General features: G+C 32.1%; 5 protein-coding genes across 7 annotated transcripts; 3 read left to right on the top strand and 2 right to left on the bottom strand.

The window, feature by feature from the left end:
• Positions 1–1986: 1986 nt before the first annotated feature.
• LOC107626027 (lysophospholipid acyltransferase LPEAT2) lies at positions 1987–8333 on the bottom strand. The gene is made up of 14 exons (XM_016328796.3): positions 7672–8333; positions 6125–6305; positions 5962–6021; positions 5207–5370; positions 5046–5109; positions 4875–4940; positions 4659–4754; positions 4427–4471; positions 4114–4184; positions 3929–3995; positions 3641–3691; positions 3364–3474; positions 3218–3265; positions 1987–2684 (listed from the first exon to the last, which is right to left on the bottom strand). Exons 1-14 carry the CDS (start codon positions 8097–8099, stop codon positions 2520–2522), a joined length of 1617 nt encoding a protein of 538 aa, XP_016184282.1. The 5' UTR covers positions 8100–8333; the 3' UTR covers positions 1987–2519.
• Positions 8334–20120: 11787 nt separating this feature from the next.
• On the top strand, positions 20121–24894 carry LOC107627882 (subtilisin-like protease SBT4.14). 2 transcript variants are annotated; one of them, XM_016330697.3, is made up of 11 exons: positions 20121–20402; positions 20482–20573; positions 20845–20942; positions 21066–21209; positions 21626–21731; positions 22007–22520; positions 22773–22870; positions 22971–23195; positions 23355–23463; positions 23555–23768; positions 24257–24894. In XM_016330697.3, the coding sequence occupies exons 1-11, from the start codon at positions 20304–20306 to the stop codon at positions 24787–24789; spliced, it is 2232 nt and encodes a 743-aa protein (XP_016186183.1). In that variant the 5' UTR covers positions 20121–20303; the 3' UTR covers positions 24790–24894. The 2 variants fall into 2 exon arrangements, with proteins under 2 accessions (XP_016186183.1, XP_020972047.1); XM_021116388.2 differs by having other exon boundaries at positions 20180–20402; positions 20842–20942.
• Positions 24895–27581: 2687 nt separating this feature from the next.
• On the top strand, positions 27582–30446 carry LOC107626028 (subtilisin-like protease SBT1.1). The gene is made up of 2 exons (XM_016328797.3): positions 27582–27826; positions 28075–30446. The coding sequence occupies exons 1-2, from the start codon at positions 27820–27822 to the stop codon at positions 30372–30374; spliced, it is 2307 nt and encodes a 768-aa protein (XP_016184283.2). The 5' UTR covers positions 27582–27819; the 3' UTR covers positions 30375–30446.
• A 555-nt stretch (positions 30447–31001) lies between these two features.
• LOC107627883 (phospholipase D gamma 1-like) lies at positions 31002–37979 on the top strand. Of its 2 annotated transcripts, XM_088505055.1 has the most exons (11): positions 31002–31127; positions 31354–33092; positions 33662–33778; positions 34047–34241; positions 34515–34766; positions 34883–34951; positions 35054–35207; positions 35371–35519; positions 36454–36633; positions 37042–37239; positions 37461–37979. In XM_088505055.1, the coding sequence occupies exons 2-11, from the start codon at positions 31389–31391 to the stop codon at positions 37752–37754; spliced, it is 3312 nt and encodes a 1103-aa protein (XP_088361181.1). In that variant the 5' UTR covers positions 31002–31127; positions 31354–31388; the 3' UTR covers positions 37755–37979. The 2 variants fall into 2 exon arrangements, with proteins under 2 accessions (XP_088361181.1, XP_016186184.1); XM_016330698.3 differs by lacking the exon at positions 31002–31127 and having other exon boundaries at positions 31273–33092.
• A 7120-nt stretch (positions 37980–45099) lies between these two features.
• TCP9 (TCP family transcription factor) lies at positions 45100–46671 on the bottom strand. The gene has a single exon (XM_016328798.3). It carries the CDS (start codon positions 46497–46499, stop codon positions 45495–45497), a length of 1005 nt encoding a protein of 334 aa, XP_016184284.2. The 5' UTR covers positions 46500–46671; the 3' UTR covers positions 45100–45494.
• Between the last annotated feature and the right edge of the window lie 25418 nt (positions 46672–72089).

Genomic DNA, 72089 nt, shown 5'->3' on the forward strand with positions numbered 1-72089 from the left:
CTAAAGTGGCGTTTCATAGAAGAAATAAATTTCTAAGAATATTTAATGTGTTTAAACTTAAAGAAATTATAACGCTCAAACCTTTAACAATTAACAATTATTCTTAAAACAGTAGTTCACAAAAATGGCATACTAAACTCTTTTCAAGTACTAAGTTCACAGTTGTACAAAATTTTTGGGGCCATAAAATTAAAACAGAAGCTGCCGACCTAACCTGTATAAAGTAAATTTTGACTAACGCCTAAATAAATGAAGTGCATTTGAAGTTGGTCATAATTTTTCTACCCCAATGACAAAAGTATACTTCACCTTTTATTTTATTTTATTTTTTTGTTTCTCACCTTTTATTTCATTTAGTTTTGCTAATGTAATGTTTGTTCAAATTTACAATTTGAGACCAGATGGAGACTATTTTTTAAGGGTATGATTTAGTTAAAAAAAAAAAATAGAATGACAGGCACTGCCTAAAAAAAGTATTTAAATATTTATAGAAAATTACACTTTATTAACGATGCTTTTATTTTTTTCAAAATACTTCAAAGTTCAAACATGTTCTGAAGTATTACTCGAAACCTGGATGAGTTTGGCTCTGAACGTCATTCGATTTGTAAAATTAGAAAACTTTTTTTTGTATATTAGATCATGAGTGGTGAATTTTTTAAAAGTTATCTAAATTATGTGTTATAAATTATTATGGCTGTTTATAAAATGTCAATGACGTTTTGTCTATATGTAATTAAAAATAATATTTTTTTAACAAAATATCAGTAATATTTTGTCTTTATATAATTAAAAAAATATTTTTTTACAAAATTTCAGTAGCGTTTTGTATTATTATTATAGCAGTGTAAAATACTAAAATAATTAAATATTGTTGTATTTCATACTAAAAATATCTATATCTAAAAATTTTAGCCTTGATTTATTCGTCAAAATGGGAAAAAATTTCAATGTCTTCGTCTGGACAATAATAAAAAATACCTACAAGAAAATTTTATGTCTAAATCAGCAAAAATTTTAATAGATTTTTAATAAAATTAGAATAAAAAAATATTTTATATTTGTAAATTGAAATATTTATAAAATAGCAATGTAAAATTAATCTTTTTTAGAAATGACTTCTGAATATTATAAATATTTTTTTTACGATGTACAAAATTATTTCCCCATAGAGTAATTATCACTTGGAACTTGGAAGTGATATTCAAAATAGTGGAAAAATGTCTAACTTACTCTCTATATCGGAACGGACACGGATTTAAAAAATCTATTTTTAAATCGATTTGACCCATATAGATTAGGCCACATGAATTAGATTTGACACTATTAAACCGACCTTGTCAAATCTAATTTCGAATATAACTTATCTGTTAGGAGGAGCGTGGGGCTGTGGGCTAGACTTATATTCTTTAGGCTCATGTATGAACAAACATATTATAATTAACTTAACCAACTTGAGTTGGTCGAGTAGTTAGCTCACTCGTCCGCTTAAATAAGTGTTGGGAATTCGAACCTCACCTTATATATGTAGCAACTCATTAATCAGCAGCAGACCCTTAAATGAAGTTCAGATCCACGACGAATTAGTTCTTAACCTGTCGGGTTAGGGATACCGTTTGGGTAAACAAAAAAAAATATATTATAATTAACTTGACAATTCTATTGTCTCATTTATTAACCCCAATGATCAACTTAAATATTCTGTCTCATTCATTATATGTGAAAATCTAAAGTGAAATGTGAACAAGTATCGATTTAAATTGACTGAAATAATTTAGCTAGTCAAATTTCTGATAAGATTGAATGGATAAATGCTAGTGACTTTATGGGATAAAATAATATTTCTTTTCGTTAAAAAAAAAAAAAAGTGTTCATGTTGACCCATAAAAGGCCCAGTTGATCAAACTAGCAAAATGTAGAATGAAAAAGAAGATCAAATTAATTACTCTGAAAAAAGAAAAACTCAAAAAAGTGACCAAAGATAAATAAACATGAAGAATCAATTGCATTAGTTTTCTTGTCATCAAAAACAAAAACAAAAAATTACACTAGTCTTTTTTTTTTCCAGGAAACTAACCAGTCACATGTTTGAAAATACACTGTTGACCAAAAAATTATACCCATAATATTTGTTACAAACAAAAAGAGATTCACACATTAGTTCAAATTTCAAACCTTACATGATCTAAAATTGACCCTTGAATGCCACTATGATCCCTGAACCAAAACTCAAAACGTTGTGTTGGATCAGTTTGTTTGATCACAACACCAAGGACCAGCTGAAATTTATGTGTAATACTCACCTTGTTAAAATGAGGCAGTAAAACACAGATTTGTTGACCAAATTATTAGGGTTCTATGAGTAATTAATCGGGCATGTTAAAAATAATAAAAGAAAAAGAAAAAGAAAAAGAAAAAAATGAAACTTGTGCACTCTATAATTTTTTTTTTCTCGTGTTTTTTGTGTACTAAAAGAACAAACACCCTATAATGGCAAGAGTTTCTTTTTAATCCACCAATCATACTATTTCTATAACTCCATTATTGCCATCACACTCCTTGTGTTGAAGGTGAGGTGTAAGAAATGCAATGAGAAGAGGGTTTTTCTTGAGGCATGAATGAAAATCATCCTTGGTTATTCTTCCATCATTGTCATCATCAAATAACATAAAAAGCTCATGAACCTGCAAATAACAAAAGTTACCATCATTAAAACTTAAATAAGGACAACTTATCATGTAAAATGTTTCCTTTATGGACTATGCTACGTGTATATCAAAGTCAACCACCAAAGTCAGCCACTAGTATAAAATAGATGCTCGAATACAAATACACGTTGAAAATAAATTAAATCACATATTTATACACAAATACGTTGGTGGCTGATTTTAGTGGCTGATTTTGATGTACGAATAGCATTTTTGCCAGCGAAATCTGACTAATCCAGCTCAAGAAATTGTTGCTGCCTTTCTCAGCACCAATGATTTCTTTCCATTCCTATGAATCAAACTCGAGACTATTAGGACAGGGAGGAGCTTCCTACCACCCAACCAACACAATGTTGGTTTGACTTTTATGATATAACGACTTTGATTAAACAACAACAACAATAACAATAAAGATTTTGGGCTATATGTATCAAATGACGCCATTGAGCCCTATCATGTCTATAGTGAGACTGTTTAAACGACTTGTATACTAAATCAATGCGAGTTACCTCATTCTCATTCCAGCTTGGGATGGCATGTTGCATGAAATCTTGCAACTGGAATTAAAATGAATTGCAAAGAACAAGTTAGAGTTAGGCTAGTGTAAATATTGTAAATGGAAATAGCCAAATAAGAGTATGAAAGATCATGGTACTTCTTGTTCTACAATGTAGCCCTTTACTGCACTGCTGCATTCCGCAAATGCTTCTTCGCAAGCTTGATGGAATCCTCGATGCTTCATGACGTAAGCAGATCCGTACAAGAACTGGAAGCAACATAAAAGCACGTGGATAAGATGTCGTGTCATTAATCTGAACTAAATTTACAGAAGTAGTTCTCTTTGGCTTAAAACTAGTACAGATGTAAAATGCAGAAAAGCTACTCCTAGTTTTCGATATAGCAAAGAAAAAGAGTAGAATGAACAGAATCACCTGTCTAAACGTTATTGAGCCGCACTTCTCCACATCAATGAATGCAAACATCTGTAATCAAATATAATCAACATGCAAATGAAAAGGTAGAAAAATAGTTGGAAGATGGAGATTGAAATGATCCTCGTCAAGCAAAAAGCGAAATGGAGCAGAGAAATGTTAGTTTTGAAATTAGAAGACAAGACATGATATTGCAGAATTCGAAAGGTAATTTATCTTAAACACACAAGGGTCAGAACTCCGAATCTTGAGGGGATTTTGATAGAAAATTATTAAATAAAACTTTACCTTTTCGGATAAAGGGCATGCCTTAAGTCTTAAAACCTTCAAGAAGTTATGATATTGAACTCGACCGCTGCAACCAAGACATGGGTATCATTAGTTTCCACAAATATAAGATTGGATTATACCACAAACTGTAGCCATTAACAGTTGGAATGACAATGTAACTTTGATATCTGTGACAATAGTACCTGGGATCAGGATTCATAGCCAAGAATTTATCTAGGAATTCAACAGCTTCCAAGCTTCTGATATGAAATAACTGAAAAGATATACAAAGTCTCTTTTTATCTCTCTTTCCACCATTGCTAAGGCTATAGCAGTATCATTTTTAAAAATGAATTAAACAGCATAAAATGTTTTAACCTAAAAAACCTACTTGAGTAGGCTGAAGGAGAACATAATTTAATGGGGACTAGTCAACGATGGCAAATAGAAAAGAAAAATTAAAGTTTCTAGGAGAAAATACAACATAATTAAGGTTTATTAGTTTTACGGACTTACTGATTCCACCCTCGCCATTTCAACCATAAAACTTGAGGGGTTTTCCTGCAAAAGTCCATAACCATGATTAGTTCAGTACCTAGGTTGCAGTCACAAACAAAGAGAAAAGTGTAACTATCACAAAATCTATGGAAGGCATATAATAAATTTTATAGCCAAAAAGCAATTTAGTAACTAGGAAAAATACATAACAATATTTATAACCAATAAATCAATAGTTAAAAAAACACACCTGTTTTGCTTCTTGTGCTTTCATATAAAGCATTATGTCTCCATAAGTGTGTCCAGTTTGGACAACATTCATCGCAGATGCAATAGCACGGCAAGCCTGCATTAGAGGAGCAAATAATCAACAAATCATCCAGTTTATGTAGTCATAAGCAAATGATAAATGTAAAAAATCCTATGACAATGCATGAAAGCAGAAAAAAAAAACAGGAAGACTCACCCTCTCACGAAAGTGGACTGCAGTTTCCTTATCATGCAGGGGTGAAATGACAGGAAGATATTCTACCTGTTCAATTTGGGATCAAATTTATGAGCTATTTACAAATGATAAGTTCCCATGCAACAGGACATTAACCAATGAAAAGAAAAATTCAATCTGTAAGAGGGTAACCTCGAAGAAGTTGTGGAATTGAGTGAACATCCTGAACATAAGCTTTCCCAAAGAAACATTACCCCTACACAAATTTGCATACCACATAAAATGCCAGTGACAATCTATTGCTGCAAAATAATGGAAACAAATTCGAGGATCTTCGTAAACAAACTGCTTACCAAGATTGATCAAAGTGCACATGAGGATAGCGAACAATTACAGGCTGGATTGGGTAGCCGGGGATGAATGCACCAAGTTGGAAGGAGATAAGGTTCCTGCCATTAGTTGTGGTTCCCTCAGGAAATAGCAGTACTCGAGGAAATCTATTGCAAGAAGCCCTTCTCTGTTATTCAGATCCTTGAAAGCAGATTTATGTATCAAATGGCTTATAAATTGATAAGTTACATGCAGCAATTTCATGCCCAAGCATCTAGTGTTTAGCCTCTAATTCCTATTAGTTCGAAAATTCTTGCATCTTTCTATTCAGTTTCGAAACCTGGATCACATATAATTTTATCTAACTTCATCTCTGAAGATCCCTTCCATTTACTTGGCAACTAGAATTTTCGTAACTTATAGACACCTTAATCATTTATGCTGCACAGTGTAGCCTGAAACATATTGCTTGTACAACTCCTACTTGAAGTTATTTATTTATATATTTATATTTATTCTGTAAGGACAGGTACACTTCTACTTTGCCACATACGAACATAAACTTCTATCATTAAGTAGTATCTCCCTGAGTTTTAACCAAATAACCCTTTCATAAACTTTGCAGATGCTTGGCGTAAAAATAGGGACATCAGAGGAACATATGTGAAGAAGATAGCAAATTGAGCATCAATAACCACCAAATCAACAACCAAGGAACAAATACAAGTCTAAGATACAGATAAAATGATGATAAGCAAGCTAACAGAAATGTTTTTACCTTTATTTCCTTGACGGCATGCTTTCTTGATGATGGTGAGAACCTATCAACATATATGACCTGAAAGCATAAAAAGTGGGGAGAAAAAATAAAGGACAAATAGCTGAATGGTGTGTACTCTTCAACTGAGCATATGGAAAGCATAACCATGAAATGAAATTACCTGCATTGCTCTAATAATGGTGCCAACAAAAGGTAGTGCATCATGAGACTCTGATGCTACAATGGTTGGAAATAATTCATAGAAATAGAAGATAGGTTCAATGTAAGATACGTGATTAGATACAATTATCGGTGCAACTTCCCTTGGTGCCGGTCTTCCTTTCCGCTTTATCCACTGATAGCTGCAATGAGCAGAAGGAGAAAAGAGTGAAGGGGTATTCATGGATCAGAACTTAACTAAGCTACCAGTTGATATATTTATGTTATACAACACTGAAATCAACCCTATAGAAAAGAAACTAACCCAACACCTCAATGCATCTTTCATTTGAAAAAAACAACACAAGTACATTTTTCAGCTCTGGCTTCCAAACTTATTGGTAAGACTGCATAAGCCATCAAAACTATTCAATTCTAATGTGTTCCCTTTCATTCAACATAACATCACAAGGAAGTGCAGAATAGGAGGTAGAAGGAGAACGAATGGTGTATTGTAGTATATAATTTAACAATGAAAGCAAAGTCATTTTGAAACACAGACAAAAAGTGGAGTTTTCTAATCTATCAACCAAAATAGCAAGTATGTAAAACTATTTGCATGATATTTGAGATAATAATAATTATGATACTCAACCACTTTTAACAACTTGGTAATGCATAGTTGGACGACAATATATAAAAAGGAAAAAAGAAGAAAAAGTACACTAGAAGTGTTTCACTAAATCCAATCAATAATTCATGAATTGGAATATTGAAAATTTACATGCCCCATTTCCTTAATGGTATAAGTCAAGTCCTTGATCCTAAATTTAGTTTTGTCATTTGGTCCTTTTCCTCACCTAACAACTGAAGTTTTTACCCATTCAGTTTTTAGTTTTTACACTTACTTTTTGAGATTCATATTACAACGTAACAAGTAAGTTAGAGCAATGATTACACTACATTCACTCTAATGCCAAATCAACGTGCTTAAACAGAACAAAATAAATCAAATGAAATAAATGATTAGACAAACTCTAATGCCACATCAACGTCCTGTGTCATAAACAAGATAAAGTGACCTAACCACAATCAATATGTACTAGCTAGTAGTATCACCTAACCTAAAATAAGATCTGAATTCAAAAAATTAAATAAAGAAAACAACTTAAGAGAGAAAAAACAGGGGAAGAAGAGAGAAAGAGAAAGAGGGGGGGGGGGGGGATCAAGATTTAGTGATGATATGCATCTATGCATTACATCACCCTACCTAAGTTCAAGGGGAATTTACAAAGTTGACTAAGATCTTAGCTAAGAAAAACACACCAACAAAAAGGAAAACGAGATAAAACAAAAATCAAATCAATCAGCACTAAGAGATCTTAGTTCCTAAATAGCCCATTCAACTCAAAACAAAGTACAGTTAAGTCTAAAACACTTCATATAATTGAAATCAAATTAGTTGAACTAAAGTTGATTCCAAACACTAACGATCAACACGGACAGACATTAAAAAAAAATCAAATTTTGAGCTGAAGCCAAGTCAAAGTCTGAAAATCAAAGACATACCCAAAAGAGAAGAGGATCCATCTAGCGCAAATCCTTGTAACCCACATGAGCCTGGACCTCCACTTAGGCATGGGGTTCTCCTTGTCCTTCCACCCTTCCAACGCCAACCTCGTTGCAATATACCCAACAGCAAGGCACAATCCGAAAAGCACAAGCCTGAGAATCGCAATTGGCAAGCACAGAAGCATCTTCAACCACTCGTAGACTCCCTCAATATTCGGCGTGTTGTTCTTGAACGGGTCAATGGTCATCGGAACCGGCACAGTCAACGCTTCACTCTCATCGCATCCCAGAAAAGTAAAAGGGTTCCCTCCGGCGGTGCCGGAAAGTGGAGCGGCGGAAGTGGTGTCGGCGGCGGGGAGTGGGTCGACGGTGAGGATGAGATGATCGGAGGTGATGAGAGGGGAGGTTATATCGTGGTTCGGCATTGGAGGGGTGTAGGGATACGCCAATGGGTTGAAGAAAGTGGACAAACGGAAAGAACAAGGAAGAAGAAGAAGAAGAAGAAGAGGAGAAAAAGAAGAGGGAAAAAGAAACAAAAACGAAAAGCGTTAACAGTTGTTTTGTTGTGTTTTGAGCATCTTTTTGAGGATTCCGTGTTTATGGTTTAAATAGATGGAAGAGGTGTAAGAGCCAAGTGTGCATGTGATTGTGATGTTTCCAATTTCCATGTGAGGCTCCATTTTTATGTCTAATTAAGATTGGAATTCAATTAGGTATGTTTTAAAAATGATACGATATTCAGTTTTTTATTATAATAATTAAAAAAATAAAATAAATATATTTAAATATATTTAATATTTTTTTAAAATTAAATACACATTTAAAATACAAATTAAATAAAATTTAAAATTTAAAATTTTTGTTTTAGTTTTATTATTTTTAATTATTAACAAATTATTATTTAAATACATTTTCAAAAATATAAATTCAATAAAATTAAAGATTTTAATTTATCAGTGTGATTATTTGTCCGCGCCACCGTCCTTCTCGGCGCTGCCGTGTCATCTCCAGCGTTGTTCTTTCGCTTCGTCGTTCTTCTGCAACGCCGTTGTCCGCCTTGTTCGTTCTTGGTATCGCCTTCCTCCTCGCCGCTCAATCCACAGTTTCACTTCGTCTTACTCCTCGTCACGTTAGTCCTTATCAGCGTCGCTAATCCTTATTCGTCGGAAGTGGACCTCAGGTATTTTGGATGTGTTTAAGAGAAAGTGATTTATAGTTAATCGTCGGAAGTGGACCTCAGGTATTTGAACTGTATTTTATTCCGACTAACTAATCTTGGTGAATCACTTTGTGCAATTCATATGGGATGCAAAACACAATTTTATGATCAGGAAGATCTGTGACCATCAGGCAGCCAAACGACTTCAGCAGATGATGAGCGACGTTCGTCTGGGAAAAGACCACTTAACATCGTGAATCCGTCCAAACAACATGAAGAAGAAACTGGAGGTATATTTTAGAGATAACGAGGGGTTCAAGCATCGCTATCTGACGAACATCACTAACAGAGCTTTGCCCAGGTCGTCGAGGTATATGGGTGGGTCAGCGACCTTCATGAAAATGAAAAGTAAACTGGTAAGAATTTTGACATTGTTTAATGTTGTAAGAGTTACTTGAATTAGTTATTTAATTTGTTCATTTATTTTATAAGTATGTAATTTATTTATAAGCATTTTTGTTTTGAATATAATCTTTGGTGTTAGTCTTGTTCTGTTGATATATACTTATATAGTGTTGTATGAACTGAATTGAGTTGAGCTGATATATAACTGCTTTGTTAGTTTAATTGGTTGATTTGTGTGGTTGATGATGAGAAAATGTTTGAACTATATGCAAAAATAAGTTCATAGTTGAACTGATTCTGATACAACTTGACTGGTTTATAATGTGTAAAAAATTAGTTTATTCTAATTTACATTGGTTGAACTAGATTGTGATACTTATTATAATCATATATAGCCAATAGTTTGGGAATTATACGATGATAATCTTAGTTGTTGGATTTTGGATTATCATAATAATAAACAAGGGTGATGATTTAATATTGTTAGTAAAAAATAATTATATTCGAAGGTTGCATGAGCTGATTCGAAATATTAATAAAGTTTCGAATAAGGAAGTAAAGATTAAAAGGGTATGTATTTGAAGGTATCGAGTGGGAAACTGTTTGGTACGGTTTCGATGGACATAGTAAATTGAGCAGTTAATCGAATGAGGAGGATCGAAGGTTTTTTCGAGTTAAGAATTTTTAGTAACTGACACATGTTTGGGCAAAAGAGCAGGAACAGTTACCCAAATTTTCGCACATGAGGGGGCATCATATCATCAACGATCGGTTATGGAAGAGGATTATAAATATTAGAAAGTATTAAAGAATCAGGGTTGGAACTTTGTTTTAGAAAATTACTCAAACACACTCATATCCTAGAGACTTTCTGAGTCTGCTTCGAGTTAATTATCTGTAGAGTTTTCCTTCCACATGTCTTTATTTTCTATTTATTTTTTCTGCAATTTTTACCTTCCTTACAAATTTATCTTTCAAGCAAACATTTACTTTTCCTGTTCAAATTTAAGTTTCGAAATCTTTACTTTTCATGTCAAAGTTCCTTTGATCCAATCGAAGGCGTTTTACTGCTTTGTTTAAATTCAATGCAAACCATTTCAATTCCAGTCAATTTTACTTTCAAAGCCTTTATTTTACACTTTTCCAGTCTTTTTCTTTAATTTTCGTCTAATTCGAAGGTCTTTGATGCACTTATAGAAAAACTGGTACCTGCAAAAGAGAAGTAGGTTTCGCTCCTAGACCATTAGAATCGAACCATCATCGATTTGTTAAAAATTGACAAAACAAATATATTTTTTGATTTTCTGTATTTTGGTTCATATGTATTTGTCTGTCATTGTTTAATTTGTTCATTTATTTTATTGGTTGATATATTAATTTGTAGACTAAGTTGTTGGATCATGAGGCGACACTGGCGGAGAACTTCAAGTATACCCATATTTTAAAGATAAACAAGGAGAGATTTGTTGACGAGCGGTTTGCGGTCTATTATGTGAGTTTAAATTAATCTTAATTTTCAATTTTATTTGGTTTAAAGTCAATTATTCAACTATTATTCTAATCACCACTAACGTGTGTGACGCAAGAGGAGTACACGCAGAGATTAGAGACCGCGACCCAACAATTTCAGCCACTTAGTGGAGACGACGAAGTCAGATTTGAGACCTCAGTGGTATGTCTTGATAGGGTTTAACGTATTTTTTGTAGTGTGTGGGATAAGGAGGAAAAACGTAAAGAAAAAAGAGGAAGAAACGAAAGAGAAGAAGTACGTGATGTAAAAAACGATTATAACAATTTGGTTAAATTTAATTAAATATTTTGTTTGGTCGTAGAATTTTATTGTAATTTTATTTATAGATTTATTGATTTATATAGACATAAAAGGATATCATGTATAAAGTCTTAAATTTGTTATTGTTATTGTCGTACTAAAGTTAAAGATTTTATGTAAATAATTAGGAAAAATAATGGATTTAAAATAAAAATATTAGTGTTGAGAGAAAATTTTGTCTTTACATTAGGCCAACTTAATGGTTATTTATCTCTAATTATCTCTCCTTTTTCCGGTGGTTTTGTCCCATTGAATTTTCTATTAAGAGTTTTTAAAGAGACTAAGAAATGTGAAGCCGTATATTTTTATCGTTGGTGATGGATTTTCTGTATTTGTTTATCCATTTTGGGTTTAAACTTTTTAATAATAATTTTCGGAAAAAAAAGACAACCCTATGTAAATTATTCCATTTTTATATAAATTATTAGTATTTGAAATTATTTTGTTTTATAAGAAATTTCAATCAACTATGACACCACCGATTCAAACAAAAGAAAACCATACTTTTCAAATCGTTATTAAATTTAAATTTTATTTGGCTATGAAATTAAAGGAACTATATATACACTTTTTTTTAATGAAAAGATTTTGCTTAAATTGATATCTTAGACTAAAAGTTAATGGAATTATTGCAAGAGAGCATGATCTAGCCACGTGATGTGTGCTCCCTTTCAATGTGCAATGGATGTGACTCTCTTCCTAATATGTTTTGACCACATTTTCAGATATAGAAATAACAATGCTGTTAAAAAACAAAAAGAAAAAAAAAGTTAATTATTCACTAATAATTATTTGATATTATTATCGAATCAAAATTTAATTTTTTAAAAATCATTTAGATAATAAGTAAAAGAATTATATTATTTTATGTGATCTGATCAAATGTTAAAAAAAAATATACTGTTATTGAATTAAAAAAATATAATTATTTTTTGTTATAATATCTCTCATGACTAATAATGTTGCCGTAAAAAAGTAGTGGCTATGAAATTTTTCTTTACTTACTTGACTTTACACACATACAGTACCAAAAATCCCAGTTCGTTCGTTATTTCATGATTTTGTGAGAATATTTGTCTGTTCATTATTTATCATCGTCCCACCTAACTTTAAAGGTAATTAAAAAAGTAATTGCCATTATGGCATGAAATATATAAATATAAAGCTAAGGTTGAAATAATGGAATCATATCTTACATATTTAATTATTTTGCCTCAGTAGGGATTACTAAATAAGATTCAAGTAGATATTAGTTACTCCTAATAAAATAATTATACTACAGCAGAGGCGGAGCATTGTGGCGAAGAATTGGGGCCTCACACAGAGCCGCCGCAAAACAAGCTTCTGAAGCGAGGACTCCTTCGCGTGCCACGAATCAGCAGCGATTGCATCGCAAAATGCCAGGCACGGTAAACAGCGGTGAAGATCTGGAGGCCACACACCTCGCCGCCACAGAACATGCTGGGGAAGCAGAACTCCTTCGCGTGCCTTATCATCAGCGGCGACTCCATTACAAAACGCCGCCAGGTGAGGATGAATGCTCTCTTCGTGTGCCGCCACAACAGCGGCGATTCCTTAGTTAAACGCCGCTAGGTAAGGATCTCTTAACTCAAATTCTGTTTACCCCCTTTTTAATTTATCCTATAAATTCTAATTGAATCTTCCCCAAGTCAAGCAGAACCCCGCGAAACCTCCTTGGAAGCGCGCGAACACTGCCGTCGCTGATCCACTGTGGTTTTATGTTATTATGCCGTGAAATTTTGATTTAGCGGCGGTTATGCCAGCGGTTACTGGAAACCGCCGCCAAATCAAACCGCGGCACCCATATCCATGGCAGACCGGTAAACCGCCGGAAAATAGTTTTGCGGCGGTTTAAAACCGTCGCTAATTCATAAAAAAACCGCCGCTAATTCCCGTCTCCCTTGTAGTGTTAATCAACTTTTTCCTCATTTAGTAATTAGGAAAATATTCAAAAGTTGATATTATTAGAAATATAGTGAAAAAAACCTCTTGTTTAATAAATATATAAAGATATATACGTGCAGCTCAGATCATAGTTTGTTCAATAATTTTTCATTTCATATTTCATTTGATTTTAATATATATAATTTTCATAGCATTATAGGTTGACAATTTTAATTTTATTGTATATTTATTTATTTTAATACACCCTGAGAAATGAGTGAGCCCACTTTGACGTTGAATGTGAAAGGAAATTGACATGGCCTTGTCCACATGCTTTTTACAACTTTAAAGGAAGTAAGGAACTAAGCAATGCCTCAATTCCCGGCTAAGGTATCGGAATCTAAACAAGTCGGCACAAAAATTAAAATAAAATCATTTTGATAAAAACTATAATACAAACTAATTAATATTTGGGTGGTGCTGAATATAATACACATATCGGATACACTTCTTATGGACATAATTTATCCTTTTTTTTTTTCTTTGATACGTGGCTTCAAACTTTACGAAGGGTATTATTATTAACTGAAATATATATATTTCTACCAGTATTATTGAATGTTTTGTTAGTTCTATTATTATTATAATAATAAATTTTAATATTTACACCCACAAAAGGAACATGCTCTCTTGTACTAACTCGATTGTCATTCTCTTCCGTCATAATAATAATAATAATGGCTTCTAGCTATATATATTTAATTTCTTAATTGAGCACTCATATATATAGTTCTTTAGAGTTGTACCAATATGTTTCTTCAATATTATATAACGAGTTATATGATATTTAATTTGTTAAAGTGTCATGATTATTGTGGGTGTGTTATCCATCACTTTAGGGTACACACTCAAATTTGGCTATTATCTTATTCATTGCTCTAACTTTTTTTCTTTCTTAGCCAACCATAATGATAGAAATGGTAATAGAATTGAGAGAAAACAGACTTGATATTTGTGTATTGATCATTGAACTAATTAAGATTATTAATTGTGATGTATCCGTTAGCAGTCCTATTATACAATAACCGAATAACTAACTTTAAATAATGAATATTCCAAAGCCACAAAGTATAATGAAAATTCTATAATTTTGAATTATATTAATCTAGTTACTAGCCAACATGGTTGACTCATATGTATATGTATATATAATTATATATAACAACAATGTGAATAAGAGAATTCATTTTTTTTTCAGCATTTGCCTTTTTATTTTTATTTTTTTTAATTTTGTTTGGTCTATATTTTCAGTCATGGTTGCCCTATATCTTATGCAAGAAATGTGGTATGGGCTGGTTCATTTATTGGCCCAATAAAATTCAACCCACCTAAAAAGGTCAGCGGTTTTTTTTTTTGTTAAATGGAAAATCGAACTAAACAAAATCTCATTTATGAACAAACAAAAATATTGCTTTCACTTCTTCCCTTTCTTTGTTTCAATTTTAATTTTATTCTCACAAAACAATCAAAGAAGGAGAATGTTGTGTTGTAAACTATGAACAAGAATATGTCGGAGATGACCATGAAAAAAGGTCAGATAGGGAGAAAAGAAAATAGGAGAAGGGGAAGAAGAATAAACCCTCGAGAATCGGGTTTTTATTTATTTATTTATTTTGGAATTAAAATCAAAGAATAAAATTATTATTTTCAATTATGTGTTACTAATATTCTTTAGAATTAAATACAATATTAGACACTATATTAGTGTTATGTCAACTATTTTCAAACACTATACACAAATCCATATATGTTATATTTATATTTTAAATGTCTATGTCTCAATATTCAAAACATATACAAATCAAATGGAGTCTTAATTTACAAATTATTTAATTAAATTATTCTTTTAAATAATTATTTATGCAGTAATTATAAAAAATTATTTTTAACATGATAATTCGTAAATTAAATATACGTGTAAAATCTATTTTACTGTTAATATATCATAAAATATTTAAAGAGACAAAATTAATTCTAAAATAGTTGAAAATAATTCGATATTGGTAAAAATTATATTCATTGAACAAATCTAGTCAAATGAGCTATGATACTCATGATAATACACTAATCAGTCATAATCTATCTATTCTTAATATATAAAAGTAGATACATAAGTTTACCCATATTATTTTTAAAATATTTTTTTTTTCTACTAATGCCATGTTAGCAACATCGCTTACTTAGCAAAATATTAGAATCAACCACTCAATTTTTGCCAAATCAACTATTATTTTCAAATCAACAAAAACAATAAAATATACAAAAATTTATAGTAAAATTTGTAATCTACAAAGACATTTACCAATTAAAGATAATATCACCAAAGGGTTAAGTATGATTTTGGTCTCCAACATAGGGACTGAAAATTTATTTCGTCCCTCGCCTTTTTTTCGCTCTAAAATGGTCCCCAAAGTTTCAGTTTGTTTTAAAATCGTCATTTTTACCAATTATATTTTTTTATTACCAAATTACCCTTTATTAAAAAAATTATAAAATAAAATAAATATAAAATAAATAAATAAAAAAGAAAAAAGAAAGAAAGGGGGATACAAAAGCGGGGTGGGGGTGGGGTGGGGTGGGCGGGGGGGCAGAAAGAAAGAAGGGGGGAGGGGGCCGAGAAAGGTGGTGGGGGGAAGGGTGGAGGGTGGAGGGGGAGAGAAGAGGGACGCCATGCCGCCGCATCGCCACTGCCCGCCACTTCTTCTTCTTCTTCCCGCCGCCGCACCGCTGTCCGCCGCTTCTTCTTCTTCTTCTTACCGCCGATCCCACCGCCAAACCGCCGCCCGCCGCCTGCCGCTTCTTCTTCTCGCCGCCACACCGCTGCCCGTTTCTTCTTCCCGCCGACTCCACCGCCGCCCGCCGTCCGTCGCTTCTTCTTCTTCTTCTTCTTCTTCTTCTTCTGTGAATTGGATTTTTTGTGAAATTTTTGGATTTTTTGTAAAATTTATTGTGGAATATTGTTGTTACTAAATTTTGATTTTGGAGTATTGTTGTTGCTGAGTTGAGTTTGAGTATTATTGTTGTTGATGCTGAAATTTGTGAAATTCTGGGTTCTTGGAATATTATTGTTGTTGCTGAAATTTGTAAAATTTTGGGTTCTTTGCATGGTGGTGGTGGTGGTGGTGAAATTCTGGTGAAATTTATGAAATTCTGGGTTCTTTGCTGAAATTTGTGAAATTCTGGATTCTTTGCATGATGATAGTGGTGCTGGTGCTTTGCATGATGATGATGATGATGATGATGATGATGATGGTGGTGGTGGTGGTGGTGGTAGGTGGTGGGTGGTGGTGGTTGTAGTGGTGCTAGTGCTTTGCATGATTTTGGGGAAGAAGGGATAGGGGCATTTTGGTCCGAAGGACGGTTTTAAAACAAACGGAAACTTTGGAGACCATTTTGGAGCGAAAAAAAAGGCGAGGGACGAAATAAATTTTCAGCCCCTACGTTGGGGACCAAAATCATACTTAACCCTATCACCAAACAAAAAGACAATTGGTTTATCAAAGTTCGCATGGTTCATTTATGGAAAACATTAACACCCACAAATGAAGAAGAGTCTCTTTGCTTAGAAATGATTATATTAGATGAAAAGATACAAAATAAACATATTTATTATATTTTTAAATTGTATTTACGAAAAAAATACTTTAATTATTTTTGCTTTTTATACTTTTTATATTATTTTATAATACTTTATATATAATTGTATTTTAATATCGTTAAAATTATACTTCTTTTAATATGCTATTCATTGTTCATTTTTAACTAATTATTAACTATGATTTACTAACACGGCAGGAAACACATCTTCATATAATTGTGAAGAAAAATATGATGAACAAATTCAAACATTTATTACAAGAAAAAGTCTATATTATAAAAAATTAAAAAATAGAAGATGCAAATGATCTGTATAGGCCAATTAAAGATACAATGAAAGTAAACTTTTTACTCACAACTGTGAAAGAAATTAAAGATCCAATTTTAAATATTTTTCAAGACTATTTTGAATTTACATCACTTGAGACATTGTCTGATAGAGTAGGTCAAAGAAAAATACTAACAGGTAATTTTATTTTATACTATTTTAATTATTTTTATTAAAAATAATTTATTCAAAAAAAAATCTACACATTTTTGTTCTTTTTATTATATATGTCATTGGAAAACTACATCAAGAGAGTAAGAAGAAAGAAAACCATACAAATTCAAGACACATCTTTGGAAGAAAAACATACATGCAAAGATGGAACAAACAATATAATAGAAAGTGTATACAACTCAACAATTTATAAATAACATACCTTCACAAGAACCTACGACAGAAAGAAGAAAGCAACAATTCCAACAATAACCAATAAAGAAAAAGGAGGACGAGCGCCACATAAGACTAAGTCCAGCAACTAAAACAAATGCAAAAATCAAATCACCAAATAAAAATGTCACTTTGTACAACTCCAATATCCAAATTTTTTGTGCTACAAATTATTTTAAACAAAGCACCTTTCAAATTTAACTTTAGTTTACATATATTTAATTTGATTCTACAAAACATAGCAATTTTTAATATTTATTATATACTATTATTAATTTACTGTCCGCGCATTGCGCGGGTCTCATTCTAGTATTTATGCAAGTTGTTTAATTACATTTATTTCTGTTGTTTTGAATTGCATGATATGAGTACCTGATATTCAAATTATTGTGTATGTAGAGATTGGTTTCATAAAATAAATTGCTTATAAGTATAATCGTACTTGATAAATAAAGTTGTGTTATATCAAATTATCAATGACATCGTTTCGATTTATTGTTTTCTTGTGTTGCTATGCACTAGAGAGATTGTCACTGAAACCGGATAAAAGAAAATACCGATTAGGTTAATGATCTCTGTTTCTACAGTTATAATACTGGCTACTGAATTGGATAGCTTAATATTCTACATATCTATCATCATCATAAGAAAAAACAAGGATCTTAGTTCACTATTCACATGTATAATATACTTTTTAATTTTCTCTCTTAATCTAATTAAATATGAGTTCTAACTTAGATGCAACAATATTATTTGTGTCCATCTTAATCCTGCATCTTGTATTCTTAATGTAAAAGAAATTAAAAATACTATTAATAACATCACATTCATCCCAATTGAACAATTGTTGCGAGAATTGAATTACTAAGAAATTCTTTCAAAAATTCAACCCAATTCTTTCGGTGTGAAGTTTCCAAATTCACAAAATACAGTTAGAAATAGCATGTCTTCTTAATTCTTAAACCATAAATACATCCAAGAAAAACCTAAACAAAACATCAATAAAAGAAGTATGTTAAAATGGAAATAACTCTAAAAGAGCTTTGGCCTCTTTGACTCAGGAGAAAGAGGATCCTTTGACTCCATCCAAGAAAATTTCTTAATTTCATCTATAAATGGGTACAAGTCACCCCTTGGTAAAATAGCTCTGAAATCATATACCATGGAATAGACATGTCTACTCTTTTAAGAAATTTTGAATCTTTTGAGGAGCAGAATTGTTAATGTAATCCATATCAATAGCATCCTCCATGATAAATAATTGAAATACAGATACACAAATCAATGGACATTTAGATTTATGATGCTCATCTGCAAAGCCAATTAACATGACACAAATCAAGTTGTTACGAAGGTAGACGAGAGCCGGACATGCAACAGAAAATACAGGTTGGATGCCCTCAAAACAACTCTCGATTGACTGAACAATGAATAAAGATTTTTATGTGAGCCACTGAAGTCTGAGCTGTAATCATCTAAATAAATAAATGAATAGAGGTTGAAAACTAGAAATGATTTTTGACTTTTTGCAGTAGCTTAAAAGATTATGAGATGAGAATTAATTTTAAACATGTTTCTGCTAATCAGTCTAGCCTTTGATCGTAGCTAGTTCAAGTTTAAATTCAAGTGAGGTTGCCTCACATGGCTTACTTTTCATATTTTTTTGCTGAAAAAGAATTCCCCAAAAAAGAAAAGAATAAATAATAAAATGCATATGTTCGTTTATACGATGTTTTGAGGAAAAGCATATATAGGTTGGTGCAGAAGAAGCACAACATTTATATCTATCTACATCTTATTTCAATAAATTTAATGCAACAATGTTAGCTTCTCAACCATATAGTTTCATACATGATAAATAGCAACACGTAAAATGGGGCAAATACCATATATTATAATGTCAACTTTGCCTCATTTAGGTTGAATTTCAAGCTAAGCCTCAAAAGTAAAGATAAATAATGACTACTACATGTTTAACATACATGCTTGAATTTGAATTCAAGAAATAGGATCATAGCTAGGGAGGGAGTTTCATATTATCTTCTTGCTTTGCAAGCAATATAATCTATACAATCTAGATAGTGATACATGTCTTGAAGCTTCTGAACAAATAAGCTTCACAAACTCTTCTGCTTCTCATCATTTCTTGGATTTTGAAATTGTTTATATTATAGGCCTAATTTCTATCTATTAATAACTAATTTAGATTATTCAATTTATAAAATATAGGTTTAATTATTCTACGGAATCCCTATAGTTTCATCAAATTTATATTTGTATTCCTATATTTTTTTTTTCGAGTTGGGTTTCTGCCGTACTTTTAATTTTGTAATTAGACAATGTAAAAAATGTTAGAGTTAACGAAATATTTTCTCGTAAATTGACTACAATTAAGAACCTAATTAGATCTTGGACGACATATTTTTTAGGAGAAATATTCCGTTAATTTTAACGTTTTTAACACAGAAATTACCTAATTGCAAAATTAAAAATAGTGTAGGAACGTAATTGAAAGGAAAAAAAGTATAAAAATTTAATTGTAAATTTAATAAAATTATAGAGACCAACAATTAACTAAACCTAAAATATATATTATAAGAATTCATAGACAACATAACTGGAACTTAATCTTCATTTAAATTGACTAACTAAAAGTGATAAGGACTAATAATAAACATTATGAAAATGAGAATGTTAATAGAAGTTTCTCCTAAAGAAGCAATCATGTTAGATATACATATAAATGTTGCATACATTGACTGTTCTGCCAAAGAAGGAATAAGAAATTCTCTAATCTGTCTTACAAGTTTCCCTTTTACCAAAAAACTTGATTTAATTATTAGTATGCAAAGATGCAAAATGTTTGGAACCTTGATCCTTATCCTTTTTCTTTTATGATTTCTAATGGTATATAAGCTAAGCTTATTCTTGGAGAATAACATGTCACTGTACTAAAAATGTTTTCACATAAACTTACCAACTTCTCTTCTCTTCTTTGGCTTCCATTGCTTTTGATCCTACTAAGCAATGCTGAAGTTAATGGTGTTGAGCAAAAGGCAATGCTTTTTTTCATTGATTATGATATTATTTTGATACTTTTTTCTTTACTAATGAAGCTAGAATTCTTGTCTGCAGAACTTTTACATTGTTTTCTTAGGAGATCATCCTCTTATTAGAGACAATGCACATGAGGCACATTTAAATGTTCTATCAACTGTTAAAGAAAGGTAGCCTTGTTAATTTTCAACTCTTTCTTGCTCTTCACTCTTCAAATCCGAGCTACTCGGAGACTTGTCCGCCTTAACGGACCTTGTTTTGATCGGTCGGATTAGTCGAGTTTCTGATACTAAAGTTAATTAGATAATTGTTGCTCTGTCAAGACCAAAAGATTAGAATAAAAACTAAGGCTTGTTCTACTTAGTGTCTCATATTTTATTTACATCTAAATCTCTTAGAGCCATGTGAAATAATAAATTTCTTTTACTATTTTATTAGCAGCCACATTGAAGCCAAAGAGTCCTTGGTATATAGCTACACAAAGAGTTTTAATGCATTTGCTGCTAAACTTTCTGAGGATGAAGCCAAAAAGTTATCCGGCATGTCATATTTTCCACCCTAATTCTTTCATATTTGTATAAATAATAGTGTATTATTTGCATAGTCATTTTTTCACACTTTTTTAGTTTTGAATTTTAATGCATTTGTTATAAAATGTTTAGCCAAGGATGAAGTGCTTTCATTGTTTCCAAATCGGTACCACAAGCTACACACAACAAGATCATGGGACTTCATTGGATTACCTTTGACTGCTAAGAGAAAATTGCAGTCAGAGAGTGACACCATTGTAGGGCTTTTGGACACAGGTTCATACTAGCTTTCTTCCTATTCTCATTCTCTTTACTTTCATTCCCATGGTTCTTGATGTCAAATATTTTCTCCGTTTATAGAAACTTACATGCAGATGTCTTCATGTGAATTTGTTAGTTGAGAATTGTTAGATGATTTGACATGTTTGACTAAATTGTTATCTAACGGCTCTTATTTATCAACTTCACACAAAGACAATTGGATATGAGTATTCATTTAACTGTTAACTTGCACAAAGTTGCATATACTTTAAAATATTAATATATTTGGACTAATTAACCTACCAGGTTGTTTGAATTGACAGTTATTTTGAAACAGAGATAGTATTACATAAATGGTATTTCTACAACTTAAAAATGTAACTGCTAAACACTGTATCTATGTCTCTCCATATTGGTGATGGTGAGGGTAGGGGTTACTCCAGAGTTTCAAAGCTTCAAGGACAATGGACTTGGTCCTCCTCCAGCTAAATGGAAAGGAACTTGTGATCACTTTACTAATTTCTCAGGCTGCAATAAGTAACATCCCTATCTCTATGTGTTACTTTACTTTCAATGTGTGAATTTGACATATGAATATCAATCTCTAGTGTCTATATCATTGGTTGTCTAATTTTAATTAAAGTATAAGCAACTAAACCTTAGTTTGCTTTGGTTTATTACAAAAGTGGTTGAAAAAAAAAAACCAACTAAACAAGAACTATTGCACTTAAGCATTAGAATGATACTACTAGTTTTATCTAACTATTGCTCATATATTTGTTTCATTCTCTATGATGATTACAAACTTGAAGCAAGCTTATAGGAGCAAGATACTTCAAGCTTGATAAAATGGAAGATCCAGAAGATATATTGTCTCCCATAGATGTTAATGGGCATGGAACTCACACTTCTTCAACAGCAGCAGGAAGTCTTGTCCCTAAAGCAAGTCTCTTGGGCTTGGCCGAAGGCACTGCTCGCGGCGCAGTTCCATCGGCCAGGCTGGCCATTTACAAGGTCTGCTGGCAGAGCAGTGGATGTGCTGACATGGACTTGTTAGCTGCATTTGAAGCAGCTATCCATGATGGTGTGGATGTCATATCAATTTCAATAGGTGGAGGGGACACAAATTATTTGAAGGATTCCATTGCAATTGGAGCATTTCATGCCATGAGGAATGGCATAATAACTGTGGCCTCGGCCGGAAATGATGGCCCGGCTATGGGGACTGTCACGAATACTGCGCCGTGGATTGTGACAGTTGCAGCTAGTGGCATTGATAGGGAGTTCAAAAGTACTATAGAGTTGGGGAATGGAAAGAATGTTTCTGTAAGTTTTTTCTTTGTTTCTCATTTAGAATTTGATACTAACAAGACTAATTTCACCATAAAAATGCATAGAGTTTACCATTTGTTTTAAATTTGATTTCACAAACAAGTTTTCCTATATGCACTTCAATGGAAATATAGTAAATATTGTTACAGTCATATCTTTCAGCTGATAAATTGATGTAACTTTTTTTCCTAAGAACTAAAATGATGTCACAAAAATTTGTGTATACCAACTATGATAAATATGCAGGGGGCAGGAGTAACCACTTTTAGTCCAAAACAAAAAGAGTACCCTCTAATCAATGGGGTAGATGCAGCCAAAAACTCTGATAGCAAGGACAGTGCTAGGTGAATTTTCTTCATGTTTGTCCATAAAATCTATAGTTAATTAATCTTTGTAAATTGGCAATAAAAAAACTCAAAAGGAACATTTTAAATGCATTGACAGCTTCTGTTTTGAAGACTCTTTAGACCCAAAAAAAGTGAAAGGAAAGATTGTATACTGCAAACAAGGAACTGGTGGAACTGAAGGTGTTATCAAAGGGTATGGAGGAATTGGAACTATACTTGAAAATGAACAATTCCCTGAAGTTGCCCAAATTTTCATGGCTCCTGCTACCATTGTTAATACTACCATAGGTCAAAGTATTACCACTTATATAAAGTCAACAAGGTATAACAATTTTATCATTAAGTTTCTTCTAAACAAAGAATTTTCGCTTACAGATATCTACTGTCATTCCAGAGAATAAATTTCGCCCTTAATTTAATCATTTTCTTCAACTTGTAATAACTATTTAACAATATTGGATGAATTTGTTGTCCAATTAAGATCACCATCAGCAGTGATACTTAAGAGCCATGAAGTAAAAAGACCAGCTCCATTTACTGCTTCATTTTCATCAAGGGGTCCAAATCCAGGTTCCAAAAACATTCTCAAGGTACCATTTACTTGCATATATAATAATACATTTTCATGCATTATTATTTATAGTTTCTAGACTTTGGATGAATTAATAAAATTTGATGCAGCCTGATATAGCAGCACCTGGAGTTAACATATTGGCATCTTATACACTAAGGAAATCAATAACTGGTTTGAAAGGAGATACTCAATTCTCAGAATTCACTCTAATGTCAGGAACTTCCATGTCATGCCCTCATGTTGCTGGAGTAGCAGCATATGTCAAGTCTTTTCACCCAGATTGGACTCCTGCTGCTATCAGATCTGCCATTATTACCACAGGTGAAAATTGTTAAGAAAAATTTTGATTATAAAGTATTTTGAACCTATAAAAACAAGTCTAGGAGTAAATGTTTAATTTGGTTTTCGAAATTGCAAGTATGCTTTATTTTAGTCTCTAGAAGATGAACTATTTGGTCAAAAATTAGAAGCAGACAAGTCTTATTACTCCAAGATTAGATAATTAGTAATCTTGTTTTAAAGCAGACTCAAAAGACCAACCTTATTAAGATTGAATTTTTGCTAATGTTTGAATGATTTCACACGATATATCTTTAAAATAATAATAGTTGATTAATATTCAACCAATTAATGATTGAAATACCTTACAAAATATAAGTTAAAGGACTACTTAAATTACCAAATTGAGGTGTTATCTTAATGCAAACAAACTAAATATTTATGCAAAACCTGAATGCCTTGTGCCTCAAGTCATAAATAACATCATATCATTTAAGATTGCTTGACTTGCCAATGTTGTTTTGGTGAAGCTAAACCTATGAGCAAGAGAGTAGACAAGGAAGCCGAATTCGCCTTTGGCGCTGGTCAAATAAACCCAACGAAAGCCGTGAATCCTGGTCTAGTCTATGACATGGATGACCTTGGTTACATCCAATTCCTGTGCCATGAGGGCTACAATGGTTCCAATTTATCAGTACTAGTAGGACACTCTATAAATTGCACCTCTTTGGTACCAGGACATGGCCATGATGCTATCAACTACCCTACAATACAATTCAATGTGAAAAAAGACAAAGAAACAACCCTTGGTGTGTTTAGGAGAAGAGTTACCAATGTTGGTCCTGTTCCAACAAGTTTCAATGCTACCATTACAGCTCCTAAGGGAGTGGAAATTACAGTTAAGCCAAGTAGCCTTGTTTTCTCAAAGGCTATGCAACAAAGGAGCTTCAAGGTTGTGGTGAAAGCAAAAACAATGGCAAGCATGAAAGTTGTGTCTGGCTCTCTTGTTTGGAGAAGTCCACGTTACATTGTTAGGAGCCCTATTGTAATCTATAGTCCTTAAAGTTTCACATTTTAATTCGGTTTTATGTGTACATGTTAATTCTGAAATTTTCTAATACATTATATTGTCTTGTGAATAATCAAATGAAAGTGTTAGTTTGTGTTAGTCATGATTTTCCATGATATTCAATTTGATTTCTATATATATGATCAAGAAATTCAGGGCAGGGTAGAAGAACCAAATTGAAGTGATTTACTATAGGGAATTTATTGATCCTATAAGAACAAAAATTATCTATTTAGATACACAATACTTTTAATTTTAAGCTTGTTTTGGTGAGCTTTTATTTTTTTAAGAAATTTTTTTTCGAGTTATCTTTTTTTAAAAAATTTTTTAGAAAAATAAAAACAATTTTATATTTAGATATTTCATTGAAAATTTTTTTTATCCATCAATAATGTTTGAGACCTTGAATACAATAATATAAAAGTACTTTTTGTATATTTATTATGTGAAAAATATTTTTTTATAGAAAAAAATCTTTTTAAAAAAACATATAAATTATAACTTCTAAAAAAATATATTATTTTTTTAATACTTTTACTTTTACTACTAAAAATTTGCTAAACACTTAAAAAAAAAATTTATTGATTTTTTTTTTTTTTTGCCAACTTAATGGCACTCAAACAAGCACTTTGTATTGGTGATTTTTCTAAAAATATTTTGCTAAAATGTAAAAGAAAAAGAATCACCCAAAATGATTTTAGAAGATTAGGATTTAAACCAAACAAAATAGAGAAAATCCAAAATCAGTTATGAGGTGATAAAATTGATTTTTTGGCCTTTAGAAATTCAAGATGCAACCAAACATGAACTATTTTATGGTTTCTTTATCCTACTTTGTGTGAATGGAATGTATGTATGTTTAGAAACTTTATTTATCCATCGTTTTGAATGTAATGTAATGTAGAGTTTGTTAAATCTCGATGAAATTTGTTTAGCCAAAAGATTTGGGTATGTTATATATCAAATGCTTTGAAATAATTTCAATAAATTAAACGAGTAGCAAATTATCAAAATAATCTTGAAAGATTAATTTGTTAGTATTAGCAAACATTTTTTAAAAGGACTATAGACACCCAAAAAAAAAAAGGGACTATAAAGTACTTCACTCATAGATGGATATAATTTGAGGGACTAAATGAATTTTATTTTTTTATTATTAACTTTTGTTTAAAACAAATGAAAAGAACGTGATGGTTTAGCAGACTGAAAGCATGTTTAATTTTATATAAAAATAGAACTATAATTGAAAAGACATATATATGGAATGGAGGAGTTGTGTGCATGTTCACTTCACACCCTCAAATCCTCAATAATACCTTGCAGCTCGTGAATGAGGAATCCCTTAAATTGAACTCAAAGGAATGACTAAAAGTTCTCACAAAGGTCAAACTATACAATGATCACTAACGTAAAATAAAAATAAAAATTTTATATAAAATTAAAAGAGCAAATTAAATACGTAAAATATAAAATTATAACAAGATTTAAATAGTAAAATTATTTAATTTAGTAGAATTTTTTTTAACAGGATTAACTACCAATTCGATATCTGAAAGATATTATTGACAAAGTAGTTCCTAAATGATTTGAAAATACAATAAAAAAATTTGCATTAAAATCTTAACTTTAAAGTCTCTTTTTAGAATATATAATTAATATTTAGTTTTTTTTATCGTATTTTTAAATTTTTCAAAAATTTTTTTACTATTAGCATCTTTTAATTTTTTTTTGTTAACGACGTAAGCTTTTGAATATCATTTTGATAGTGTATTCTTTTTAAAATTAATTGATTCACTCAAAATTATAATATTAAAATGTTTTAAAAATTAAATCGAAATTATACAACAATTGCTGGCTTTGGTTTTTTATATATGCCTTACTTAGAAAGCTAGAAATTGGTGTTACAATGATGAAAGCTAGCTATGAGCCTATGACATAAATGTAAGCATGCTAAAAGAGATGTCATGAGAGTGAGAGCTATGAAAACCAATACTTCAATTATCTGCCACCCCACTTGGAAACATTCTTAAATGATGTTCAGAGGCATAAACCCTTTTGGGGTCTCATTCTGACAATTCCATAACTCCACTAACTTGGAATAAGTAGGCAATGCCATCATATCAAGCACTTTGCAACTACACCCCAGAAGTTGTAAAAAAAAAAAGAAAAAATAGCAATGTTGTAAAAATAAATAAATAAATAAACTAAGTTCATTTTTTTTTAATTTATGTATGCCAAACATACACATTGATTCAAATTCAATGGATGTTCATGAAAGTAAGATCCTACATGTATTATTAGCCTAATGTATAACACAAAAATGAGTATATAAAATATTGGAAGAGTTTCAAGTGTACTTTATTTTAACCGTTGATCTGAATTATAGAAAATATATATCATATATATTAATTGAAATCAACAGTTAAAACAACTAGAATATCGGTGTTTTTGGTACACTTGAAATTTTTCCTAAAATATTTTCTCTATAAAGTGTGCCTTTATTAACTATGATAGTCATAACACTATATCAAAGGATACCTCAACTAAGAAACACTCTTATGATCTCAAAAGATAAGAAAGGTTCTGCAAAGAGAATAAAAGAATGCCAAAAGTAAAATTAGAAGCAACTTTGATGGTCATTGATATAATGTGGTGGATCAGTGATATGATTTGGCACCGAATAGATAAAAATATTTCTACAATTTAATATACAATGGCACATGATTATACTTTTTGCCCTACTACAATATGTATATCTAGAAGTGCATATTATTATTATTATTATTATCATCAATAATTATAAATGAATTGAAAGCATGCAATCGTGAATTAGAAGACAAGAATAGATAAAGGTAGACTCATGGTTGAAATGCAATGAACATGTATTAGAAAAAAAGTCAAAGCTTTCAACATTTTCAGGCCTTGGTAGCTTCTTCAGGTTCTTATTTAAGATTCAATGCTAAGAGTGTATTAGCATCCTTCACTTCCCATAGCATCCTTCAATGTTCTTGTGCTAAGGGCAACATGAAAGGTTGGGAATCTAGCTCCATTCCTTCTCAATACATAGCATACATTGTTCTTTGCATTGTTTGCATTCTCTGTTGTTGAGATGAAAGTAGTTTTCCTTTTTAGTAATGTTCCTACAGAAAGAAAAACTGGTTATATGGGGCATTGTCAAAATCACTGTGTTTACTTCCTTTATCATACATGTATTTAGAACCTTGAAAAAAGACATTTAAATGTTTGATTTGTTTCTTTTATTTTTTCCTTTTTTTGCAGGCAACATGACCTCTAGGACATTGCTACTTTTCTTGGCCTTAATGGTGACAAATTCAATTGCTATCATGGACAAACAGACATATATAGTACACATGGACAAGACCAAGATCAAATCCTCAATTCATTCACAAGACAGCACTAAACCATGGTTTCAATCTGTCATTGATTTCATCACTGAGGTTTCAGTGCAAGAAGATGAAGAGGAAATAGCTCCTCAGCTTCTTTATGTCTATGAAACCAACATGTTTGGTTTTTCTGCACATCTTTCAAGTAAACAACTTGAATACTTGAACCAAGTTGATGGTTTCCTTGCAGCAATGCCTGATGAGCTATTAACCCTTCACACAACACACACCCCACATTTTCTTGGCCTACAAAATGGGAGAGGACTTTGGAGTGCTCCTAGTTTGGCCTCTGATGTGATCGTAGGGATCCTTGACACCGGTATATGGCCGGAACACATCAGTTTCCAAGACACTGGTTTGACCGAAGTACCCTCTAGATGGAAAGGTTCTTGTGAAGAAGGGACCAAGTTCTCTGCCTCAAATTGTAACAAGAAGCTAATTGGAGCAAGAGCCTTTTATAAAGGGTATGAAAAAGTTATCGGGAGAATCAATGAAACGCTGGATTATCGTTCGCCAAGAGATTCTCAAGGGCATGGAACACACACAGCCTCAACTGCAGCCGGTAACATGGTGAACAATGCAAGCCTATTCGGCATGGCTAAAGGTTCAGCAAGTGGAATGAGGTATACCTCAAAAGTTGCGGCTTATAAAGTATGCTGGCCACTAGGCTGCGCCAATTCGGATATATTGGCAGCTATGGATCAAGCTGTTGCTGATGGGGTAGACATATTGTCACTCTCTTTAGGCGGCATTGCAAAGCCTTACTACAATGATAGTATTGCCATAGCTTCATTTGGGGCAACTCAAAATGGAGTTTTTGTTTCTTGCTCTGCAGGGAATTCGGGCCCTTTCAGATCAACCGTTGGAAATGTTGCACCATGGATCATCACTGTTGCTGCTAGCTACACTGATAGAAGCTTTCCAACCAAAGTGAAGCTAGGGAATGGACAGGTTTTCAAAGGGGCATCTTTGTATCATGGCAAGACAATCCAATTGCCTCTTGTGCATGCTAATACCACAGGAACACAAAGGACAGCACAATTTTGCACCAAAGGTTCACTTGATCCAAAGCTAGTCCATGGAAAAATAGTTGCTTGTGAACGAGGAATGAATTCCAGAACTGAAAAGGGCGAGGTGGTGAAAATGGCAGGCGGGGCAGGAATGCTACTACTAGTGAATCAAGGAGAAGAGCTTTTTGCTGACTCTCACATTTTGCCAGCAACTTCCTTAGGTGCCTCAGCAAGCAATGCAATTCGGAACTACATCCACTCTGCCAAATCTCCAACAGCTTCAATTTCATTCATAGGAACAATGTATGGTGACCCTGCACCAGTTATGGCAGGATTTTCTGCTAGAGGGCCAAGTATAGTGGGGCCAGATGTGATTAAACCAGATGTAACTGCACCTGGTGTGAACATCTTGGCTTCATGGCCACCATTAACTGCTCCAAGCCTGCTTAAGAGTGACAAAAGGCGTGTGCTATATAACATAGTTTCCGGCACCTCGATGTCTTGCCCTCATGTTACCGGCATAGCAGCACTTCTCAAATCTGTGCACAAAGATTGGTCACCAGCAGCTATCAAATCTGCACTGATGACCACAGCTTACACAGTGAACAACAGAGGTTCCCCTCTTTTAGACATTGCATCGAACACCTCATCTGCATTCGCCAACCCTTTTGCATTTGGTTCAGGCCATGTCAACCCAGAATGTGCCTCTGATCCAGGGTTAGTCTATGATATCACCAACAAAGATTACCTAAACTACTTGTGCAGCCTTAACTATACTCCTACCCAAATTGCTATAATCTCAAAGGGTCATTTCAAATGCTCCAAAGATACATTTTTTCAACTTGGTGACCTAAACTACCCTTCATTTTCTGTCTCATTTGACATAAATGGCACAAATTCTAGTGTTACATACAAGAGGGTAGTCACAAATGTTGGATATCCTAGTAGTTCTTATACAGTGAAAGTTGAAGAACCAAATGGAGTATCAGTTAAGGTTGAACCAAGGAATTTGAGGTTTGGAAAATTAGGTGAGAAATTGAATTATAGTGTGACTTTTGTTGCAAATGGAGGAACAACAATAAGTGACACTTCAACATTTGGATCATTGACTTGGGTGTCAGGCAAGTACAATGTTAGAAGCCCTATAGCAATAACCTGGCAATAGCAATTGTCATTTTTGTAATTTCATTTTGATTATTAATGAAATATATATCTACCTTTGAAAAAAAAAAAGAAAGATAAGATTATTTTATATAAATTTTATATTCAGTCATCTAATTATATTTGTTATTTTATATAATTATTCACGCTGTTAAGATAAAAAATAAATTATTTTTGTTGATATTATGTAATTAGACATTATTTTATATTAATAATATATCAAAATTAAAATTTTAATTCAACAGTAATCAATTTAGATTCGTGGAGTAATCAATTTAAACTTAAACTCCTTAGATTAACTTAATGTACGAAATAAAATAAATAAATATACAATTTTTCTCATACTCAATTAAAAGGTTGCGGATTCTAGTCTCCTATCTTTCCAAATTTTATGCCAATGAGTAATACCTCAAATGGCATAGTCTCCCCATACTCAGTTAAGAGGTTGCGGGTTCGAGTCTCCTATCTTTGGTAAAAAAAAATAATAATAAATAAAATGGGAACGTTGTTATTTGATACATTGATCACATTATTGCTGCAAAGTGCCGTTATTTTCGCGCGAGTTTTGTACCCTTCGTTCAAAAGACCATGCTGACGTGGCATGCATTAGAGAGAGGGGGGAAGAGAAAACGAGAGCGCGATGGAGTAGTGTGTATGTGAGAGAGAGAGAGTGATGTGGTTCATCTCCAATGCCTTTGAATCTTCTCATTCTTCTTCTTCTTTTGATGAAGCTTCCGAATCAGAATGCTTCGTTAAGGTGAAAGCTTTTCATTAAAACTCTTAAACTTTCAGCTGAGTTTCCTAAAAAGGATTCTCATGCATGAATTTTGTTAGCGTTTTCTTCCGTCTCAATCAACATTCACCATCTAGTACAGATGCAGTAATCCTTTGTTATTATTGTTTTCTATGTGCATAATTAATTTAATTTATTTGTTTTTAATTCAATTTATGGAATAATTTTGCATGATCATCAATTCAAGTAGGGTTTGGAACAATTTGAGTATTTCGATTGATAAAAATGGACAATAGTAATGGATCTCCAAGCCAAAATCGGAACTCTAGGTCTAGGAGCCCTTCTGATCATGCAAGAGCTCAATCTCCAATTCCACATGGTGGTTCTGATCCACATGCACCATCAACTCATCATCACCCTGCATATTCATTCTCTTATCCTCCGGGACCATATTCCCACAACTATTACCCTCCACCTCCTTTATCACCTTCTTCACACCCTTCTCTTCCACACTCACCATGTAGCCATAGATATGCATACACCTCACTTCCTGTGTCACCCAGCCCCGGTTCTAGCTCCCCTGGTCCTCCAATTAACCGCCCTCCGCCTCAATTGGTTGCCTTTAACCGCCCTCTTCCGCGATTAGACTATCCCCTGAGTATCGGGGGGCCAACAACTAAACGGCGGCCTCCACCACGGCTGGACTATCCTCTGAGTCCGGGGCAAAAGTCAGCTTATTCTCCACCTCATTATTATACTTTCCCCTACCATCAAGGTCCTAAAAGTCCAGGAGTATCATCACAATCTAGTCAGAGTCCCATTTCCAGCTCTCCTAGGAGTCCTTCTTTGGAAAATGTTATATGCAATGTTCAGATATCAGATAGCAAGCTCGGTGCTCCTGCATCACCCTCTGCTCCTGCATCACCCCCTGCTCCTGCTGCACAAACTGGCCCTTTTGCACCACATTTTGCGCATTCGAATTCAGTTCCATTTCATGGGAGGAATGATGAATTTAATGGTTGTTCGGATAAATTCTCAGGCAGGAGACGTTCTACCTCTGATGTAGGGGATTTAAAGACTTCGCCTAGTGTGTCTAATGAATCGCCACGTAACCAGAGTTTGCAGCTTGCAAGCTATAAAGGGTCTTCTTTGAGAGCTTTGCTTCTACATGGAAATTTAGATATATGGATTCATGAAGCCAATAATCTTCCAAATCTAGACATGTTCCACAGAACTTTGGGGGATATGTTTGGCAAAATGCCTGGTAGTCCGGGCAAGGGCAATACCAGCGATCCTTATGTGTCAATTCGTGTATCAAGTGCTGTGATTGGGAGGACTTTTGTGATTAAGAACTGTGAGGACCCCGTTTGGGAGCAGCATTTTTGTGTTCCTGTTGCGCATAATGCTGCTGAAGTTATCTTTCATGTTAAGGACAGTGACGTCGTGGGATCAGAACTCATTGGTGTTGTGGCGATTCCAGTCGAACAAATACACTCAGGGGAAGTAATAAAAGGGGCCTACCCGATTTTGAATAGTAATGGGAAACCTGTTAAGCAAGGTGCTGTATTGAGCCTAACCATACAGTACACTCCAATTGATAAACTAGTCATGTATCAACAAGGAGTTGGAGCAGGTCCTGAGTATATCGGGGTTCCCGGCACTTATTTTCCATTGAGGAGAGGTGGAACTGTTACTCTATATCAAGATGCTCATGTTCCAGATGGCTGTCTCCCTAATTTGATGCTTGATAATGAGATGCATTATGTGCATGGAAAGTGTTGGTTTGACATATTTCAAGCAATAAGTCAAGCTCAACGGTTGATATATATCACGGGCTGGTCAGTATGGCACAAAGTTCAGTTGATTAGGGATGCCGGCCCAACGGAAAGCCTTGGCCATCTTTTGAGGTCTAAGTCACAGGAAGGAGTAAGAGTGCTTCTCCTTGTTTGGGATGACCCTACATCAAGAAACATCCTTGGTATACAAACGGTAAGTAGGGCAATCTTTTGTTTTCTTATTATTGCATTTCTGTGTTTGGGAGGCCTGTTAGGATGGTATTATTATTGCTACATGTTGTCATCATAGTTATATTCTATTTGCTTTGAATTTTTTTTTAAGATCAGTAAAAAGAGCTTGAGTCTGAAACTGTATAAGAATGGATAAATAGGAGTTTCATCACCAAACGCATTTCAAATATTTATTTATTGTAAGAACTGTGTAACTTCAAAATGTAAAAAAGGAATATAAATTGTTCAATCTATTTGATTACAAAGTTGTATATTTAATAAAGGGAATTTTTTAAAATCATACCAATAACGTTCAACTTCTTGTTTCTCTCAGCCAAATGATTATATTGGTAATGCATATGACAAGAGAAAAATCTTCATTTTGTCCTCTATTAGTACTTCTCTGATGTGATTTCTGTTGTTTATTTTATTTCAATTAAAGATTAAGATCCTTGAACATTTTTTCTTCTCCAGGGGTTTTGCTTATCAGAAGAATGGGCATGATTTTATCTTTTAGTTTTAATTATACAAAACTCTCTACTTTATATTCAGGATGGTCTCATGGCAACTCATGATGAGGAAACTCGAAAATTTTTCAAGCATTCTTCAGTACAAGTGCAGCTTTGTTCTCGCAATGCAGGAAAACGACATAGCTGGGCAAAACAAAAGGTTTGGTTGATATATTTTGTTTGTTCCATTGTTTAATTTCTCACATTATTAGAGATTTTCATTGACTTTGGCATATGATGCACACACTATGCTTGCAACTAACATGATTCTGTCAGGTAACTAAACAATTTTTGTCACAAATTTCAGAATTTATGAAACAGAATATAGTTTTGCTAGCTATTAGATATTTTATTTGAATCTGCATTCCCACAGATGTTTTCATTTTCCTTTCATAGATGAACATTAAAATTCCTTTTCTGGTTATCAGGAAATTGAAGCAATATATACACATCATCAAAAAACTGTAATGGTGGATGCTGCTGCTGGAAATGGCAAAAGAAAAATTATAGCATTTGTTGGTGGACTTGATTTGTGTGACGGGCGATACGATAATCCATACCATCCTCTCTTTAGGACATTGCAGACACTGCATAAGGATGACTATCACAATCCATGTTTCGCGGTAATCTCTTATTTTTAGTTTCCAAATGGTTGCATCATTGCATGTGTCACTCCATTTCTCCATCAAACATCTAACATACCACAAATGAATGCCAATATATGATGAAAGGTGACCAAAATATAACTTAAAAATAAGATGTCACTCTAAGATTTAGAATCAACCGGAAATCATGGTGAAACTATGTTGTAATAGGCTAATAGCTAAAATCTACTTATAGAGAAGTTTGAAAACAAGGACTAATTTATTCCTATGTTGTGGTTTATTTAATGACAGGGTAATACTGGTGGTTGCCTGCGAGAGCCGTGGCATGACTTGCACTCTAAAATTGATGGTCCAGCGGCTTATGATGTTTTGGCAAACTTTGAGGAGAGATGGTTAAGAGCTGCAAAACCTAAAGGGGTTTCAAAGGTAAAAGGTAATGCATATGATGATGCACTGCTTAGATTAGAACGGATTCAAGATTTTTTGACTGTGAATGATGTTCCTAGTGTCGATGACGATAATCCTGAGGCTTGGCATGTTCAGGTATTTTCTATTAGTCCTGAATGAATATTTTCAAATTTTCTAGAAGCAACATTTTTTTCTTCTTATTTGTGCTACTTAAACTAAACTAATTAATTCTGTATAATTTGGAAATGCAGATATTTCGCTCGATTGATTCTAATTCTGTCAAGGGATTTCCAAAGGATCCAAAAATAGCACAAAGCATGGTGAACTCAAGACCTTTTTTGTGTATTTCTTCCTTTTTATGTTTATTTTCAAGTCTAAACTTCCATCGCCACGAGAATGTTAAGCTTATTGTGGTTTTACAGAACTTGGTATGCAGAAAGAATGTGATGATTGACATGAGCATACATGAAGCATATGTGAAGGCCATCCGTTCAGCACAACATTACATTTATATAGAGAACCAATATTTCATTGGATCCTCATTCAATTGGAGTCAGACTCAATATAAGGATCTTGGTATGTATTCTCTTTGTGCACCATTCTTGCTTGTTGCTTCAACAATTATTTGGCCTACTGTGCTGCATAATTTGAACACAAATTATTATAAAGAAGAAAATTAATGATGAGTTGCTTCTATTTTAAAGATATCTCGTTTATGTTATATTTCATGTTTTTGCAGGTGCTGATAATTTAATTCCAATAGAAATTGCTTTGAAGATTGCTGAAAAGATTAGAGAAAATCAGAGATTTGCAGTGTACATTGTTATTCCAATGTGGCCAGAAGGTATTCCAACAGGGGCTGCCACCCAAAGGATTCTATATTGGCAGGTATTTTCACATTTTTAAGGCAAAATTTTTAATAAAATCATCATAGCCACTAAATGGCTCAGAGTGTTTTGGTACAAAATTAACAAAGCATTAAGTGTGTCCAATCAAAATTGAAGAAAGTTGATAATAAGAGTTGAAAATTGGAAATCATGATAGTGAAGAAAGAGTTAACAAGTGTCATTTTAACAGTTCGATGAATTTTGTATCATACCAACAATCTTTATTGTAAAATCGTTTAAATTGAAATCTTTCTAGTGGTTCTTGCCAAAGTTTTATGCAACCTTCCTCCATCACAAGTTTTAACCGAGTTCTACATTTGTTATCACTATCAATATCTTTTGTCAACTAAATTATAGTGTATAGTCCTAGTTACATATTAGAAGCAAAATAGAAAGAAAATAGGGTTCTTTTGACAAATTTGATCCTATAGACACAATTGAGCATTAGTAATCCATTTTCAGTGAATATTGTCCCATTTATGGGGTTTGAAAGTAAATGAGTTAGGGGATATCATCTTGTGATTTACAACTGTCTTCAAGTCTTTTGCTACTTATATGTTTCCCTTTTTGATAAAATGTAATTTTCAAGTTAGGAAATATCATTGCAACCATCAAGAGTCAAAAAGTTATGTATGAGCTGCCAAAAAAAGTTCACAAAAATTATGCTAGAAAGTGAATCCTCAGTTGTTCAGAATTCTTGGGTTTTCATTTTCAATATTTTCTATTTACACAATTCTATGAAGGAAAAAGCAAAAAAAAAAACAAAAAAACAAAAAAACAAAAACAAAACTAGAAAACAAATTTTTTTTGTTTATACTATCTTCCAAAAGCACTCAAACCTGCTTCATGAATCCTGATGTTAAACTAAACTTCATAAAGCCTATGAGTACTTGGATACTGCATTTCTTACTCACTGTTTTTATATATTTTTGCAGAACAAAACAATGCAAAATATGTATCAGACAGTATATAATGCTTTGGTTGAGACTGGACTTGAAACTGCATTCTCTCCACAAGACTATTTGAACTTTTTCTGTCTTGGCAATCGCGAGGCCTGTGGTATATATGAGAATGTTAATGGAACTGGAGCTCCTCCCCCAGCAAATAGTCCACAGGTAAGAATACAATGCTCACCTTCCCTTTGTCATTTACCTAGTGGGATAAGATTAAGACTTTGTTGTTGTTTGTTGTTTGCTTAATGTCAAGATAAACAAAGAGATAGAGCCCTTGAAAGAATATAATCTAAGTTTGTCTCATTTGAAAGTACATCAAATAGTTTAATTGCAAGGTTTGATATTTGATAAAGACAAATTTGTATTTAGATAGTAGTTGTTATTTCATAATTCTTAGTTGTTATTAGATAATTCTTAGACTAATAAGTAGCCAAAAAGTACCAAAATTCATGGGGTTATGAGTACCACAAATATTCTATACGACAATGTAAGCATCTTGATCTTATATTTCTCCTTGCGGTAAATTTTATGTGGGTGTTTTTTTCTCTTCCTTTTTGTTTTGTTTTGCAGGCACAAAGTCGAAATAATGGAAGATTCATGATTTATGTTCATTCAAAGGGTATGATAGTTGATGATGAATATGTGATAATTGGTTCTGCAAACATCAACCAGCGCTCCATGGACGGAGGAAGGGACACAGAGATTGCAATGGGAGCCTACCAACCTCATCATACATGGGCAAGAAACAATTCTGCTCCACGTGGACAGGTAAAGAAAGATCATCTTTAAAATTATGTTACTCTTTTAAAGATCTTGAGGGAAAGAAAAGAACTATGTACATATCTGAAAATATTTAGGATGATCAAAATTTATAGGACTAAAAACCAAAAATAAATTAAGAGGGACCAACTGAAACATAAGGGTGCTAAAGTTACATTACTACATGTCTAGATTAGAATTCTTTGTTGAACTATATAGTATATGTGTAGGTCCATGGCTATAGGATGTCACTATGGGCAGAACACACAGGGACAATTGAAGAGTGCTTCTTCCAACCAGAGAGCCTTGAATGTGTCTCAAGGGTTAGAACAATGGGTGAACTGAATTGGAAACAATACTCAGCTAAAGAGGTATCAGAAATGAGAGGCCATCTGATGAAGTACCCTGTAGATGTTGATAGGAAGGGTAAGATTAAACCCATTCCTGGCTTTGAAGAGTTTCCTGATGTTGGAGGCAAGATTGTTGGTTCATGCTTTGGCATTCAGGAGAATCTAACCATTTAGATTATCACATTCATTCATTCATTCATAATTCCATCATAGTTAGGTTCCTTCTCCCAAGAGGCACTCTCTCAATGACTAGAATTCGGATTATACCCGGGAAAGGAAGTGTCTAGTGTCTAGTGTCTAGTGTGTATCTCTACTGCTACACCAACACCACTGTTAGTTGCTATCTTTAGTATAAGATCAAATGATTAGTGTAAATTACAATTATAGAGGATAAACCAATTTTAAAATGTCTTATAAGTTGAAACATTGTATAGTGACAAACAATTTTAATCTCATTCTTTATTCTTTCATGAATACCTTACATATTCCTCCAAACAGTTTTGAAATGTCTTATAGTTAGTATATATTTACTAATAATTTAAGAATTAATTAGCTAGCAAAATTAGCATATGAAGCTCTATGGTGGACCCAATGTTGTTAAGAGACTTGAGTTTCAATGTGTATCCCCCAAGTTGGGCCACACACCCCATGCTTTTGTATTTAGGTCATATAATGAGTGCTAGCAGGGCCACAAAAACAAAGTCAAAAACATTGGTCCTACAATACCAAAAGAAAAATATATATTGGTCCTACATAGGGACAATACACTGGCCAAATTACCGAAACAAGAAACAAAAAAAAGTAAGGACAATATAGAACATGCTCCATTGCACCTACCCAAAACTTGATGTGAGGTAGTTCTGTATTCATTTCCTTTGTTTTTGTAATTTTCTTCCAAGTCACTAGTTTTCAAGTGTCTATTTGACCCTAACTAAAATGAGTTTGAACTTCAAATCACACTAGTTTATTATTATGGAGATAATTAATTTTTTTATTCATGGAATGACGATATGTATGTTCACTTGCATCGTGGGAGGGACCACAATACATATTTTTGTGATGAGTTATTTTATTTATTTATGCATAATGTTTTGACACAAAAGATAATAATATCTTTACCAAAAAAAAAACACAGTGATACTATATCATTAAAAAAAGTTTATTTTAAATATTAAATAAAAGTAGATACTTCAAACCCTTGTTTTTTAAAAGTAAATTAATTCTTACTTTGTTTTATTTAATAACATTTAAAATAATATTTAAGAAACTCTGTCATGATGAAAGATAAATAATATATATAGAGAGAAAAAAAATACAATAATTTTTTTATATTAGATCTGAAATATGTTCACCAATTTTTTCTTATAGATAGTTTGTTACATACTCAATTCACAAGATAAGAGAGTAATATTCTAATATCTGCTTAATTTTCATTTACTTACTCTTCGGCATGACTATCAAAAAGTCTATTATTTTATCTGTTTCAATAAGTAACTTTGAAAAGTTGCAAGGTACTTTACATATGTCGTTTCTGACCAAATTCAAGGTTAGCTTAGATTTTTCTACTTGTTTTCCACTAAGACAATATGGTCTCTTATTGTTATGTCACACTCTTAAACTTAATATGTGTATATATTCTTTTCTGAAGAAATTCAATCTCAAATTTCACCGTGGCAAAGAATTAGTTAACCACCATTGGTTCTTTTTATAGGGTTATTGGTCTAAAAGGTAATAATAATAATAATAATAATAATAATAATAATAATAATAATAATAATAATAATAATAATAGTTGGTCGGTTTGGATAATACCCAATTACACATGCTTTTTGAAGTTTAATTTCGATATATTAATAACATAAAATATTTTTATACAATAACCTAATTATATATATTCTGATTATTTTATGAGTATTCACACAATAATTATAAAAATAATTATTTTTATTAATGTGATAATACACAAATAATAAAATAGATGTATGTATAAAGTTTTTTTTTTTCGTATTGATAGTAAATAAAAATTAAATTCTATTTTTTGAAAGTAAAAACATAAAATAAAATAAAAAATTTGGGATAACAACTTCGCTATATATGTAAAACAAGAAAATTCTTCTAATCCACAAACTCCTCCTCACTTTTATTTAATATTGTCTATTATATTTTTATTCCTACCAATGGACAGAAATTTATTTTAGTTTTTAATATTTTAAATATCTTATTTTTATTCTAAAAATTTAATTTTTTATTATGACAATTTTATTGATACTACTTCTACTTACGATATCAACACTAAACAATTTTTTTTAAGAAAAAACTAAACATTGATTAGTTCTAGTGGTCCTCTGATTATGAACCATACACCTAGCTGACAAAATTATAAATTGATGCTTATTTTATTGGAAAAGTTGAAAATATATTATTTATATAAAGGGGGACCCATTGACCTCAGTGATATGCTAGTGGGGTTTATTGGCCTAACACATATTTGATGGACCACTGAACCCTCCTTATTTAAAGGTAGCCGCGGATTAATGAATATTTAAGGGGCATCATGTATATATCTAACTCTGATCTTAATATTAAATTAAAGATTGAAATAATCGACATTTTTATTGAGGCAGCCATAATAATGACTGAAATTATTTGCAATTTTAGCTCTTCTAATGTTATTAAATTTGCTTGTTTAGAAAGTAAATATTTTAACATTTCAGTTAGTACAAAAAGTTTTACATAAAGTACTGTATGTATCTTCTTGTTTTGATGAATAATAATAATAATAATAATAATAATAATAATAATAATAATTCTTAAAATAATTGTTAATTAAAGGCCATTATTCCTCTTTGTAGGTCTTACAGAAAGACTGCATTGTTACTTGGTTGGTAGGATTTGATGCACAATCTACCCAAGATTTTCTATTTTGGGTTAAAATTAAATTTGATAAGACCTATAAACAATATCAAATAATATAACATAATAAGATGCTAATAAGGTATCTCTATAAGAATGAAAAATTTTATAATTAAAGAATTCCCAGCTTCTTCACTAAAATATTTTTTTCTTTTTTCTATCTATGTTTCTTAGAGCACAAACCTTCTTCGGTTCTTCCCCACCCAAAGTCAGCATTTAATTGAATAAATATATGAATTCTTCCAAAACAAAGAACTGGATAATCAAGATTCTCCCGAGTAAAAATATTTTAATATATAGTATTCTCATAGGTTATTTGTTAAAAATTTAAAATGGAGAAACATAATTGGAATACTTGTTTGACCTTAATGTTTTAGTTTATTGGTACTTATTTTGTTTAAACAGAATTAGATTCTTATAAATACATGAAAATGATGTCTTAATAATTTTACTATTTGGCAGATGTTTCCATAAAAACATGTAAAACGTCTTTTGTAAATACGCTTACGTGTCGTATTATTATTGGACGTATTAATGAATTGATTATTTTAAATTTTTTTAACTAACCAGAATAAAACCGATTTTTTTATAATAATAACAATAAATCTAATTGTTATTAGACCCGATAGAACCGACAAATTTACATAATTTACTGGGCTTAGCGAAATTAGTGAGACATTGGACTTGAATTTGAGTTTGGACAAGGGGTTAGGGTTAGGTGTTTTTTTTGGGACCTAATTGTATTTTTAAATTATTAGAAATTTAAATGTTCGCAAAATAAAAAATCAGAGATATATTTATCTTTTTATCAAAAAATTTAAATATAATTCGATTCAGATTGTGTAAATAAATCGAATCAAACCAAATCTAATAATTATCATGCAGATAATTGAATTTATTATTATTACTATAATAAACTGATTTTATTCTAATTTATTAAAAAATAAGTTATTAATCGATTTAATAAAAATATCCAATAATAATATAATATATATAAACATTTTAAAAAATATATATTTTTAGTGTTTTTATTAAAGTATCTCCTTACCATTATATATCAAATTGAACTGAATCATTCAGTTATTTTAAAAGCATAGCGAAAATTCAGTCAATAATTATTTTTTAAAAGACTTGTGCATTTAAATCTATAAACTATACCTAAAAAAAATCTTAGATGTGGTTACAAATTATGAAAAATTCTTTTTCTATATATTCGTTTTGATGGCAATCCGAAAGAAAATATCGAGAAAGTTTTTCTTCCATCCTTTTGTTTTTGTTTTTTTTATATTTTATCTTTTTTATAAATATTTATTTATATTTTGTTATAAACTTTTTTAAATACTTTTTCGATGACATTTTCATATAAAAATGACATTATAAATTATTAAATAATTTAATATATTTGATTTAATATGTTTAAATCAACTATTTAACAGTTTATAATGATATTTTTATGTAAAAATATATTTATAAAACTATCTCCTTTTTTTATAGTTGAGAGCTTCTATTAAATATATAAAATAATTGATTTTTAATTAATTGATTTCTCATGTTCATCATTTTTCTTTATTATTACACGGCTTCTTTGTTAATGATAAATAGTAGTACACTTTAACAAGTATGATGCGATATTTAAACTAGCTAGTTAATAGTATAAAATATGGTTATTTAATTCTCTTTGACAACTAAACATCACCAGGCTAATATTATAATTATTTTCTATGTTGGTAAAAATTTAAACTCGGGCATATTTTACATAGAGAAGTGCTAGGACTAGGAGATAAGCAACTTTTGTGATTTGTAGTTATCAAATAATTATTAATAATGTTTTTAATAATGTGAGATTTTATTCAATAATATGAAATTATTCACTTTATTTTTACTAATTACATATTAGACAAAATTTAATAAAATTACCGCCCTTAAACTTTTCCTTTTACATATAATAACCCAAAGTAAATTTAATTTGCTATGTCTCTATATTTATATGTTCCACTAAACTGACTCGAGTTATCAAAACAATTAGGATAAAATTCTTATTGTCTCTCTTTGCCGATACCAAAAAAATGATTAATGTCGAACTCTTATCATGTATGATTCATCCACTACAGAGACAAAGACACATATCTATGTTTGTTTTATCTCAATGGCAAAGGATTCTAATCCAATTCTTTATTTTTTTTAAATATATTTTTTTATCCCTAAAATTTATTAAATATTTTAAAAATACTCCTAAACTTTATTTTATTTTACTTTTGTCTTTTAAAATTTTTTATTTATATCAAATATATTTTTAATAGTTAAATTTTTTAAAAATTTAAGACCAATTTAATAATAATACATGACAATTATATATGATTTACTTATGTTAAAGATTGTTTTTATAAAATTGTTACTAAATTAATTCTAAATTTTTTTTAAAAATTAACCATCAAGAACATATTTTATACGAATAAAAAATTTTAAAATAAAATTTAAACAAAATGAAAATTCAGAATATTTTTAAAATTTTTAATAAATTTTAAAAACAAAAAATATATTTTACTAGAAAAAAACAGCTTATTATTCATGATATAGCCACACAAGTTTGAGTGTTAAGAGAGAAATTTATCTTTAGACAAGAATATTTCATTAGTGGATGATCATAATGACGTTTGAAGTTAAAAATGCTTTAAACACATGTAACATTCATCCATGAAACGCTAGAGATATTAAAGCACAATCTAGAATAATCCATCTTAATTATTAGAAATCAAGAAACATGCATTTAAAAATATGGGAGACTAAAACTATATATCATTGTCAAAAGAACCATCTATTGAAAGCTACATTACACAACTCAAAAGCTTCAAAGATAATGTTGTGTCTACTTCTTCATAAGCTACGTTAAGGTTTGAATCTTTTTTACAAAAAGCAATAAAGCATATCCAACTATGGAAATTAATCTCATTTTGCCCCAAAAAACTCAAATCGTATAAATCGAATCTCAATAAATTCTAATATAATTCGTCATTTAGACATAAATATAAGTTACATCGGCATCTTTTTAGACTAAATAATATTAAATATGTCATACTTGATTTTTTTTTACCGTAAGAGCATTACAATATTGTCTATCACTTCATTATTTTATACATTAATTAAACAACATTAAACCAAGAATTACATACATAATTAATAACATTATCCAAATTAAAATTTAAATATATTTTTATCTTATATGTTGTAGTCTTTAACATTCAAATTAGTTAATTAATTTAAATTAGTTGAATAATCACTCATTTACTTAAATATATGATAAACATTAAAATTTTGTTTTATATATACATAATATATTGACTAATAATAAAATTTTAAGAGAATTGAGATTCATAATATTTTTTTTAAATAAAAAATACTCTTAAAAAATATTATTAACTTTTTATGTTTTTCACAGTATTTTTTATTTAATAGATTAAAGATTAATTTATTATGAATTTAAATTCTATTTATTTATTTAAAATCTATGGCTCACTAATAAATTATTGCATACTAATCCATGGTTAAAAAAAAAAACAACATTATTAGCTAACACTATCAAAGGCAAACAACTTTCATTTTCATGGAAACCCCAAAAATAGGGGCCCATAAAGGAAAAAATGAAAATGAAAATGAAAATCCATAGAAAAAGATTTGAAGCATCTGATACCATTCTCATTCATTGATCTTCTCTCACTCTCATTCTCACACTCTTCTAATCTTCAATCTGTCTTTGATCTTCTCCTCACATTCTTTCAAATTTTCTCCGTCCAATAGCAGCAAACCGGAGACACCAATTAAAGGTGGTTCTTGTCCTGCAAAAAAGTGGGACCCACCACCAGAAACCCCCACGTGTCGAAGTGCAAAAAGTGGTACCCCACACTGCCAACGACCCATAACGCGACACGTGTCCATCTAATGTTAAGCTACACACCAAGTGGGGACCACTTCGGAAAGGCCGGCTATTGAACGGTCCCAGTAGCCATTTTGGAGGGCCCCAACCGCCTTGGGTCCCTCGCCCACCCTCACATGACCACTACCTTCCATGGACCCACCACACCACAATCCTCACCTACAACACAACCCCATAGATAAGATACCAGTAAATTTTGACTCATACTTTTTCTCTTTTTCTTTTTAAAATAACATTATATAGAGATTGTTTCTAAATTATATCAAATTTTCATCATCACACCATTTTAATTGACTCTTAGAATTTTTTTTGTTCGATCAAAGACTAGAACATGGTTCTCTCAAAGTTTTGATAACGTGTTGTTTATTTGGAAGGTTAAACTCTCATATTCAAAGAGATTCCAAATGTAAAAGAAACCTCATATTTCAAGCCTTTCTATAATTATTATAACTTCATGCATGAGTAATCATAATAAATAATGTTATGTGAAAATTTTATATGATTTCATTAAGGGCATATTTTGATAAATGATAAGAAATGTGCACTCTCTTTTTTTAACTTGGGTCCAAATATTACAAACTTACCTTCTTTTTTTTTTTATCTTTAGGTTCGCCATATTATTATCATTCCCATGCAAAATTTACACTATTGATAGCATAATATTAGAAAACTGACTTACCTAACTGATTTATTTTTATTAAATAATAATTAAAAATTATACATTTTACGGTCCTAAAATTGATAGGCAATAATAATATACAAGGGGGTTAAAAAAATCGAATGGCTAAGAAAGGAAAGGGTAGTAGTAGAACTGTAGAAGACGAAACAGTAGTGGTACCCTCTCTTGCACGGTCCACGCAGCAGCACACCCCAACACACAAAGTGGGACCCCCCACTTTTCATGTTGACCCACACCCCCACGCACGTGGTCCCCGCCATTTTCAATCCCCTAACCTCACGTGCGCACGTGCTCTTCCTCTTCGCGCTCCGACCTCGCCCTTCCCTTCCCTCCCTTCCTTCCTTCCTTCCATCAATGGCGAAACAAGAAACCGTAATTCACAAAGCCTGTCTCAATGCTTTGAACTCGACTTCGACATGAACTGAAGCTCCTGCTTATCGTAAATCTCCAGTGAGAAATCCCTCAGCGTGTGCGTTGTCGTAGTTGCACTGCTCGGCGCCATAACCGTCGCTCTTGGCGGAGATTTCGACGACGGAGCAGTCGAACCGGCCGGTTGAATTTGAACCGGCGTCATCACCGACGAAACAAACGCCGAAATCGGACGTGCGAATGTGAAGAATTGCGGCGCGTTGGAAGGCCCCGCCGCCGCCACGGAAGGCACGACGAAGAAAGCGTTGGACGGAATCGCCGTCCACATGGCAGGTACCGCGTTTTGCGGTAAGGCAATAGCGGTTTGCTGCGGTATTATAGCGGCCGTTACAGAGTTTGTTATGTGAGTGGCGGAGGAGGTTGTGGAGTTTGTTAGGGTGTTAGTTACGGAATTTGTTGTAACCGTCAGGCCTGCGGAGACTGAAACAGCGCTTTCGTTAACATCCACGTAGGCGCTATTGGCGGGTCTTTTGCGCTTCTTCTTGCAGGGCGGGTCTCCCGGTTCCGGGTCGGATCCTGATAGTGGTTTGGTTGTTGGGATCTTAAGTGTTCCGTTGACAGACATGGCGATGGCGGGGACGGTGCCGGTTCCGGTGGCGGCGATGATTGCCGGCTCGGCGTGCTCCAGAAGCCACCGGATGGTTTCTCCGTCGGACTTGTGGCCGAGCTCCCGGGTGAGCTGGAAGATCCGGGCCGCACACGTGGCAGGCATTCGGATTCTCCTGCCGCGTCCCTCCACCTTGGTGTGCCTGTCCTTCGTGGAGGCTCTCTTTTGAGTTGGATGGGCCTGGGCTTGGGCTTGGACTAAGGCCTTGTTCATGGATGGCATGTGCACTGCCACCGGCATGACGCGTATGGCCGATGGCGGAGACGTTGACGGCGAGGCGTCCTCGGTGTCGGGCTCCTCCTTGGGCCCCTTGGGCTCTCCAAGCGTGAGATCAATGTTTCTGGAAGGTTCGGAAGCCATAGAATTGAAATGTTGAGAAGAAAGAGAAACGTAGGAGGTGGAAAATCCCTTGAGGATAATGAGGAGGAAGGTGTTTTGTGTGAGATTTTGTTTGAGTTGGGTTTTAGAATGGAAGAGTGCAAAGTGTGTGTGTGAATATATATAGGAGCGAAAGTTGAGGTTTGAGAATGAGAATGTGGTGGTTTTGTTTGGAGAGAGAGAAGAGAAAGAGGTAATGGGGTAATTGGAGAATGGAAGATGGGGCCCGTTTTGTTGAACGGATGATTATTTTAACGTGGAAAGAAATCTACGGTGGTGATGGGTTCTTGGGCCCATGGAGATTAAGACTAGTGCACGTGATGGGTCCCATTAAATGGGGTTTGTGTGTTAAGGTGTGGAAAGTTTTGGTCAATGTTATTCACTTATTTGGCAACTACAGAGAAAATGAAGAATTTGGTGAAAAGAAGAAGAGGGTGAGAAAAGGAGGGAGAGAGGGGAAAGAGCATGGAAGGGAACTTGATAAGATTCTTGCATGATGAGTTGATGATGGATGCTATGAAGTATTTCAGGGATAAGGGGAAAAAGAACATTATTCTCTTTTCCTTGTCTAAGTTTTCTTTTTCATTTTGGATCATTTTCATCTTATACATAGCCACATAGGGGATGATCCCTTGTTTTAGAGGTTAATTAGGTCTGTGTGAGGAGTGTTGCTTGAAATTATAGATGTATACTAGTTTTTTATTTTTTTATTTTTACTAACACTTTTTTTGTGCAAGATCATGAATTATTTAATCCAAAAAATTAATTGTTAAATAGAAGTATGCTGATAATTTTATATCTAGCTAACAACATGCCAATAACAAGAAAATTCCTATATGGGAAAGTAGTATTAATATTTAATACAAGCTAAGGAAGAACTTTGCAAAAATTTTATGATAAATCCTAGAGGAATAAAATGTACCTATAAAGGCTCTAATACCTAGTTTGAACTGTCAGAACAGTTAGAGGTATTGGTTTTTGACGAATTAATTTGTGAATAATGCATTTGAAGCTTTGAACTACTGCTTTTATATGATATTTTTACATACTTTCTTTTTGTAGTATAAAACAATTTTTTATCAATTATTTTAATACTAAAAATAGAAAATATATAAGAATAATATACATAATATATATAAAAGAAAATTTTTTAAATATACAGATACACTAGTATTTTAATAATTTTTAATTATTAATTTTAATTATATATATGTTTTTATAATTAAAATCAATAATTAAAAATCACTGTCAGTGTACTGATCCACTTAAAAATTTTTCTATATATAATCAATAGATACAAGCTAAGCTTATGTGAGAGAAGCGACTAAATAAGATGTTGGACTCCTTAGATTATTAGATCCTTTGAATTTTCTTGTACAAGGGCCATGTTAAGTAATTTAACAAATGACTTTAAGACTTTAGTTTATTTTAGTAAAAATATATATATATCTATAAATTATTCCTAAGAAAAATAACCGGAAGAAAACATGAGAATCAAATTTAAAACTCAATAGTATTGGACAATATGGACAAGAATGACATACACAAAATATTTTCTAGAGCTAGCTTTTATATATATTTGCATGGAAACGATAATTTTGTAGGAGCATATATATGACTAGCTTATTTAAAGGTTTTCCACTTTAACTCTCGAATGGACACGTATGCACCCAATATATATAAAAATAATATTTTTGAAAAGGAAAGCATTGCCCATACCCACTAGTTTAAACTTTAAAGGCATGAATGCATTTAATTAATCTTATATCAAATGGGCAACTACATGAGATCTTGATGTTAAAACAAGAAAATAGCCACACTTGCCCTAAAAGATGGATAGTGTAGTGAAATATATATAAATGAAATTGTGTACAATCTAGCTCTATATGAAGAAGAAAAAATAGACTAGACTTTTTTAATATTTTATTAAAATTCAATTTGAGATATTATAATTTTTTTACATGGATATTTTTTATCTTGTCAGAAATTGAATATGAAATGATTAAATATTAGATAAATTTAATTTACATCATTTAATCATTTTGAGACTATTAATATAAAGTAAATAAATTAAATAAATAGAAAGTTGGAAGAAACAAGATAGGAACAAACAAAGAAGCCTTAACTTAAAGGCAGATATGAGAATTAAAGAAAGAAGGAAAAGACATAATGGGAACACTAAGTAAGAAATTGTATGTAGTGCTTTTTCATCAATGAAGGAAAACAAAATTATATATAACAAAAAAGATAAAGAAGACGATGACCAAGACTTGAAAAATATCCAAGTCCAAAGTCAATACAGTAAGCTTGTGTTGCATGCATTATACTTTTATAACATTCATATCTTACAATAATCATTAAAAATATATATTTAAAATCTATAGGCCAAGAGATCACTTGATTATTATTCAAGAGTAAACAAATAATGTAACATCATTTTAATAAGTGCATAAAATCACTTTACATCATTATTTAACTATCATTGCAATGCTCAATTAGAAAGTAACATTATTAATTATCATAATTATATAAAATTTGGCAAAAACAAAAAAAAGTGAGCTTGAATAATTGAGTAGGTCACGGCTCATCAACCATGCATGTTAGGATTTGAGCTCTTGAAAACGAAATTAGTCTCACATACCAAAAGGTGTGGGGGGATGATAATATATGGTAATAATAATGGCTGAAAAGTAGCATCATTTATATGAATCCAAGGCTAATCAAAAATCAATAAGTAAAGCATGTAAAAGCTCAAAATTCGGCTCATTATTTGTTAACATGAACTAAACTTTTTAATTTATTTAAATGTTAACAAATTAAGAGGCCAACATGCATCATGGTCCTACTCCATGGACTTCCTTGTAGAATCTCCACATTTACTTCAAAATTTGTTTCATAATGTAAAAGTAATGTTCAATGTTTATAAATTAAAATAAAGTAAGACTCAAAAATGAATTTAATCAAGAAGTCAACTTTTCGAAATTATTTTTTTTAATTTTAAATCTTAGATTCTAAATTTTAAATTTTAAATTAAAAAAAAATTAGTTTACAATAAAAAGTTAACCAATAATAATGAATTAAATTAAAAATTAACTTCTTATTTTTGTTCCTGTAAAATGAGTCTTGTTATATATGTATGGTGAATATACAATTTCTCTCCATCAAAATGAGTCTTGGTTTGTCTTAATTAGTGAATTCAACAAATAAATTTATTTTTGGTTTGTTCATGTTCTATATATCATTATGTATGTACGTGTATATTCATTCTTCTTGTCCATATATATATGTCATTCATCACCACTCTAAAGCCAGGGTTTGTTGGGGATACTTTTTTTTTTTTTTTAAATTCCCACTTCTACTATATTTATATAACTAGAAATATATCAGACTAACGACAAAAATGTATAACCTAATTGGAGACATATTTGTATGGACGGAATTACCTACACGCACATACTTTAAAGAATATTAGTTTTTTCTTATTTATTATTATTATTTTTTGATCTCTTCCTCCTTTGTAATTTTTTCCCCCTTTCTCTTCTGCTTCCAATATATTATTAATCCCTTTCCTGTATTGATTCTTTTGAGATTGGTGGACAATTTTTGGTTGTGCGTAAACGTGGAAACCTGGCTATTTATATTATAATTTATTGTGTTCTCTTTATTATATGTATGTCAAATTAATAATTATTTAGCCAAAAAATTTTATTTATTTATCTTTTAATTTTAGTAAAGTACGACTTTATACCTTTCTACTTTCTTAAAATGAGACTTTGAACATTATTTTACACTCTGAAGTAGTTTATCTTTATATGTATGTAAACTTTATTTATAGATAAAAAAGGTGAAGTTTTCAGTTATAAGAAAGTTAAGATAATTGTTCAATAAACTTTTTTAATTCAAGGTGTTAATGTGTTATGCACATGTGTTCATCTTAAAATATACATTTTTCTTTTTCTTTTTTTTTTTTAAAAATAAAAGAAGCCATATATAATTGGTCCGTTCGGTCAATCTATTTACACATTTAAAAAAAATATATTTTTAAAATTAGGTGAGTTTAAATTTTGGACTAAACGGATTAAACTCTAAATTAGCTGAAAAAACAATGGATTAGACAAATAATTCGTTTAATTTTTTTTGTAATTTTTAAATAAAATTAGTATTTTTCACTGACATCTTTCCTTGTTTAATCTGAAAATTAGACCCATGACACCCATCAATAAAAAATACTATTTGGTTAAAATTTTTTTGAGATAAAATAAAGTAATTTTTTGTTAAAATATTTTTTTTAAATAAATAAAATATAAACGGATCACTCTATTTAATCCGTTAGGTTAGTTATAAACGATTCAAGATTAAAAAATTATTATGGCCCATAAATAAAATAAATTTAAACAAATTATGACCGGCTCGCATATATAATTTATAGATTTAAATAGAACAAACCTAAATAAATCAAATTGATCCGTTTGACCGCTCTAATACATAGTTAAAGTTAGTGAGTGCAAAAATATGGATCGAAAACTCAATTCTTCTTTTATTATTACACTAATTCCTTCAGTATTAATATGTAGAATTATTTAAGTTATTGTTGATAGAAAAATCATTAGAGAAATTGTTTGGCCGACAAAAACAATAGACTGTCAATTGATGACTTCAGCCCTCACTATCAGTACAATGCAATGCAATGCAATATCACACAAAACATACACTAAGCTTAAGCCAATCTTATCATCAGTTACGAGATGGCATATTCTATTTTTCATGAATCACATGCTGCTTATTTATTCATTTATATATATTGTGTTGTGCTTGAGACATTTTTGCTTATCTTGTATGTGCATATTTTTTGTTATGTTTATTGGTTATAGCTTTCATTCATTCAAATCAAATGTACCTCTTATTATTTTTATTCGAAGCATGAAAAAAAAAGATATGTTACTATTTTTTATTCACATTATCCAAACTGAAATTTATTTTTACCGTGATACCTTCACTATTCTCTTCACCTACTTCCATCATGAAGAGATATTAATTTATCTTAAAATTATACAATACTTATTTTAATAAGAATAAGAAATCAACTTTTAATTAGATAATATTAACTAATTTTTTATTATAAATTTTTTTAATTCTTATTTTTAGATGATTTAGAATTTACAGTTTAAAATTTAAAATTTAAAATTTAAATTTTGAAAAAAATTGATGATATTAACAAAAAAAAAAGTTTAGCTCCCTAATAATTAAACTTTCTTTAGTAATTATGTTTCTAAATTTGTTGGACTTGACCTTATTCAAAATTTCAAACAATACTAGCAATCTAGCTAGCATAATAATTTGTACCAACTTATTGATGATAAATGAGTGGTTTCATTCTCAATTCAATATAGTGAATAATTTAATATAATTATACACAAAACTCAAATAATTTCCTTATTGGTATAAATACAAAAATAACTGCGGGACATGAAAAAAGTAATAATAAAAAATAAATAGAATCACATTATAATTATGATGATTCACTCTTTATTTATTTTGTCTTGTTGTGCATGCACCCATCACCCCATGATACAGAAAGTGATAGGGTGGCTCCACTTTCTCCTCATGCAACCTTGGGACCCCACGGGCCATCCACACCCAGTGTTTTAAAAAGGGTAAGGGCCCGATGGGCCCATCCTCTATCTTCTCCCAGTATTGGTGGGCCCAACATGCACCCAGTGCGCACGCTGAGATGCCAACTATGCTCTCTCATGGGCCACATACACATGACACGCTAACTTGTGGCCCACTTTATCTCGCCCGTGTAATGCCCTCTGGCTGCGCACCGCAACTTGGTGATCCGTACGGGCCATCCTTATGTGGGTCCAGGCCCGATCTCAAATCCAACGGTTGGTTTTCCACCAATCAATCCTGTCTGTCGCCCCACCACTTGTAGCTGTGGGTCCCACCGGGCCGGAAATATAGGGCCGTGACCATTCTGGTTTGGTTGAAGTTGGGTGGCTTTTGGCCACCTTGTAAGTGGACCACAAGCCTAATATAAAATTAATGGTGGGCCTACTAATTAATTAGGATTAGTTTTGCTTAATTAACGTCCTACAAGCTAAGCCCCACTTTGGTATCTTAAAATTGGCAAATTGCACTAATTTAGTTTTTGACTTCTCAATTGTTATAATTTAATTCTTTAAATTAGAAAAAGTACATCAATATAATTTTTTGTATATTGTCTGATACTAAGACTTAACGCCATTAGTAACGTGACTCAAACCTGGTCACCTTGAACATATTAAAATAGAAAACATTTTATCCAATCTTCTTCTTGTTATTATTCTTCTGATCGTTCTTCTTTTTTGATGTACAAAATTGCAGGACAAGAAGAGGTGGATAGAAGTAAAAGTATAATCTTTATTATTAATTTCTGTAGACAAACGTAAAAGTCTTAAACCCTTTCTCAACGTCTATGAACATCAATATATACTTCGTGAGAACCAAAAGGTAGCTATAAACACTTTTTTTCCTCCAGCAATTTTTAATTTTTTTTATCCATAAAAGAGATAATTTTTTTTTTTTGAAATTTAGTGAAAAAAGAGATGAAGTGATAAGAAAAAGAGTGTAATATTTTAGTATTGTTAAAATTTTTAAACATGTTATTTTAATATATCCAACATTATATGATTTTTGTCACATCACTAATGATGTTAAATTTCGATAACAAAAAATATATGAAGAATTATATTGTTATACTTTTTTAAATATAGAAGATCAAATTGTAATAATTGAAAAGTCAAAGACTAAATTAATACAATTTGACAATTTTAAAAATTAAAATAAAATTTAACTCACGTTTTACTTGTACATAATTATTCAATTAAATATTTAAATTTCACAATTAGCTATTTGTATAGAACTTTTTTATAGTGTCTGTATATAAAAACTAAATCCATATAGAATATACAAAAAAAAAAATTAATGTTAAGCACAAGTTACAAAATAGAGCAAAAGTTTGATAAAACTAACCATATAATTACCATATTAATTAACTAAACTGGAACTATTGTGGCACTTTGTGGGACTCAGCACTATACAGACTAGAGTCTCTCACCTATGGTTGGTCTTGGATTTGGAAGAGGACCCCTCAGCAATGGCAAAATGGGAATTGAAGAAGCCCCATTTTCAATCAATTGGTCCCTACTTGTTTCTTAATTATTTTGACTACATTGTTTTTCCATACAACCTTCTGGATGGGGGACCTTTAATTTGCTTGTAGGTCCCAAATTACTGCACCTTATGGTGTAGGGTATACCCTCCTTCTAACTCATCTCACAAACAAGTGTTCCATTTTTCCTTCTCTAAAAGGATTTGTTTTATTATTTATTGCCCTACCAACTTTTGCATACTAGCTAATGACCTCATTTTATTTCTTACTTTTCTTTCTAAGTTGCTTATGGAAAGTTTATTTATTTTTCTTGTAACTACTCTTCAAATATTTCTATCAAAATTAATTAAGTTTGTCTAATATTTAATTAATTTTCCGTACATTTTTTGGTTCTCAAACTTAAAATCATAAAAGATATAATAAAAAAAAACATAATTCCTCATAATAAAATTCAAACATTGATAAAAAAAATAAATTATACAAATTTAACTAAACAAAATAAATGTTAATAATTTTAAATTTAATTTTCATAAATTATTAATTAATGTAAAAAAATTTTATACACACAACTAATTGTGTATTGTCATATTAATAAAAAAAAATATATTTTAAATTTATTATTTAAAAAATTATTTAACCGTATAAATAAGACTGTGTATTAAAATTAACTTTTTTCTTTTTTCATTTCCAAAACTTATATCTAAAACTTAAAAGAACATGGCTGAACCAAATAAAGTGATTAATAAGAAGAAACGTGGATGGTTTTGTTTATTATTTAGAAATGAATGATGAAAAGAACTATTCCATTGGATGAGAATGGTGTTAGAAGAGGGGGATGGAAAGTAGGGACCCTCCAAAAGAAGCTTAATTCACGATGCTTGTTTGTGAATGGTGATTGATGAGTGTATCATCAGAATTCAGAAGCCTTCAATTCTCTTATTTTTCCCACCCACTGCTTTCTTAAGTTGAATTCTCTTTTGTCTCCTTTTATTTATTCCTCTTCAATCAATGCTACTTAAATTATTACTCAATGGATAACATTTTATTTATTCATGTCAATTTATTTTAGTTTTCTTTTATTTTTTCATCTTCTCCTCTTTTAAGATTTTCACATATAATTAGTGTATGATAATAATATCAAATAGGATAGTAAACGAAGTTTTTTTTTTATTATTATTATTCCTTCTTTAATACTATAAATATCTATCTCTAATTTGGTTTGTGTATGGGATGACAATACAAATCAATTTTACCTTTTTTAATAAAAAATATTTAACCAAAACTAAAGGAAATCATTTATAAAGAATTAACTCAGCTTATTAAGAGGCAAGTAGTTAATTGAGAACCTAAATGAATAAATCTAGGCTAATATCACAATCTAAGCTTTAATCAATTTTTTGTTGGAGCAATTTTAGCCTTAAGATGCAATTTCTAACAAAATAGATTTAAAAATATTGAAATCATGTTGTAATTTTTAAAAATTTATTTTTATCTAATAAAATATACTAAAATAGTCTAGAATATAATAATATATTTTAATAATTACAATATCATTAAAAATTTTAGAATTCATTAGTGAAATTGAAGTTTTTGAGATCAAAATGATATTCCAAATTTTTAGTGATCCCAAATAGATACACTTGGCCTTAAAGCATATCAATGGTCAATATTTCCTTCCTTCAAATATATCATGTTCTAATGATTTGGTGCGTGTGGGACCCACTTTGGAATTAAGCATATATAAGACTCCGTTGGAGTGTCCACTAATACAACTCTCTCGTCAATTGATCAATTCTTATTCCTTTTTATAAAATGGCTTTTATGCATATTATATTATTTTGTTTCTGAAGTATTACATGTTAATAAAATTTAAATAAATCCCATTTCTATGAATTGTTGGTTTAAAATATACTACTGTATTATTTTTCATACAGTTAAGCATTTAACATTTTTATAATAGCTTTCACTTTTCATTTTATGTCACCATTACCTTTTTCTTCCTTTACACTTTTAGATTAATATATTTAAATATATATATATATATAAAAAAAACATATTTTCACTATACTATATGATTAATTGGTGGTAAATGGTTTGAAATTAGTATTCAAAATACTATGCCATGCCACTTTGGAAGTTGATACATGCATGAACATTGGTGAGATGAAGATTCAAAGTGCTTCATGAGTCCTCCATAATAATTTCCACATTCAAAAGGCTTGTGAATAGTTTCACACTAATGTACCAAAATATAGACATTTTGTTCAAACATTCAACACATAAGAAAATATTAAATTTCTAAATGAAAAAAAAATTATGCCAAAGCACTGTAGTATGCCTAGTGATAATGATTTAGCCTCCTAGAGTATTGTTTAACTATGAGACATCTTATTCTTATCTGTACCAACAAAAAACAGACAAAAAACTTGGGACATCTTAGTTTTGGAGGTAGCAATGGTTACTAAATTACAAAATTAATATTCCTAGTTGACCTTTAAACATACACAATCATTGCTGCCAAACTTGAATGTAAAGACATAGCTAGCCTTTACGTTTTTTCATTTTTTTTAAATAAAAGATTCAATTCTGTTAGTTCCTATAGTTTCATTAAATTTTTAAATAGGTCTCTATGCTTTTTTTTTTTTCTATTGAATTCCTATACCGTATCAAATTTTGTAATTAAGTCCCTATCATGATAAAAATACTGGAATTAACAGAATATTCCGTTAAAACAAAACGAATATGCCTAACATTTGACTAAATATTCTGTATAGTTTAATAGAATATACCGTTAATTTCAATGTTTTTGTCACGGTAGAGACTTAGTTACAAAATCTGATATGATATAAAAACTTAATTAAAAAAAAAATATAAAGACCTAATTAAAAATTCGATGAAATTATACCTTTAATAAATAACATAGAAAACATTAGTCCTATATTTAAGAAAGAAAATAAATATCCTCTATGTTCAATTACATGTTCAATTACAAGGAACCTTAATGAATAGAAACAAAGACAAGTTAAACTTTTTGGTTCTTAGATCTACACAGAGGTACTACAACACAATAAGATACCTCTTCTATGAATAATATACCTTATTTTGGGTTAAAAGTATAATTCAACATAAGAATAAATTATAATTTTAACACTAAATTTTTAGCTCTTTTAAAATCAATCCTTAAAGATCAATAATTACACCCATGATACTTAAAAGATGGTAATGTTTGATTAAACCTCTATATTGGACTACAAGTATTATTTTGTTAGTAAATTAATCAAGTAGAAATTAACATTTTGAGAGACAAAATGGTAGTTTATTCGTGTCAACACACAAAAGAATATTGATAGAAGATTTTGTAATTACTATCAAGAGGGACCTAATTAGAAAAAAAAATTGGTACAGAGACCCAATTAAAAAAAAAAGTATAGAGATTTAACTGAAAATTTTGTAAAATTATAAGAATCACCAGAATTTTATACACACAACTAATTGTGTATTGTCGTATTAATAAAAATAATTATTTTTTAAATTATTATTTAGAAAATTATTTAAACGTATAAATCAGACTGTGTATTAAAATTAACTTTTTTTAAACTTATATCTAAAACTTAAAAGAACATGAGTGAATCAAACTTTGAGCCATTAACCTGGCTTTATACTCTGGACAGTGCCATCAGGGTGCCTTTTTATGTATATATCCATTTACTCCAATAACCTTAACATTTTGTGGTTTAGGGACAACACACCATGTATTGGATTGAGTAAGGGCTTGATATTCTTCTTGCATTGCTGTGTACCAATGAGGCTTGCTAAGGGCTACTTTAGGTGTTTTTGGTGGTTGTTCCTTATAGTCCAAGTCAGTGACAGTGGAAGTCAAGATTTTTGGTTTTGCAGAATTAATTTTGGACCTAGTTATCATTGGGTGTACATTTTCTAATTTTGAGGATTGATTGGTGGTATGTGGCGAAGATTGGTCAATAAGGAGTAAATGAGTGTTTGTGTCAGCAGGGGATTGAGTGTGTATTAGAGGAAGAGACTGAGATATTTTTGGTATTGTGGCTCTAGGAGTATTCTGATTATTATTAGTTCTTTGCACAACATTAGGGACATGAGTCCTTGTATCAGTAGTAACAAGAGAATTACAAGAATGAGTAGTATGGTTATGTAAACTATGATGATCAAATAAAGGTGCATAATCATGTATCACAGAACTAGACTCAATAGATGTAGGAATATTTTTTTTATGCAAATATGGTTTGATAAGGAAACTTGTTTTCATCAAATTGTACATGTCTTGAAATATAGATTTTACCACTAGATGATAGGCATTTATATCTTTTAAAATCTGAAGAGTACCTAATAAAAATACATTTATGAGACCTGACTTCTAGTTTGTTTTTATTGTAAGGCCTAATTCAAGGATAACATGCACAACTAAAGACTATTAGTATATAATAATCTGGTTTACTTGAAAAAAGTTCATAAGGGGATTTATTTGACAGATTCAATGATGGAAGCCTATTAATGAAGAAGGTAGCAGAAATCACAGCTTCATCCTAATATGTAAGAGGTATGGAAGTGGTGCGAAATTTATAACTCACAAACTAACCGGTAAGTGCACCGGGTCGTACCAAGCAATATCTCAGGTGAGTGAGGGTCGATCCCATGAGGATTGATAGACTAAGCAACAATGGTTAAATGATTTACTTAATTAGACAAACAGAAAAGAGCGTTTGGGTCTCAATTGCATTTGATGAGTTTGGAAAACTCTAATTTAAATTGATGATGATCAAACATTATTAACATAATTAATTACAAAATTATTAATTAGATCTTCATATTTACAATTGCTAATTTAATAATTTTGTTGGTGCAGATTTCTGTTGGGCCGAAAAGAAAAGAAAAACTGCTGCAAGCCCAAATAGAGGAGTGCTAGGGGGCCAGCAAATTTTGTGAGTTGTAGCCATCAATTAGCCATCAATAGTGTATTTAATGGTGTGAGATTTCATCTAATGGTGGAGAATCACTCATTTTCCTTTTACTGGCTAAGTGCTGGCCAGATTTTAATAAATCTGCTGGTCCCTAGACTTTCCCGCCCAAATATGAATCTTACATTCAGCATTGGTTCAAAAAATATTTAAAGAAGTGTGGCTGAATTATTCTTATCCTTGATTGGGCCAGATTGAGTTATTATTACTAGCCCATTTAAATTTTTGCTACCAAGACCAAAGCTTGGTCCGAAACCAATAATGAAAGAAAGCAAGGAATGCTTCCAACGGATCACACTTTTAAGCAAGGTTCTGAAAACCGAACCGGTCATCGAATCGCTCTAGGTACTGGTTCACTGGTTCATAGGTTCAACCGGTTCGACCGTGGTTGAACCGTAAAAACCGTTTTATAATAAAATAAAAAATAAAATATAAATAAGCACATGAAAACATAATTATAGTCTAATCTAAACTTTAAAATATCATTCAAATTAAAAGTACTACATAAACCAAATGTTATAATCTCATTCAAATACAAATTCAAAAATCAAAAGTCAACAAACAAAACAACCAATCAAACATAACATAGCAGCATCAAAATGATCCAAGTTTGTCATCAATCATCAAAAGTACTCAGACAAAATAAGCATTGGTAATGCGGTTTTCCATTTATATTTTGTAAAGCACTGTATCTCCAAGCAGGATCAGTTTTCCCCCGAACACTAGAAGTTTGTGACTGACTTTCGTTACTCGCGGGAGGAAGAGAATGTTCATTCGAAGCAGAATTATTTTCAACATTATTATTCCTAGGTAGTTCTTGGTTGATACTTTCATCCATACCTAAATATTACCAGCAATCCAACCCAATAATCTCAACTCTCAAGTTCACAACAAATGAACAAACAACATCCAAAATTCAAAGTTTAGCAGTTCATCATGTCTCAAAATCAGTGTTGACAAAATCAGAGTTCACAAAATCATGTCACACAATCATATTTCACAAAATCAGAGTTCACAAAATCATGTCACAAAATCAGAGTTCACAGTTTCATCAGATTTCACAGTTTCATCAGAGTTCACAGAGTTTACAGTATCAGATTTCATCACAGTATCAGAGACTCAGAGTCAGTTCATTATGCAACACTTATTCAGTGATTCAATCAAACAATCGTAAGTTCATAACTAAATTAAAAATTACCTGGAACTCTATTGCTTTCTCTCAGAGCTCGAAGGCACCTTGAGGCTTCAGGCTTCACCGCTTCAACGCTTCAACCGAACTCTATTGCTTTCTCTTAGAGCTCGACGGAGGTGACTGGTCGAAGTGGCCGAGTGCACGATGGAGCTGAGTGCACGACAGAGTTGACGGCGCGACGGTGCTGACTGCGCGACGAAGCTGACGGTGCGACGGACCCAACGGCGCCACGGAGCTGACGGCGCGACGATGCTGACGGTGTGACGGTGCTGAAGGCGCGACAGATTGTGATGGCGTTCAGGGCTTCAGGCGTTCTCTATGTCTCTCACTCTCTCTGACCCTTGATGAGAGTGGAGCTGAAGTGCTGAACTGTGGGTGTGGGTCTGTGGGACGCAAGTGCGAAGGGCAAAGGGAATTAGGGTTCACAAAACGCAAAACGACAGTGTTTTGCAGCACGGCTAAAAAACTGGCCGGGTCTCGGTTCGGTTCGAACGACCGGTAACCGGCCGGTTCGTCGATTCAACGCCGATTTCTTAATTTTGCGGTTTTCCTTATTGTTCGAACCGCTTTAGCGTCCGATTCATGGTTCGACCGGCCAGTTCGAACCGGTTTTTAGAACATTGCTTTTAAGTAGTGATGGATTTCAAATTCAATTAACTTGAATTAACTTGCATTGGAACCATGAGAGAGAAATTACATTTGATTTGATTGATTGCCTTAATGAGGCACGCTACTCAACAAAGGGAAGTGGGAAACTTAATTCACTCTAATTCTCTCTCTTTGTTACATTGATTATTATTCAAAATTTCTCTTTCTACTCTCTCTTCTCTTTCGGTCACTTCTGAGGAAACTATGGAAGCTATAGCAAGCTACCTGAAAGAAGAAGAAGCAAGTTACAAGACCATTGCAATGATGGCAAGAAAAAAAAATAAAAAGTATGTTGTGGCTGAGATCTTCACCAAAATAAGGTAAGATTTGGTGAAGTAAGCTCATGCTCTCCATACCAAAAATGGAAGAAGAAGATCTCGATCAGAGGAAGAAGATCTCAAAGGCATGGCTCGTCTCTGCTTTTGTCCTCACCCATCACAGAAGGTAGCTAGGGAGGCTACGTGAAGGAGGAAGCAAAAGTGGAGCAGGATGAGCTGTCATGCATCAAGAAGCATCAAGGAATAGGAGTCATTCTTGGAGTGCAAGTCAAGAGGGATGGCTCGAATTGATGAAGCTTGGTGTAAAGGGAAGACTCAGAGGTAATTGCATGTTGGTTATAGCATTCGGTTTCCTTTCCTCTCTCTCTGGCCGAACCGGTTTTGCATGAAGAAGAAGAAGTTTAGCTTGGTTCATTGGTTTCAACCGTGGAGGCTTCCCCTTTTATAAATAAGGGAGAACAGCCAGGGTTTAAAGTAAGGAGTGAGAGTGCAAGGCACAGAGTTCTCATAGCTACCTAAGCTAACAGAAGTTCTTCTCCTTCAATGTTTTCATTTTGTAATTTTTCTGTTTAATTTTGTCTGTCTTGAGTCTCATGGAAAAAAGGCAAACAGTGAGGTTTGTATGAAAAAGCCATAGAGCGGAAAAAGGCAGAGTGTGCAAAATAAAAAAAAGCCATAGATGTTCTTAGAGGTCCTTTGTACATGTGTGTTGTGTTTCATGATTCTGTGGGAATCCCCTTGCAAGTTGGGTTAGCACTTTGCAGTTGGAAGCTTGGCAGTGACCAAGTCAAGTTCAGGATTGTGGATAGATTCTAAACGTGTCCCAGATAGGAAGGGTATCTCCTAGAGAGAATTGGTGTTTGTAATCAAAGATGATTATAGTGAAATTCCATCATTGTTGTGATGGAGACTGGATGTAGGCTGCATTGCACTTAGCAGCTGAACCAGGATATATCTTGGTGTAATATTCTCTTTCTTCTACTCCATTTTTGATTCTGCTGCATAGGAGACAAAACTGAAAAATATCTCCTGGCTGGTCACGAGACAAATAAAAAAAGTCTCTTGACTAGGCACGAGACAAAAACAAGAAATATCTCCTCAAGTGTTCTAAAATACAGCAAGAGTTACTAAGCGAAAAAGGGGCTAAGATTCAACCCCCCTTCTTTTAGCCACTGATAAACCATCAGCATTAAATAGTAAATTCAGAAAATTAATAAAGCAAGCAGTAAATAGGTTGTGAAATATGTATGGAGAAACAGTTAAGGATTTAGAGATATCTATTTTCTGGATTGACTTTTCTTACTAACTATTTTAATCATGCAAGATTTAATTCATGGCAAACTATATGTGACCAAACCCTAATTCCTTAGACCTTTTTAGTCTCCTCTAAAATTCATCAACCGCCAATTCTTTGGTCACTTAATTCCAATTAGAGGGTGAAGTTCAATTCTAGTTTATATGCCACAGAAATCCTAATTACCCAAATATAAGAGGATTATATGTCACGTATCCCGTTAAGTCCAGATAATTAGAAATTTAGGAGAATATGTTTTCAAGCTGTTGTTCAAGTAAAGAGCTTTTCCAAGTTATACAAGAACTCAATTAGAACAAGGGTCATACTTCCGTTCCACCCAAATTCATAAGATAAAGAACGAAAACAATTCTTGAATTATAAATCAGTACATGAATTAAAATAGAAAAATAATAGTATCAATCCATACAATAGACAGAGCTCCTAACCTTAACAGTGGAGGTTTAGTTGCTCATGGTTCAGAGAGAAAATAAGGATTCTCTTAAACCGTGAATTGTGAATAATGTGGAATGAGGTAGAAGAGTAGAGAAGTCTCTTTTCCCTTTTATATCTAATCCTAATAAATTTTAAATCTATTTTCTAAAAATAAAATAATATCTTTTCCTATTTTAAAATAAAATACAAATTTAATCAAAATTAATTAAACTATGCGTGCAACCTTTGAAAGAAGATTGGGGACCACTGTTATTATCAGGATCCACGCTGAACTTGGAAATTTTCAAGTTCAGCGTGGAAGAGGCCGTATTACTTCCATGCTTTTCTTTTGAATCCACGCTGAACTTGGAAATTTCCAAGTTCAACGTGGGATAGTACATGGATTTTCTTTAGTGCGTGAATTCCACGCTGAACTTGGAAAATCCCAAGTTCAGCGTGGACAAGGTCGAACTTGACTGGATGGAAGGTTAGTGCTCCACGTTGAACTTGAAAAATTCCAAGTTCAGCGTGGAGTGGACAGCATCAATTCTTCATTTTTTCCATTCTCTAGCCTTGGCTTAAACTTTGCGAAATTCGTCCAAAATGCCACCTGAAATAAACAGAATTGCACACGACTCAAAGTAGCATCATAGTAGCTAAAATATATTAAATCTTGATTAAACTTAGCAATTCAAGTGCAAATTCACTAGGAAAAGATAGAAAAGATGCTCACGCATCACAATACCAAACTTGAGTTGTTGCTTGTCCTCAAGCAACCAAAATAAGTGCATGATTAAGATGTAAATTTGCATGAGAAGTGATAATTTAGTCATTCTCGAGTCTATTCTTAAAATGGGGTTTATTCATTGTAACTTTGAATAGTTTTGGCATCTCACTTTCCTTTGAATCAGAAGAATGTCAGTGTCATTCGGAATTAGAATCCGGATCATATTATGAATTCTCTGATCTTTATACTCCAGTTTAATCCTTGAACACTGCAAAATTTACTTTAATTCTCTTTTCTTTGGTGCTTTGCACCTTGAGTCTAGCCGTGACTTTAAATGTTTTGTCTCAAGTTTTACTTGACACAGAAACACCACAAGCACTTGACTGGGAAACTCTTTCTAAGTTCTGATTGCTCTTTCAGTTTCTCCCAGACAATGGTGCTCAAAGCTTTTTGCATACTCTGCTAAATGTATTTGGTCACAACTCTAAATATTCTGTCTCAAAGGTTACTTGAAACAAGAATACCACAAGCATATAACTAGGAAAACAACTCTTTGAGCTTTTTATTATTTCAGACTCCCTAGTCATTGATGCTCAGAGTCTTGGACCTTGCTTTTATGCTTATTTTGTTTCAAGGATTAAATTTTTGTTTATTTCAGAGAAGTCATAATAATTCTCTAAATCCCTATTCCTCATACATCAACATCCCTTAATTCAATTTCAAATATGCGCTGTTTATGTCATTCATTCAGAGTTACAAATAACACCACCACAATTAAGTAAATATGACTAATCTTAGATATAAACTCACTCTTTTCATGCATTACATCACTTTTTTTCTTTTCTTTTAATTTTCAAGCTCAGTGAGCAATACATGAAACACTCTTTTTTTTTTATCATAAAAAGAAATCAAATAACAAAATAGACAGTAAATTAAACTAGAACCTAGGAATTGAAATAATATCTGATCATGTAATAACTAAAACAAAACAACAGAAAACCGAAACCTAATATAGTAAGAATGGGAAGGAATATAGAATGAAAGGAACTCAACCACCTCAGTTATCCTAGTGGCCGTTTCATTCTTCAGGCTGTGCTCCTCCGTGAAGATGATTTGCCTCCCTTTGGCGGTGTCATTAAAATAAACAGAAAATCCACAAGCGAAACGACAACACCAAACTTAAGAGTTTGCTTGTCCTCAAGCAAAGAAAAACTGAAAGCAGGAAGAAACAGAATAAGACATACGGAGGAGTAAAAATAAATATTATGATAAAAGATGAATAAAATGATAAAAAAATAAAAGAGGTTAAAATAATATATATATATATATCATTTTTTTATTTTATTTTTATATAGTTATTTATTTATTTATATATATATATATATATATATAAGGGGGAGGGGGATAATGGATATATACGTGTATATAAAAGAGGGGGGGGGGGGGGGAGATAGTAATAGAATTATATATATGTGTGTGTGTCACATAATGGGGGGATATATATAAGGGAAGGGGGGAGTGGAAAGTTGTATGGGATCAGGAGGGGAGGAATAGGTAATTGAAGTGTGGATTGCAGAGTGGAAAGCTGTATGGGATCAGGAGGGGAGGAATAGGTAATTGAAGTGTGGATTGCATGCTCCACGCTGAATTTGGTGGATACCATGTTCAGCGCTAACGCTCTCTTTTTCTCTTTTTTTTTTTTTAATCCCACGCTGAACTTGAGGTATTTTAAGTTTAGCATGGGCTTTGGCCGTTTTATTCTTCTTTACGTCGTTCTCCACGCTAAATTTGGAATTTAACCAAAATTACACAACTTACATCGTATGCTACGTTGAACTTAGAATTTCAGCGTGGACTTGGCAGAGGTTTTCTTTCAAATTACACGCACATGCCACGCTGAACTTAGAAAATTTCAAGTTCAGTGTGGAACTGGCAGACTCAACTTTTTTTAGGGTGTTCCAAAATTTTTCTAAGTGTTCGATTCCTGTTTTAAAATTTATGCATGATCAAAACATAAGTAAAACAAAGGAAAACAGTAAAAACTCAATAAAAATCAAACAAATAATATAATCAACGCAACGGAAAAATAACTAAGGATACGAAATCTCCTGACAAGCGCTTCTTTACCGTCACTAGCTTGACGGTCAGCTCCTCTAAGAAGGAGGATTATAGGGGCTTAGCTCTTCACCCCTCACTGTGAGCTTCTTTCCTGTGTCTCCATAAAGTATTTCAATATGCTCCAGAAAGAGAATTCTATTTATTGTATAAATTCACACTGGATTGCTAGTCAACACCACTTTCATTCCTGGGGAGAAGTCTTCAGTGAAAATCTTTTTGTTTCTCCATCTCCTGGGTACTTTCTTCTTTTTGGGAACCTCCGCCTTGGTGGATGATGCATTCCCGACACCAAACTTAGGTTTGATGTCAAGAGAAATTTTATTAGTTATCACCAAAGAAGGTTTGAGCTGCAATTTCTGTTATGTATCATCAGGGGGTTCTTGAAGATTTGGATCAATAAGCTCAGTCTGCATGCACCTCTCTTTTTCACCTGCTGAATGTATATCTTTGAAGACATGAAAGACTAGTTGCTCATTATGCACTCTAAGCACTAATTCACCTTCTTCCACATCAATCAGAGCTCTTCCAGTGGCTAGGAATGGTCTTCCTAGAATTATAGAGGCATTCTCATCCTCCCCTGTGTCTAAAATCACAAAATCTGCCGGGAGGAAGAACTTACCCACTTTGACCAAGACATTTTCCACTAATCCATATGCAGGCTTTATAGATTTATCTGCCATTTGTAATGCTATCCTTGTTGGTTGTGCCTCTTGGATTTGCAACTTCTTCATCACAGACAAGGACATTAGATTGATGCTTGCTCTCAGATCACATAACGCTTTCTCAAAGGTTGTGCTCCCAATGGTACATGGAATTTGAAACCTTCCTGGATCTAGCATCTTCCTTAGTAAGTTATTCTGAATTATGGCACTACATTCTTTAGTCAAGACCACTGTCTCATCCCCCTTTAAAGGCTTCTTCTTTGACAACAACTCCTTCATGAATTTGACATAGAGAGGCATTTGCTTTAAAACCTCCAAAACCTCAACAAAAGGAATATTGATTTGCAACTTTCTGAAGACTTCCAAGAACTTTGAAAACTGCTTGTCCTTGGTCTCTTTTTGAAGTCTCTGAGGATATGGCATTTTAGGCTTGTATTCAGGAGCCTTTGGCAATGTAGGATAGGTGTCAAGAGAGTCTGGGAATGGGTTGTCTGCACGCTTTGGAAGGACGTGCTCTACTTCTTCCTTCTTCTCTTCTGGAGCTTCTTTTTCAACTGGCTCTTCATTAACTTGTGCTTCCGTACTTGCCACTTGTCCACTTATCCACTTATCAAAGTGATAGCCTTGCATTCCTCTCTTGGATTTGGAATGGTGTTACCAGGAAGGCTATTAGTGGTCCTCTAATCAATTTCATTAACTTTTGTGGCTAATTGACCCATCTGAATCTCCAAATTCTTGATTGATGCTCTGGTTTCCTGTCTAAAACTTTCCAGTATTGCTTTCAAATCATTGTTCTGCTGGGGCTGAGAAGTTGCTTGCTGAGATGACTGAAACTGGTGGTTATTGTGATTGTTCTATTGGAAGCCACCCTGAGAATTATTGTTGAAATTCTGAGGTCTCTGAGGTTGGTCCCTCTACCCAAAATTTGGGTGATTTCTCCATCCCTGATTGTATGTCTTAGAATATGGACCATTATTGGGATTTCTAGGACCACTCCCCATGTAGTTGACCTGTTCAGAAGAGGATTGAGCATAATCATAATTCTCATTTTGTATAAAATTACTTGTCATGTCATAAGGGACCTCTTGAGGTAAATTTTGGGTGTTGATAGCTGAGACTTGCATGCCACCTATCTGCTGAGTAAGTAGATTTATTTGCTGAGACATAAGCTTGTTCTGAGCAAGAATAGCATTAAGAGCTTCTACTTCTATAACACCCTTCTTCTGAGGAGCCTCCGAGTTCACAGGATTCCTATTAGATGAGTATAAATATTGGTTGCTAGCAACCAACTCAATAAGTTCAATAGTTTCTTTCGGTGTCTTCTTCATGTGCAATGAACCACCTGTAGAATTATCTAAGCACATCTTGGATATTTCACCCAAACCTTCATAAAAGATATCTAGTTGGGTCCATTTGGAGAACATGTCCGGAGGGTATTGCCTAGTCAGTAGCTTGTATCTCTCCCAAGCTTCATAAAGAGTTTCACCATCCTTCTACTTGAAGGTCTAAACCTCCACCCTAAGCTTAGTCAGCTTCTTTGGTGGGAAAAATTTAGTAAGAAACCCAGTAACAACCTTATCCCAAGTATCCAAACTTCCATGGGTTGGGAATCTAGCCATAGCTTTGCTCTATCCCTCAGAGCAAATGGGAAGAGCATGAGTTTGTACACTTCAGGGTTCACTCCATTTGTCTTCACAGTATCACAAATCTGCAGAAAATTAGAAATAAATTGATTTGGGTCTTCTTGGGGAAGACCATGATACTGACAGTTTTGTTGCACCAGGGTGACCAATTGTGGTTTCAACTCAAAGTTGTTTGCAGTTATAGGAGGTACCACAATGCTTTTTCCATAAAGATCTGCAATAGGAGCAGTGTAAGAGCCTAGCACTCTCCTAGGTTGTTCATTCCCATTCGGATTTGTCATATTGGCATTAACAACATTATTATGATCCATAGTAGACTCTGCAGCCGTGTACAGTCTTGCTTGTTGTAAACGCCACCTAAAAGTCTTTTTAGGTTCAGGATCAAAGTCTAAAAGAGGTTCTTTATCCCTGTTCCTGTGCATGAACAGACATAAAACAAGAAATGATGGAACTCTCTACGTTAGAGTGCAGAGAATTTCCAGTGAGGTAACATGTGTAAAGAGATAAAAATATTGAATAAAATAAACACTAAAATTTAAAAATTATTACTAAAATTAAGACTAAAAATTTTTGAAATTATTAGGTAAATTAAATAAGAAAAATTAAAATAAGACTAATTAGGAACACCAAACTTAATTTTAGAAATTAAGAAAAATATTAATACTATTTATTTATTTATTTATTTATATTTATTTTTTTTGTTTTGTTAAAACTAAATAATAAAAGGGAAAAAAAGAAAGAAAACGAAACAGGGGAGGGGTTTATGAACGAAGAGGAAGTAAATAAAATAAAATAAAAATAAAAATTAATAATATTAAAAAAATAATAAAAGGAAAAATATCTAATCTAAGCAATCAAACAACTATTAGTTGTTAATCACTATTAATCTCCGGCAACGACGCCAAAAACTTGGTGTGGAATTTATAACCCACAAACTAACCGGCAAGTGCACCGGGTCGTACCAAGCAATACCTCAGGTGAGTGAGGGTCGATCCCACGAGGATTGATGGACTAAGCAACAATGGTTAAGGGTGTGTTTGGGAAACTCGTTGGAAGAGAAGAAGCACGTTTAGACTTCTTGAAAGCTTCAACTTTTGGTTTGGCAAAATTTTTTTTCATGGACGCATAAGTGATTTTGCTACCAAAACCAACGTTTACAAGAAGCAACTATTTTTAGCTTCTGCGTTTTCCTAACGAGCTTTTAGCCATAAATACTAACAATTTATTTATCTTTTACCAACTTTATCCTTCATGTATGTTATTATATTATTTATAAAATTCTTGTTATTTCTATTTATATGAGCTCTATTTTTTATTATTTATTATTTTTATTTTTTCAACTGTTTGTTTGATATTATACACTTTTATAATTGTAATTTTTGTGTATTATGTTTGTTAGTATCTTTTTATAATATAATTTATTGATTCTATTAGGTAAAGTAAATTAAACAAAAAATTAACTATAAATAATAATAGTAGTAAAAAATTATAGCATACTAAAAAAAGAATACTAAAAATACTAAAAATATACTATATAAAAAGATCATAAAAAATTTTTAGATTTGTTTCAATTACTATAAAGAAAATATTTAATTTTTTTATTATTTTTAGTACTCTTTATTATAATTGTAATTCTCATATACTATGTTTTAGTGTAATTTTTTATAACATAGATTATGATTCTATTAAAAAAATAAATTAAATAAAAAATTAATCATAGATAATAATAAAATCATAAACGTTGGATTCCAAATTAATATTAAGAATAACATGATTAAGAGTACTGGAATAAGAGTATGATGTAAAAAAATACTAAAGTAATATTTTTAGTTAATACTTAAAAAAAATGTAACATATTTGATTAAATATTTTTATATATATATATCTAAAATTTATATTGTTTTATTTTTATTTAAACATATATTTTATCTATTTTTATATGTTATTTTTATTTTAGTAAATAAATATTAATTTTATTATAAAATTAATTAATAAGATCTATTTAAATATCTAAATTAGAATGATAGGATAATATAAAAAAAATATTTAAGTTGAGGTCTATTTTAGTAATTTTTTATCTAAAAGTGATTTTGAATGGTATAAGCCAAACAACATTTATTTTACTATAATCAATTTTGATACAAAAATTACCAAACATAAATCACTTTAACACAAACTTACTTTTTATCAAAATCAAGTTTGCAAAATCAATTTTATGCAAACTCCCATTTACAAACTGTAATCCAAACACACACTAAATGATTTACTTAGTTAGACAAACAGAAAAGAGCGTTTGGGTCTCAATTGCATTAAACAGTAAATTCAGAAAATTAATAAAGCAAGCAGTAAATAGGTTGTGAAATATGTATGGAGAAACAGTTAAGGCTTCAGAGATATCTATTTTCTGAATTGACTTTTCTTACTAACTATTTTAATCATACAAGATTTAATTCATGGCAAATTATATGTGACTAAACCCTAATTCCTTAGACCTTTTTAGTCTCCTCTAAAATTCATCAACCGCCAATTTCTTGGTCACTTAATTCCAATTAGAGGGTGAAGTTCAATTCTAGTTTATATGCCATAAAAATTCTAATTACTTAAATATAAGAGGATTATATGTCATGTATCCCGTTAAGTCCAGATAATTAGAAATTTAGGAGAATATGTTTTCAAGCTGTTGTTCAAGTAAAGAGCTTTTCCAAGTTATACAAGAACTCAATTAGAACAAGGGTCATACTTCCGTTCCACCCAAATTCATAAGATAAAGAACGAAAACAATTCTTGAATTATAAATCAGTACATGAATTAAAATAGAAAAATAATAGTATCAATCCATACAATAGACAGAGCTCCTAACCTTAACAGTGGAGGTTTAGTTGCTCATGGTTCAGAGAGAAAATAAGAATTTCTTAAACTGTGAATTGTGAATAATGTGGATTGAGGTAGAAGAGTAGAGAAGTCTCTTTTCCCTTTTATATCTAATTCTAATAAATTTTAAATATATTTTTTAAAACTAAAATAATATCTTTTCCTATTTTAAAATAAAATACAAATTTAATCAAAATTAATTAAACTATGCGTGCAGCCTTTGGAAGAAGATTGGGGACCACTGTTATTATCAGGATCCACACTGAACTTGGAAATTTCCAAGTTTAGCGTGGAAGAGGCCGTATTACTTCCATGCTTTTCTTTTGAATCCACGCTGAACTTGGAAATTCCCAAATTCAGCGTGGGATAGTACATGGATTTCCTTTAGTGCGTGAATTCCACGCTGAACTTGGAAAATCCCAAGTTCAGTGTGGACAAGGTCAAACTTGACTGGATGGAGGGTTAGTGCTTCACGTTGAACTTGGAAAATTTCAAGTTCAGCGTGGAGTGGACAGCATCGATTCTTCATTTTCTCCATTCTCTAGCCTTGGCTTAAATTCTGCGAAATTCGTCTAAAATGCCACCTGAAATAAACAGAATCGCACACGACTCAAAGTAGCATTCATAGTGGCTAAAATATATTAAATCTTGATTAAACTTAGCAATTCAAGTGCAAATTCACTAGAAAAAGATAGAGAAGATGCTCGCGCATCAGGAAGCTGTAGAAAGCGTAGCTAAACTTGTTTTTATAATATGTATATGCTTTCTCTCAATCAAGCCATTTTGCTCAAGAGTATATAGACATGAGAATCTGTGATGTATACCTTCTTGACGCAAAATTCTGTGAAACAGTTTGAAGCTATACCTCCTGATCAGAATCAGTGTATTCTGATTCAAAGAGAAAATTTGAAGGATTAGATGTTATGTGATATGATGCATCTGAATCTAGATACCATGAGGGGTCTATAATAGATGAAGGTACAACTACATATGTTGATGGATTGTGGAAGGATGATGTTGGCGGTGGTGGAGTGGTTGACATAGGAATGCCTTGTGAACCTGAAACAGATGATAAATTTGTACCAAAGGTATCAAATCTTAACTTTTGAGGCTATGAAAGTGGGGGTAATTCTTGGTTGAATTTGTGAAAACAGTGCCAAGCAATGTGACCAATTTTTTCACACACTTGGTATTGTAGTCTTGGAGATTAGTAGAAAGATCTGCCACTTTGAAATCTATTACCAATTCTTCCTCCTCTATACCCTCCATTGCCTTTATTAAAATTTGGAATTGTAATATATGAAGATTGAGCAAGATTTGCCTGAACCATTGCGGTTTCTGTTTTTTTGCAACTTCTCCAGCAAATCCTCATAAGTTAACAGAAGAGTTTCAACATCACATAGTGTGAATGAATCTGGTTTCGAGTTGATTGTGATCAGAAGCATTTGATAGTCTTCATTAAGTCCTTATAGAATTGCCTGTATCTGTTTTTTAGTTTTGAGAGGTTTCCCAAGAGCGGTTAGGGAGTTTGCAATGGTCTTGATCATGGAAATGTAATCTACT

The sequence above is a fragment of the Arachis ipaensis genome, chromosome B2 (assembly GCF_059453495.1).
Source record: "Arachis ipaensis isolate K30076 ecotype BB chromosome B2, ASM5945349v1, whole genome shotgun sequence".
Classification (NCBI taxonomy): domain Eukaryota; kingdom Viridiplantae; phylum Streptophyta; class Magnoliopsida; order Fabales; family Fabaceae; genus Arachis; species Arachis ipaensis.

Bases quoted from the DNA above. Each gene is read 5' to 3' on its own strand.
- LOC107627883 (XM_088505055.1), top strand. From the start codon at position 31,389: ATGGACAATAGTAATGGATCTCCAAGCCAAAATCGGAACTCTAGGTCT. The intron at 33,093-33,661 runs GTAAGTAGGGCA...CTTTATATTCAG, and splicing joins ACATCCTTGGTATACAAACG to GATGGTCTCATGGCAACTCA. The intron at 34,767-34,882 runs GTATTTTCTATT...TTGGAAATGCAG, and splicing joins CTGAGGCTTGGCATGTTCAG to ATATTTCGCTCGATTGATTC.
- LOC107627882 (XM_021116388.2), top strand. From the start codon at position 20,304: ATGTTTTCACATAAACTTACCAACTTCTCTTCTCTTCTTTGGCTTCCA. The intron at 22,871-22,970 runs GTGAATTTTCTT...ATGCATTGACAG, and splicing joins GATAGCAAGGACAGTGCTAG to CTTCTGTTTTGAAGACTCTT. The intron at 23,464-23,554 runs GTACCATTTACT...AATTTGATGCAG, and splicing joins GTTCCAAAAACATTCTCAAG to CCTGATATAGCAGCACCTGG.
- LOC107626027 (XM_016328796.3), bottom strand. From the start codon at position 8,099: ATGCCGAACCACGATATAACCTCCCCTCTCATCACCTCCGATCATCTC. The intron at 5,371-5,961 runs GTAAAAACATTT...TCTGAATAACAG, and splicing joins ATGCCGTCAAGGAAATAAAG to AGAAGGGCTTCTTGCAATAG. The intron at 3,692-3,928 runs GTAAAGTTTTAT...ATTTGATTACAG, and splicing joins CATGCCCTTTATCCGAAAAG to ATGTTTGCATTCATTGATGT.
- TCP9 (XM_016328798.3), bottom strand. From the start codon at position 46,499: ATGGCTTCCGAACCTTCCAGAAACATTGATCTCACGCTTGGAGAGCCC.